This window comes from Vigna unguiculata, chromosome 3 (assembly GCF_004118075.2).
Source record: "Vigna unguiculata cultivar IT97K-499-35 chromosome 3, ASM411807v1, whole genome shotgun sequence".
NCBI lineage: Eukaryota > Viridiplantae > Streptophyta > Magnoliopsida > Fabales > Fabaceae > Vigna > Vigna unguiculata.
Window position 1 is genome coordinate 45,212,933 of NC_040281.1, and position 72,089 is coordinate 45,285,021.

Genomic DNA, 72,089 nt, shown 5'->3' on the forward strand with positions numbered 1-72,089 from the left:
AACAAGTGTTAATGGCACAATCTTTATTATATTTTTTTAGTAATTGTCTTACAATTAATTAAAGTTATTAAATAATGGATCATGTGTTAAAAATGTTTAAAATTCGAATGAAGCCAAAAAAGGAAGAGCATAAATTAAAATGGAAGTGGGAGAGTCATATACACCCATAATGTTGGCTCCAGGGACTGGGGAACAACCCCCACTTTTATGGCCACTAACAAACTATAACTTAATTATTCATAAATAAACTAAGAATAAATCCTTTGTTCTTTGTTCTGTATGTAATGATTAAAATAAAAATTATAAATAACTACACAGATACATTTATTAATTTTACATTAACATTTTAAAATTTTTATTAAAACCCATTTATAATTAAAAAAATTAAGAAAAAGATAAATAATCAGCATACTATAACAAATATTTATATACTGCACTTTTAATACAATAAAAAATAATAATTTTAATATAACAATTTTGATTATGTTAATTCTATTTAAATTCTCTTAACGATTTATAAAGTAAAAAACATAAATGGTAGAAAAACTTTTTTCAAGAATTAAATTAATTTTCTTTTTAATGAACAAACATAGATGATAACTATTAAAGCTAAAGTATATAATTAATTATCTTAAGTATTAGTTGAGTTGAAATAAAATTAAGATAATTGAAATTTTTATACTAAAACTATAACTTGTTTTACTATATTAAAAATATATTCAGGGACATAATTTTTAAAAAGACCTTCCACTTGCATTCAATCTTGTAATTTGTTTAAAGGGAAGAGATTAACTTTTAATTTGATAAATGAGAAGAAAAGTGCATCAGAGTAGTTGGTCTGTGATGTGATAGCTAGTGGCTAGGTCGCATTGCTTTACTGCACAAACCATGTTTTATTAATTTAATTAACTGCTTTATTCACAAATGAGAAGTACATAAATAATTCGTTTTCAGGTCATTAAACTTTATTTTTAATAGGTACAATTATTCGTATAGTACCTAGTTTGAGATTAGTATGTCAAATAGGTACTCAATTTTAAAAAAAAAAAAGTCAATTACATTCCAATTTTTAAAAAAGTGCTTCAATTAGGTCCCTTTCAAACAGAGTTGACTAACGTCGTTAGTCAACGTGTCACGTGTCAGTCTGTGGTCCTTTTGATTTTTCTTTTTTTAAATTTTAATTTTTTTTTAAATTTATTTTTTATTTTTTTAATTTTTTAGAAAAAATAAAATAAAATGCCACGTGTCAAGTCCTTGTGTGTGACACGTGGCATTGTCAGTGTCACATGGCATTGTAATGCCACGTGTCAGTATCATTATCAGATGTCATTGTCTTGTTTCAATTTAGTACCTACTTATGTGTATCTGATTCAATTTTGACCTAATATTTTTTAATGATTAAAATCCATTTTTTATAAAATTAAAAGTAATTAAGCATAAAAGTTTTACAAAAATTAAGTATTTGATATTTATATTAAAATTTAGTGATAAAAGTCATTTTATTAAGTCATTTTTAATAAAAAACAATTAGTATAACATTCATACCAATATAATTTTTTGTTTAAAATTAGTAAGAGACAGTATTGTTCTATTTTGAAAAAAAAAATTAACAAAACATGAGTACTTAATAAAAAAGTAATTAATAAAGTAATATGTTAAAAAAAGTCATTTTTAATAATAAAAAATATTAGTATAACATTTATACAAATAATAAATTTGATCTGAAATTGAGAGAAACAATACAAATATTAGTACTTAATTTTGTAAAAGTATTTATACTTAATTATTTTTAATCTTATAAAAAATGGATTACAAAAATATTTTAATTATTAAAAAAAATTGGGACAAAATTGAATCAGATACACATACTTAGATACTAAATTGAAACAAAAAGATATATATGGGGACTAAATCGAAATCAACAAACATCTGATAGTGACACTGACATGTAGCATTGCAATGCTACGTGACACTGATAATGCCACGTGTCACACACAGGAACTTGACACGTGACATTTTTTTTTTAAATTAAGAATTTTAAAAAAATCAAAAAACCACAAACTGACATGTGACACGTTGACTAACGGTATTAGTCAATTCCGTTTGAAAGGAACCTAATTGAAACACTTTTTCAAAAGTTGGGATATAATTGACATTTTTTTTAAACCGGGTACCTATTTGACACACTAACCCCAATCTGGATACTATAGAAATAATTATATCATTTTAATAATAGTGTAATGTGACTTATTTATAACCTAACCCTTGTTGGTGTGGTTGGTAATAAGAGAAATGAAAGAGGGATATTGATGTACCTTATTGCAAGGAGATGAATCTAGAACATCTATGAATGAACTTGTTGCATTTTTATGAGCGAAGACGTTGAGGAGATTGCATTAATAATTTATAAGCATTTCAAATAAAAAAACTTCGTTATATCACTTTTAACTATAAAATTTTAAAATGTCAGACTTTTATTTTTACCTAGACTAATCTTAAAAATCTTTTTCTTTTAAGTATCAGTTTTTATATATTGATACTTTCCAGCTATTGACATTTTCACTCAGAAAATGTTGGACGATCTTTCGCTCAGAAATTTCAACAAAAGTGAATATAAAATGAAGAGAAAAAACTATCAAAAACTGAGCGAAAGTCTAGACTGAGTCTTCTTTCTAGAATACATATACTCAACATGCCATTTAGAAATATAGACACTTTGATCTTTTATTTTAGAAATTTCACAGTGATAAGTCCTATTGATATAAAAAGTATTATTTATTACTACAGTAATTGAATTTCATATTATTTGAAAACAAATTCACCTTTTTTATTGTATAAGTTCATAAGAAAGATTTCATAATTATTGATATAAACGAGAAAAATCAATTAAAAAGAAGATTAAGTCAATAAACATATCATTTCATTCTAGCAAGGTTGAGCTAACTAAGCACAATGAAAAATGATTTTTTGACTACTAAATTTTAACTATTTTCTCTTACAACATGATATGACATCTTTTAAATGATTTTAAAATATTGAGAATAAAAAGATAAAAAAATGGAAAACCATTTAAAAAATGTCACCTAAAGTTATAAAAGAAAGTTATCAAAAATTTAGTAATCAAAATATCATTGTCCTAGAGCGTAGTCATGTTATTAAAAAAGAAACAATAAAATGTTTTAAACAATAAGAAAATAAAGTTGTTCGAATCAATCTATTTATTAAATTATAGATATCAAAAACACTGAAAAAAGTTTAGAGGTATAATTTTAATGAGAGACAGTTTGATAACAACGAAAAGTCGTTAAATCTATTTCTGTTGTTAGACATATGATATCTATTACATATTAAGAAAAGAAGATACCACCGAAATTACTACAATACCCATTTTCTTTTATTGACACGTGTCATAGAAATTAGTTTTTTCGTCATTTTAAAACTCTGGTACAAAAGGACTCGGGTTCAAATCCTACAAAAGTCAATTTGTTTTTATTTTTTTATTTATTTTTTATTTCAACTATAATATTAATTATAAATAATATTATTATTTGTATTATTTATATAAGTATTAGTATTTCTAATTATTAATAATATATTATAATAATATTATTTATAGTGATAGTAGTAAAATTATAACAAATATTAATATTATATGCTACTATTATATATTCTTACTATTAGTATTATTAACATTATTAGTAGTAAAGTTATTATTCTTATTTGTAATATATAATATTATTATTATATATTTTTGTTAGTAATTACATCTCAATTCATGATAAATTATTTTTTTGTCTTAAACTTTAAAAAAATGTATATTGATAAATATATGATTAGTTTAAAATTTTACTCCAATATTTCATTGTTGATGTTCATACCCATTCAAATTTGAAGGATCTGTCGATCATTACTGAATTATGTCAATCTTTGACAAAAATAAACAAATTAAAGACATTTTACTTGATTAATTGTCTGATTTATTTTATTTAACTGTTAATATTTCATTTTCTAGAACGAAGATTATCAAAACAAAAATCGGAATAAGATGAAAGATGAATTTCTTGAATACAATATGGTTATTTACATTCAAAAAGGAATAACCGGAGATTTTTATTCCGAATAAATTATTGATGAGTTCAAAGTTTTTTACTATATAATTTCAACTATAATATTAATTATAAATATATTATTATTTATATTATTTTTATAAGTATTAATATTTCTAATTATTAATAATATATTATTTATAGTGATAGTAGTAAAATTATAACAAATATTAGTATTATAATAATAATAATAATAGTTATTATTATTATATGTTACTATTATATATTATTACTATTAGTATTATTAACATTATTAGTAGTAAAATTATTACTCTTATTTGTAATATATAATATTATTACTATTATATATTTTTGTTAGTAATTACATCTCAATTTTTATTAGATTATGATAAATTATTTTTTTGTCTTAAACTTAAAAAAAAGGTATATTGATAAATATATGATTAGTTTAAAATTTCACTCCAATATTTCATTGTTGATATTCATACCCATTCAAATTTGAAGGATTTGTCGACCATTATTGAATTATGTCAATCTTTGACAAAAACAAACAAATTAAAGATATTTTACTTGATTGATTGTCTAATTCATTTTATTTAACTCTTAATGTTTCATTTTCTACAACGAAGATTATCAAAATAAAATTTGGAGTAAGATGAAAGATGAATTTATTGAACGCAATATGATTACTTACATTCAAAAAGGAATAACTGAAGATTTTTATTCCGAATAAATTATTGATGAGTCCAAAATCTTTTACTGTATGATTTCAACTATAATATTAATTATAAATAATATTATTATTTTTATTATTTTTATAAGTATTAGTATTTCTAATTATTAATAATATATTATTATAAATATTATTTATAGTGATAGTAGTAAAATTATAACAAATATTAGTATTATTATAATAATAATAATAATAATAATAATAATTGTTGTTATTATTATTATTATATGTTACTATTATATATTATTACTATTAGTATTATTAACATTATTAGTAGTAAAGTTATTACTCTTATTTGTAATATATAATATTATTACTATTATATATTTTTGTTAGTAATTACATCTCAATTTTTATTAGTTATGATAAATTATTTTTTTGTCTTAAACTTAAAAAAAAATAGGTATATTGATAAATATATGATTAGTTTAAAATTTCACTCCAATATTTCATTGTTGATGTTCATACTCATTCAAATTTGAAGGATTTGTCGACCATTATTGAATTATGTCAATCTTTGACAAAAAACAAACAAATTAAAGATATTTTACTTAGATTGATTTTCTAATTCATTTTATTTAACTCTTAATGTTTCATTTTTTACAACGAAAATTATCAAAACAAAATTTGGAATAAGATGAAAGATGAATTTCTTGAATGCAATATGATTATTTACATTCAAAAAGAAATAACTGGAGATTTTTATTCCGAATAAATTATTGATGAGTTCAAAATTTTTTACTATAAATTATTTTGGCTTCTCCAAAATTAATTGTCAAGATCTGTCACATGTTATTACTATCAACTATAATTAATAATCATTATTACTATCAACTATAAATATTATTATCATTATTATTAATTATAATTATTTCTATTATTATACTAGTAATATTATTATATTACTATTATTATTATTAAGAATTATAATTATTATAATAGTTATTATTTTTATTATTATTGTTTTTATTATTATTGTTAGATACACATTTTTAGGGATGTCAATAGGGCGGGTAGGGTACGGGTAGTAGTTCCCCCATACTCTACCTGGTGGATAAATATTTGTCCTGTATCCGTACCCATATTCGTCGGGTACCCATATATTGTTTCATATCCGCAAGTATCCACAGTTACCCGCAGATATTGACAAAATTATTTAAGAAACAAATATTTAATCATAAATTCAAATAAAATAAAATAAAATACATCATTGTCATAAATTTTAAATAAAGTTCAAATAAACTCAAGTTCATACAAGTCCAAATAATTATAAAAATAAATATAAAATGACGTTCAACACAATGAAAATTCTTTAATTAGTGTTTTGATCAATAAACTCACTTTTTCCGATTGATTCCTGAAAAATAAACAAAATAAACAAATAATAAAACTCAACTGCCACGTGTTAAGTATTCTTATTTTGATTCCATCATTTGACAACAAACATACCATAAACATCACTATTTATATAGGGTTTGATGTATATGCCCAATTTCAGAGAAAGGAAAGAGAATAATGTCAAGGGGTGTACCTAAAAGAAGACAATGTACCAATACTTGAAGTTGGAAGAATGAAGACAGAAGAGAAGACAAGATGTGCAACTTAGAAAAAATTAGGTCAAAATGTTTTTTACTAATATATATATATATATATATATATATATATATATATGGGTATTTTTATGAATTAAAGTTTAACGGGTATGGGTATTCACGGGTACGGATACTATTTTACCCGTACCCGCCCTGTTAACATGCGAGTATACAAAATATTCGTACCCGTGGGTATCCATTTTTAATATCCGTTTCCTACCGTTGCGGATACCTGCGGGTACATATGTTTTTTGACATCCCTACACATTTTACTTTTAGTTACTATGTAGAAACCATGTTTCAATTACTTATCATTTTTATTTGTTTTGTTGTTCATTTATCTTTCCATTTGAACAATTATTTCAATTTAAAAAAATGGTTACTAAAATTAGTAAAATAATAAAACTGAAAAATAATTTTTTTATTATAAATAATTATTTAAATTTAAAATATAATAATTAAGAGGATAAAATTGATAAAATAAAAAGGACACCAAAGATGTTTATCTCTTTATATATGTAGTTGTATTAATATTAATAATATTATTATTATTAGTAGTAGTATTAATATTTTTTTATCACTACGCGATATTATTATTATAGTGGTATTATTATTATTATTTTTATTATAGTTAAACACATATTTTACTTTTATTTACTACGAGATCATATTACAATAACTTGCTCTTTGTATTTGTTTTGTTATTCATTTTATCTCTATGTCTTGGTATTTTTTGAATTGTAAAAAAATAGTTACTAAAATTAGTAGAATAATAAAACTGACAAATAATTTTTTATTATGAATAATTATTTAAATTTAATAAATAATAATTAAGAGGATAAAAATGTAAAAACAAAAAAAGGACATAAAAATGTGTATCTCTTTACATATTTAGTTAGTGTATTATTATTATTACTATTATTATTATTATTATTATTATTATTATTATTATCACTACGGGATATTATTATAATGGTATTATTATTATTATTATTATCACTACATATTATTATTATTATTATAGTTAGACACACATCTTAATTTTATTTATTACAGATCATATCTCAATTAGTTGTCATTCTTAATTGTTTGGTTGCTCTTGTATATATCTTTATATGTAATTATAGATTATTAGTATATCAACATTAGCCTTGGTATTTGCATTGACATTAATATTTATAGCATAAACATTATTATTATTATTATCATTTGTTTGTTATTATTAGTATCATTATTACTTTTATTATTAATATTATTACTATTTATATTGATGTTATTAGTATAAGTGTTTTTTTTAATTATAAAAAATGTTATTATACTAAATACTTCTGCTAAATAGATTTTTAATCTTTTAAAATTTTTAAAATTTATAATTTATATTGATATTATTATTATTTTAATGGTTAAATAAATATAATAACAATTATATTATTATTCTAAACGTATTTGAAATAAATAAAAAAATGTGCATACACGAGTCATATACTATTATAATTATTTTGTAAAATCAATTAACTACACCATATTGTGATATTAATTTTATTTATTATATTTAAAACTGAATTTACAAATTCATTTCATTGATAATAATATTTACAACAATATAACCTAATTTTCATGATATTTATTATTTTATTTTTATATTATTGTTATTATTATCAATTATAACTCTAATTATAGTTATTATTATTATTATCAGCTCTAATTATAATAATAATTTATTATTATTATTATTAACTATAATTATTATGATTAGTATTACTATCAACTATAAGTATTATTATTATTATTATTAACTACAATTATATTTAAATATACATGATATTATAGTAAGTGATGATAATGTAATATTATTAAGTTATAATATATAAAATAAAATTATATTTATTAAAAAATGAAGTGAAATATATAAGAAAATATGAGAGAATAACTGTTGTAAAAGTAACTGTCAATTTTCAAAAAATTTATAAATAATTATATTTTAAAGGGTAAAATTGGTATTTGAAATGTTGACACAAAAGAGAAAATCCTCTTTATATATTGTTATAATTATTATTATTATTACTATTATTATAACTATAACTATAATTATTATAATAATAATAATTATTATTATTATTATTATTGCTTTTATTATTATGTTTACATACACATTTTACTTTTACTTACTATCTATGAATCATCTTTTAGTTACTTGACCTTTTTATTTGTTTTGTTGTTTATTTATTTATCTCTTTATATATGTAGTTGTATTATATTTTTTTTATCATTACGCGATATTATTTTAGTGTTATTATCATTATCTATTATTATTATTGTTACTATTATTATTATTCTTATTATTATAGTTAAATACACATTTTATATTTATTTACTACGGGATCATATCTCAATTACTTGCATATTTTATTTGTTTTGTTGTTCATTTTATTTTTATATTTGTGTAATTATTTGAATTATAAAAATAGTTACTAAAATTATTAAAATGATAAAATAGACAAATAATTTTTATTGTGAATAACCATTTTAATTTAAAAAATAATAATTAAGAGGATAAAATTATATAAACAAAAGAGGACACAACAAATATATATATATATATATATATATATATATATATATATATGTATATATATATCTTTATATATGTAGTTATTGTATTATTATTATTTTTATCACTACGAGATATTATTATAATGGTATTATTATTATTATTATTATTATTATTATTATTATTACTATTATTATTATTATTATTATTACTATTATTATTATTATTATTATTATTATAGTTAGACACACATCTTAACTTAATTTACTATGGGATCGTATTTCAATTGCTTGTCATTTTTATTTGTTTTGTTATTAATGTATATCTTTATATATAATTATAAATTATTATAGTTGACATTAGCCTTAGTGTTAGCATTAATATTAATATTAATATTAATATTTATAACATAAATATTATTATTATTATTATTGATATTATTATTATTATTATTACTATTCATAATGGTGTTATTATTATAAGTGTGTTTTTTTTAATTATAGAAAATGTTGTTATACTAAATACTTTTGTTAAATAGAGTTCTAATCTTTTAAATTTTCATAATTTATAATTTAGATTAATATTATTATTAGTATTTTTAATGGTTAAATAAATACAATAGCAATTATATTATTATTCTAAAAAATTTATAAATAAAAAAAAAGTAAAAAATGTCCACTCAATTAATTATATTATATTGCAATATCAATTCTATTTATTATATTTAAAATTGAAATTATTATTGCATCACTTAAATTTACTATTTCATTACTTGAATAACAACATTTACAATAATATAACTTAATTTTTATAATATTTTATTACATAATACTTTTATTATTTTATTATTTAATATATAAATAAAATAAATATATGTCCTGTGCGTACCCACGGATCAGTATACTAGTTTGAAGAAAAATATTATACTAAAATATTTGGGCCCAAAAAGTGCTATCAGTTGCAGGTTGTAATACATAATGTTTGGGAGGTAGTTTCTTCCTGCACCTCAACAAGTTTCTTTTCACATTCCTATATGAAAATTTTTCATTTTGTTCTTTCTCAGTTATATAATCAGAAAATAATTTTTTAACTTTAGTGCAATATGAAAATCAAGAATATCTTTAACTTTCGAACCATTAAAAAGTAATTTTTTATTTTCGAATTACAAATCTGAAAATCACATTTTGTTTTTAGATTGTGCAATCCCAAAAAGAACAAAATGGAAAGTTTTTATATGAGGATGTTGGGGGAAACTTATGGAAATTCAAAAGAAACTGCGTATCTGGGAATGGTAATTACGAATTGCTATTGACACCTCCATTTTGTTGTCGAAGATTCTTTATTTACATTTTCTTTTTGTTATATATATGGGTGGTAAAGTTAGACTCTTATAAGTATGAATGTTAAAACGGCCTGATCTGTTAAGAAAAGGGTTGATCGAGTTGGAATTTTCAACTCGTCAATCTGTTTTGGTTTGATTCGTCTAATTTGTCAAATTAGTGACTCAAAAACAAGTTAGTCCGTCCTAGTCAGTTAGTCTTTTTTTTTTCTCTTTTTATGTTTAAAAATTCAAAATAATGAAAAAATAATAATTTTTCATATTATATAAACAAATTTATATATATAAACAAAAATTTAAAAAAAAAGAAGTTAAAAAAGATAAGTTACAATGTCTAATCCATTTTTTAGTGATGGATCAGTCCGGATCGGTCATTTTTTACGGATCAAAAGTAGAAAGGATCAAAACAAACTTGGCCGACATATTTTGCACCCCTACTATAGGGCAATCAATTCACTAAAATTTGGAGGGTTGGGTTAAAATTTTTGAACTACAAGTTGTTAAATTGACATGTCTGCAGGGGCGGAAAGGATGGATACTGACCCATTTTTTAAAATTAAAAATTAAATTAAAAAATAATTTTAAATTCTTATATTATATTTTAAAATTTTTCTATATAAATGATATTGTAATTTAAATTATTAATTTTTAAAAATTGAATTTCAATTATTAATTACCAGTGTAAACACAGACGCTATTGTGTGTACGTATTTTTAAATATGAATGATATTATATTAGTAGATGATAATAGTATAATGTTATTAAGTTAATATATAAAATAAATGTATATTTATTAAAAATAAAATGAAATAAATAGAGAGAATAATTGTTGATGAATAAAAAAAAAGATAAACAGTTTTATAAAAAATAGATAAAAATAATTATTAATTTTAAAAAATAAATAAATAATAATATTGTAAAGGGTATATTTGGTATTATGAAATGTGGACACAAAAGAGGGAATCCTTTTTATATATTGTTATAGATGATAGAGTAATAATAATTATTTTCATTTAAACACTAATTAATCAATTACAAATTTATAATATATATATATATATATATATATATATATATATATATATATATATATAATTAAATATATTTTTAATATGCTCCTGTATAAACAAATTTAAAAAATGAAAATTTAAAAATAAAATAATAAAAAAATTGACGGTTTAGCTCGTTGATCTGTCTATTGACATGGATATATTAGAAGTCTCATATCGATTACAAATAAAGACAATTTATAGCATAAGTGGATGCAAACCTCGTCTTACAAGCAGTGACACAGATCTTCAACCAATATGTTGGAGAGTACCAATATGTTGGAGTGTCAAAATGTTGGTTGAATTTCTCTTTTAGTCCATCTTTTTGTTCAAAAATGTCAAGTTGGTCTTCTAGTTTTTTTTCGTCTCAATTTGGTTTCGATTTTTTATAAATTCATGTAATTTGGTTCTTTTGTTAAATTTCTTAAAGCGGAACAAAGATTTTTCATCAACATTAATATTAGGATTATGTCAATTCCACTAACAAAGCAAACCATCTTTAATTTTGATGAAAATTTTTTGATTTGATTCAAAAAATTTAACAAAAAAGAACTAAATTGAATTATTTTTTCAAAATTCGTAACCAAATTGAGATTAAAAAAGGCAGAAGGACCAACTTGATATTTTTGAACGAAAATATGAATCAAAAGAGTAATCCCAACGTTTTTATATAAACTAGTAAAAACATTGTATTTACTATTTTTTATGATAATAAAAAATAATAAGATTATAATTATTGTTATTGTTATAATTATAAAATTAAATATAAATATTTTTTATAATTTTACTATAATTAATTTTCATTTATAATGATTAAGTTTAAAAAAACCGTAAAATCCAAAAAATGGTTAAATTAAACAAATGATCATTTAAAAGATAATATGAATAAAATAATTATTTCTACTTTAAAAAATATTTAAAAGGTAAAATTGAAAAGTAAACATGTTCAAAAAAAAGAGTTCTCTTTATATATAAATATAAATGTATTAAAAAATTAAAATATCAAATTACATAAAATATATTAAAAATATTAAATATTTAAATAGTATATTTAAAATTACATATTAAATTATATTGATATAAAAAAATTTGAGAGGCCCTCCTTAGTCATATGAAAGGTCTGTCACCAATGTTGTTTACAAACCGCTATTTGTGGGGTTAATTTAGTTTGAAGTTTACTCCATACCAAATCCTTAATTAAGTTATAAACTACCGTAACGAAATTGATTCTTTACTGAGTTTAGTGTTTCATCCTTCATTGAACCAAACATTCATATCCGGATGTCTAATCCTAATTATCTATGAGTCGAGCCAAAATGGACGAGACTCCATCGTTTTACCCCTCTAAATGTATATTGAGATTTTATTTTATGCACTATGAAAATAAAGTGTAATAATTTTGTTGCATCCTTTTGTGTGGAGTATCCTCATGGACGATAACTTATTTTATAAATTATATCAATAAAACTCTCAACTTAGTATATGTTATTTTATTGGTATTATATACCCTTATCCTCAGTTATTATTCTTTTAATTAAACAAAAAGTATTATTTCATATTTTAATTGCAAGCGTAATAAATAAAAATTAAATTATTTATTTGTGTTTCTACTTTTAGAATTTATTCAATTTAATCTTAAAAGTTTTAATTAATTTTGTTAATTTATAAATTAACATTAATTTGGACTTTTTCATCAATCGACACAAACACCTTAATTCATCAAGTAGTTTAACATAAACAACCAGATTAATACTAATCGAAAAAGTTAAAGACTTTTAATATAGTGATACATAATATATATATATATATATATATATATATATATATATATATATATATATATTTAAAAATATATATTTTAACCTTAAAAGTATTTTATAAATGTATTAAGAATAATTATTTCGTCATTTTTAATTTAGACAACAATTTAAAAGTGTTGTTTAAAGTGAAAAGTGGTGATCTTAAGTTTAAATAACAATTTGGCCACAAATTTTCAACTGTGGACAATGTAGGTCATTTCACAAAGTCAATAGTTTTTTTTTTTTCAAAAGTCACGAATATTTTGAAAATGGTTGTCTTAGATAAAAATATTAGATCACACTGTTTTTAGGTAGTAATCTATTTCTACTTAAAGACATAGTAGTTCAAGCTTCATGATTTGATTATGACTTGATTTACTAAATCTTTATTACGGAATAATTGATGCACCTACATCAATTAAATTATTATTGGATCATATGATGAATATTTAATGTTAAATTATCCACAATTTTATATTTGTGGCCTAAACTACCCACACTTTAAAATATAAGTCTAAATTAAACACAAGTTAAAAAATATGATATAAACTATCTATTTTATAATAATTGTTGTCCGAACTTTTTATATATTCTAACGTGTTGCTTAAAAAAAAAGACAATATTTTTGCTATACACTTTGGGATTAAAGACAAATAAAACTCTATAACTAAAAGTAAAAAAAATTGTGACTTATTTCTATTTTAGGTAATGAGTTTTAAATTATTACTATGTAAACGTTACCTAATTTATAAAATTGTGTAGTTTTAATCTTAAAAATATATACCAAAGAATAAATATTTGAGAGCTCATGTAAGAAAATAAAGAGGAGTGAGAAAAATAGTTTGCATAAGAAAATATTTATATAATTAAATATATAAATGATTTGAGACCAATTTTATTGAAAAGTAGACTTAAAAATTCTTCAGTAGCGTCTACTTAAAATAAACGAGTTATTATGTTTAATGTCTTTAAATAATTGCAAAAATGGTACGTGTAACATATTTATATCTTAAAGTAAGACAAATAAAAAGTAAATTTTGAAAATGAAAGAAAACTCACATTTTTATGATGAATTTTAAGGAAAGCAACAAAATAAAAGTGTTTTAGGTGTAAGATATTTTTATTAATCGAAATTTGAAACTTCTTTGTAAATGTTGTACTACTTGTTGACATTCAAACCCAATAAACACTACAAGAAAATCATTGATCAGAAACTAATTTTAGAAACTAAAATTAGTTAGTCATTATAGTGACCAATTTAGATACCAATTTAAAAAATTAAAAATTATTTATTACTACAATAATCATTATTATAAATAAAAAATTATGATTGGTCCCTAACTTGATCACTACTTGATTAGAGATCGATTTAAAAACTAAGTCATTGGTGGTCAAAACTTAGATAGCTAATCTTTAGTGACCAATTTCTTTTCAGTAGCCAAAAACATGATAGTTAATTTTAAAAATCAATTATAATTTTGTATTGATAATAGTAACAATTTTAATAACCAATATTTTTTAGTTTTGTTAATTAGTATCTAAATTGGTAACTATAGTTACTAATCATTATTGGTGACTAAAATTTGTCACTATTTAGAAGTTTTCTTGTGAAAATATTATCTTCATCACATATGAAAATACTACAAACATTTTAACAAACAATTAATTATATAATTTATATGGTTTTTGGTCTTATATTTATATAATTTTTTCAAGTTGATCTATATTTAGATAATTTATTTAATGTGGTTTCTATTTTATTATTAAAATTTTGAATTAAGTTCCTCAATTTTTAAATTAACATCAATATAATTCTTTCTATCGTTATCTTGTCAATTGACAAAAGAAATGGAATTCATAATAATTATAAAATTGAGATACTTGACAAGAATTTTTAATAATACAAGTACCATAGTTAATAAATTATATAAATGTAGAACCAAAAAAATAATTTAGTCCACCTAAAAAAATCACCGAGTTAAAATTCATACGTTCACAAAACCAATGAAATTTCACATACGAAAAAAGATTATCAGGGTTTCTTATAAATACTTGATATGATAAATATTCGTAGAAAAAAGAATATCAGTTTCTCCTGTTTTGATATTCAACAATTTCTCCTTTTTACGAGAACAGAAAATCACGTGACCACAGCGATTGTTGGTGTGGAAGAAGTGATTGTTATGAGCATGGCGCTGATTAGGGCATGCAGGAAAAAATGTAATTTAAGCGACATAACATGGAGAGTGTAGGTAACGGTGTCAGCTTTAACGATTTTTTTCTGTAATAAAAGACCAAGTTGGAATGAATAATGAAAAGGGGATTTAAGGGAGACAACTTGGTTATGCTCATTACCTGTTACTTTAACTATAATAGACTACGACTAAATATACGTTGAACATCACCTCTATATTCAAATCAAGTTACCTTTTTCTTGTTCTAGGGCACTTTTTACTTTTACATAAACTACTAGGGTTATTTATTTCTTATAAAATATTCAACTTTTTTTTTCTACTAAACTTAAAAGGTATTAGAATATAAAATGGAGGTAGTATTTAGTAACAAGGTAATTGTTTTATATCAGCGATTATTTATTTATTATCTAAAACGGAGGTGGATAAACCAGAGAAAAAAAGAAAGAGGCAAGTGTTGTTGTGGGCTTTATATCGGTCACTTGGTCCTTTCTTTTGGGCCGATTATTTGGGGCTGCTTTTTCCCGCATCTCCGTTTTTTCTTCTTACACCTTTATGGGCATTTCTTTCTCCACCCCTTTTTTCTTCCTACACCTCACTAAATTTTAAAATCCCACTTTAACCCTCATTTTTTACCTTCATGCATTAAAAACCCTACTTTTGTTTTCTCTCCCATCTTCCCCTTTCTCATCTTTGCCTTCACAGCACCGTCATCTTCCAATCACTCTCCTTCCGAAGTTGATATGGACATACCAGATTGATTAATTCAGAATTTTTACCTTTTAATTACTAATAATCAGATCTCTCGATAAATAAAAATGAACAACTTAACAGATTAAAAGAAACTTTTCAAATATTAAAATATTATTTAATAAACGAAAATGAGATAATTTATAAATCTGATCTATCTAATAACTTCCTTTTAAATCCATTCTATTTGAATTGACTTTTTTTCATTACTGAAAAAAAAAACGTTTCCCATTATAGAGTTGTATTTAATTTGTCAATGTGAATCCGGTACTGTACATGCCTTGTGATGCATACAAACCCTTACACTCCCACCTTTTGTCACACACATATTCATCTTCTTCACTATCTTCATCAATGACTTTTAACCATCAACATAGTTGCAACACTCCGCACAAAAACCATGTTGGCCTCACCATCAGGACACCTTCAACCACGTCTGCAACTAACATTGACAAAAGTGTTTGCAGTTTCTTAATATCAACGACAAACACATTACATATAAGGTAAATCCCACTTTCCTGTAGCATTCTCAGGAGTTGGAAATTCAAACGTTTCTTCATAGCATAAATCTATGAAACAACGATTAATTGTAAATAACCTGAGACTGAAAAATTTAGATGTAACAGTAAACAGCTGTTAGAAGACGGGTTGAAATGCATGTTTAAGGAAACAAAAATATCCCAAATATCCCTACCGATATAGATAGAGAATAGCAGCGGATATCTTCAGTCTCCTGGCAACTGGTATATTCATCATATCCTCTGGCTAAATAACATATGAAAGGTATTCGTAAATTCAAAAATACATTTTGCAATCATCTCAAAATATTCATTTCAAAACATCTTCTGGAAATATCTTACACAATCCAAAATTCATTTAAAAATACAAAGCAAGGGTGAAGGATAAGTTTGAGCTTTTTATTATAACTTTAATGAGAGCTAAAAGGAATGTGCAGGAAAAAACAACGGGGGCCATGTATTTTTTTGAAAGCAAACTCAATCATTGAAATTCTAGGTTATTTCTTCCAGCACCTTAATTTATTCTTGCACCCCATAAAATCCATATGTACCAAATTATCTCTCACCAAAATAATAATTAAAAGCTAAAAGTTACTCATAATATGCAAAAAACATAATATGTTTTTGCCTATATTTTTGGAAACTCTCTCTTTTTGTGTAATTGTTTCCATGATATGCAAAAACATATTTCACATTCTGTCTAATCAGAGAACTTGCTCTAATTTATAGCCTTTCCTTTTATATTCTTAATTGACATGTGCTAACGAAACATAGAAAATATGATTTAAAAAAATATTAACTAATTCTAGACATATTGCTGGTGAGATGGAGCAAATTTTGCATGGGAAAGCTGAGAAATATTGGACAAAGTCAAATTGATATGATGCTTAAGCAGATGCATTAAAGTAAATAAGTTGCATGATTGAAAACGATACCTTTATTCATGAGGCAACGGTCCGATTCTAAAAAGATACTTACACTTTGGGCTATTAAAATTGTCACAGATATTACAAATTCTGTATAAAATTTCACACACACAAAAAAAGAAAAAAACAATGGACCAAGATCATAAGCTGAAATGATGGGTGAAAACATCTTTTATGTTAAGCAAATGGTTAGTTTTGAACATAGTTGACTTGTTAAAAAGTTGTTTCAAAAAGGCAAATTATAAAATATCTATTCTTTTACAGGGTGCCTAGAAACAGGAAGCAGTTGCCGTTGATGGAGGTAATCTGTGGAATCTTATCACCATATGTCTCTTATTATTACAGGTTGTTGTAAGGTTGATGGTGTTGTGTGGGGCCATTGATCAGTGAAAGTTGTAATTTAATTTCCTATTCATTAATAAGCTGTAATTTATGGTGTCCCTGCCAACACACATTTCTAATTTTTCATCCATCTGTTATGAAGACCATAATCATGATTTTTAAGAGTAACCACTTCTTAACTGCAACGAATACAAGACCACAAAATTTAATGCCCTAATGTGTTTTCAAGGGTTTGTTTTCTTCAGTAGTCGACTCAAAGGTTTATGTGACATTGCATTTCTAGTTTTACAATTAGTGAAAACTTACAATGGTGGTTACTTACTACAGGTCTGGAAATAACGAAAAAATAAACATAAACTTTGAAGACATTTATGTCTCCCAAATCGATTATCTCAAACTTGGAAGTGTAGCTCACATGTTGAATAAAACTAAAGCTCATATTTGCTCATAATTTAGCTGGGCGTGTACAAAGTAATTAAAAAAAAAATGCTCAAAATTAAGATTACAAAAAGGAACGTACGGGAGTGAAAAAATCAGAACGTGGAGACAGTTTTAAGTTTTGTCACTGCAACGAACCAGCAACAAAACTTTAAACTGTTTCCTGAGAAAAAATCAGTGTTGATATTTACACTTAGAGGAGGTTAAGATGAATAATCAGTTTGGAGGAAACACTCATAAGCAGTTCCGTGTAGTGTCTTGTTCACGTCATCCCAATTTTTAATGTGATCTGACAATGATCCTCTGTGTATCTTAATCTGACGGCTTGTTAATTCCCTCGGTGGCAATCCTAAAAAATCTTGTACGTCTTTCAGCTTCTGAATAAATGTGAAACATATATAAATTGTTAACTTCAAATGTATATATAAATTCATTTTCAAGAAACAAAAGTTTGCCATATCATCCATGTTGCAGTTAGGATTAGTGAAAATGATTCTTCATTATTTCACAGACACCACTAAGTGCGTGCAGGAAAATGACTTGAGGGAGAGAAGGAAGAAACTTTGGTAAAATTTGTGTGATAAAATTGACTTCCTAGATTATCATATAACAGTTTTTGCTCATAAATGGTGCTCGAATAACGCATCCAAAAAGGTAATTGTCGAAACTTTTAGTACAAAATGAAGGAGTTTGTATTGAGGCACTTACAGTACGATTTGTAATTAAATCTTCATAGTACAGGATCATATGCCTATTGATGCTGAAGTATTCTAAAGCCTTTGCAGTTCTCATCTCCATATCCTTCAAATCAGCCAGTAATGATGTAGAATTAATGATAGGCTTGTACTTTGAAAGAGTTTCCGCCTAAAAGAAGAACAAATGAGTTTCGTTTTTTGTTAAAGATATCAAGGGAAAGAGAGAGAGAGAGAGAGAGAAAGAGACCTCTTGTGTGGAATGTACATGAGATTTATGAGCTCCATTCAAAAGTTTAGCATATCGGTCATAGGAGTTGGCAAGCATTGATACCATTCTGCGTAATAAGTTTCTTCGAAAAAGAAATATGACAGAAACACCTCTACGGTTGAAATAATCTGCTACTTCCTTCGGGTGCTCCATTAATCCCTGCACAAAATCACAACTCTTGATGCTATTACTAAACACAAATCTATAGAAAACAAATGCAAAGCCTGAGCCACAAAGGCATTCATAATGTTAATCCAGTGGTTTCCAAAGCAACACAATTTAGCCTCCTATCTGCTTCATGTTCTCATTTAATGATACAATCAATAACCTTTTTTGGACATTGCACCGACCGATCTCAATTCATATAAGAAATCACAGGTGATCTGTTCAAACACGAGGGTACCACTACACTACATTACACAGTATTATGTTATTACAGAGGATTAAAAAATGACAAGGACCTCAGGTGTAATTTCACTAAAACCTCCGGGGGTATAAGCATAATTTTCCCAATATTTAATTGTATTAACATTCACCGAAGTGGCCCTACTCTGTTCAATGATCATAACTGGTAGACAGAAATTGATAACAATGTTCCAGAGTCTCAGAAAAAGTACTTGTCCTCAAAGTCAAGCACATGGGTCAAGTTTCACTCAGATCCTTCACATCCAATGCATGATGCGGTGGGGGGCATTAAAATTACATTGAAACCTAAGCCATTAATACCAGGGTATTTATGCCTACAAAACAAATAACCTTTCCTCTTTCTTGAAACACTTATAAACCAGATCACCACACTCTGGAACAAGACTCAAAAGTGAGCACTTTTACCTGATTAAGCATCCACTTCAATCCAATTGCAGCTGAGCACTCATTCTTGGAAGCACTACTGAACCAATCCAGGTTGTAAACTTTATCCAAAGTCTGCACAATGGTAGAAACATTTACTCTTCTCTCTCTAACAGAAAAAATCTCCCCATTGGAGCTCACATTAATATGGCTATTCAAAAGGGTCTCAAACCACCCACTGCCTGATCTCTGATTTGACAAAATAGCAAAGAACCGCACAGGATTCCCAGCACACTCACTCCTACCAAAGCCAAAAGTCAATTAACAAGACCCCAACCAATCCAAAAATTACCATAAAACACAGAAACTTCTTCACATTACCTGTTGAAAGACACGGGATTGGGGTAATGCAACAAAGGAACATCTGTTAGGCCCAATCTATTCCGCAAAGGCTTCTCACTTTGCAACTCCATAAGCATAGTCCTAGCATGAGTGCTTATCTGCTTCAGACACACGGAACAGATAAAGACACCGCACACCATTGAAAAGATCAACACCGACATCCTTAACAGCAAAGGCGATTTCTTCGGAGGCTTTATAACCAGAATGTCCTACAACCGAAGTAAGAGAAAAACATTGCAACCATATCAGAGGAAAGAAAAAGGATACAGGTGAAAATAAAAATCGGTGCTTCAAAGGATGAAAAGACAGTAATTTTAGAAGTAGTTGTTCCAGTCACACAAGTCCATCAAAAGAAAGTTACATTTAAGACTAATGAGTCAGATCGAGACATGCAGAGGGAGCTCAAAGCATTCATTTTTTTCCTTTCCCGGTTTGATCAGAGTGAAAGCAATAAATTTGAAACAAAAGTGTGAGGAGGGACAGATAAGGTAAGAGGCAGTTCCAGCGTGTTTGAAAAGTTTTGAAAATGGAAACAAATCAAAAACAGAGGCATGATGGTAACTTGGAAGGGTTGCTAAAAAAAGTAACACATTGTTGCTCACAGCAGAAAGGACAAATGATTTTATTAAGTGAGGACCGCGAAGTAGCACCTTGTTGAAGAAACACATGTCTTTTAGTACCATTGCTGTTCCGGAAGAAACAAGAGAGAGAGAGAACAATAACTGGAGTTGAAGGTTTGAAATAGCAGAGGAAAAGTGGAGTTGAGTTGAGGAACCAGAAAACCTATACACGTCAGCTCCAACAAAAATATTTATACAAGAGTATCTTAATTGTACGACCGGGGTGAGATTGAGGTAATTATCATTTTTAATCAATTTTTGTTAATGATAAATAATATGTTCTAAGAAATCCATTATATTATTTGGAGGGGTTTTTTAGAAAATATTTAGTGTTATGTCATGAGAAATTTCAAAATAATGATTTTTTTTTTTTTGAAAATTTAAAATACGTTATAATGAAAAGTATTGTGTGTAGTGAATTTTTTAAGAAAATTTGAAAAGTCAGAGTATTTGAATTTATAAAGTTCCAATTTTACCAAAAAATTAAAAAATAAATAAAATATTTCAAAATTATTCGTGATTATTTTTTCTTTCTTTCTTTTTATCTCCATCTCTTTTTATTTTTACCATTTTCTCGTCTTTTTTTCTTCCTCTCGATCAACATTGACGTAAATTATGCCAGTTTTTATATCTTTGTAACTAAATATTAAAATTAATTTTGAATGGCTAAATGTTCCAAAATAAATTGATGATGGTTTTCAATAATATGCAATATTTAAATTTAAAAATTTTAAATGTATATTTAAAGAAGTTACTTAAAAAATTAAATTATCTCGTCAGAAGTAAGAATTTAACATTGAGAAGTGATTTAAATTTCATACTTTCTGAAATTTTAATATTATTTATCAAAATACGAATTAACCAAAATTTTAGTTCTTTTAGCAAGTGCCTTAAACAATATGTGGGGTATTTCTAATTATGACATTATACCAAACGTAATTTTTGTTTTAATATGTTTTTCTATATTTAAAACAAACCCCGTTATTTCTTAAAAATATATATTGGTCTTTTGTAATTTTAAATAATTCAGATTTTGAGAATAAGTTGAATTGTTAATTCAGTTCAAAGGTGTTACTTAAAAAAAAAAACAGTTCAAAGATTGAATTATTATTGTAAATTTGTAATTATTAAGGGCATGTTTATAGTTCAAACTTCTATTAAACTCAATTTATTAATTCACAAATTTTGAGCTCGATTGGCAAATAGGTTGTTTCACTGAAAAAATAAACATGTCAAGAAGATTAATTCTTTGGATCACAAAACTTATTAAAGTGGATTTTCCTTTATTTTTCAAGAAAAAAATAGCTATCTACAAAATTAAAAAAAGTATCATCAATGCTTTCAAAAGATGAACACAGTTATATCTTCTCATTGTGTATGATAATGACATTGATGATCCAATTTATGTGTTTATATATGTGACAAGACAAACAACTAAATTTGTGTTAAGTGGTGCAACAATAACAATGATAATAATCTATATTATGGGATAGTTTGTTGTATTGCTTTTTTTCATTTTAGTGCGACATTAAAATTGTTTCATTGCCGATATTTTTATCACACGTGTTATATTATATATCATAAATGCTTTATTTTCGTGCGAAGCAAATACTCAAATGTCAATAAATCTCGAAGGTTGTCATATTCAAAATGACTTGGTCTGCAGTTTGATTTCAATGGCACTGGATAAAGTAAAGTCGCATTCTCTCTTTCAAAGCATCACCTTAAATCAATAAAATAATTTGAAAATTCTAATAAAAAATGAGGCAAGTGGCTGAATACCAAAGTATGTGAAATAAGCAGACATGACTCATTGGGGTTAATTTTGTTTAAGTTTTCAATTAAAAAACATGTGTGGTAAGAGATGATTTTATGATTTAAACATGTAACTGAAGTTTTATCTTGTTCTATGGAAATCATATTTCTAAATATGACTTAAGTTTTAATTTTAGGATACTTACGGATTAAACCACACTTTTACTTTTATTTATAAAAACAGAATTTCTGTTTTTTAAATTTTAACACAAAAGTTGTGCTTATAGACGTGTTTGCAGCTTATTCATTTTCGTATTTTTTTTAAAAAGGAACTCAATGATGCAAAGCGACTTTTATTTAGTTAGGAATATTATTGATAACTTGACCTTGACCTAAATTTTTAAAAGATTGGGTACTTCAAAACGATGTTTCCATTTTTGGCCTTTAATTTTTTCTCTAGTAATATCTTTTACAAGTGTCTCTTTGTCTTTTAGTTTCTGAATCATCATTAGTATTAGAACTACTGGTATAATTACTTGTCATTGAAATGCTACCTAATTACTTCCGTAGTTATGGAAATAAACATAATTTTGAGTAGTTTAAGTATCTTATTTGATAATTTTTTTAACTAGTTACAATTACTTTTTTGTACTTTTTTTATAAACATGTTTTTAAGGGTAAATACATATTTTTTTATTGAAAAATAAATAAATAAATCAGTCGGTGGTAGACCTTTGTCGCAAATTCATTGAATTGAATTGGTTGGAAACATGGTGACGGAGTCCAGGTAAGCACAATATGGGAGATATAAAGATGAAACATGGATGAATTCAAACTTTCGACTCTATAAATTTGTACAGCTTTTACCAATCAATGGCTTGTACCAAATCCACTAATGATACTTTAATATATATAAATCAAGATGTTTGATCAAATTAAAAGTTTCATAATTATGTTTTATTTAAATTTTTGCAAGTTATGCCCTTTGTAACTAGTGATGAGGTGTATGAAACATACTTAAATGTTTATAATTCTTTATATTTTATATAAACCATTGAATTTATAAGAACATAATTGTAGTTTGTTGGTCATTTTTAAGTATCTGATTAAATTTTAAAAAAATATTGATAATTTATCATAAAGTTTAATTAAATTTTAAATAATCATCAAAGATGATACGAAACTTCCTACCATTTCAGTATTAGAATGATTGTAGTTTAACTTTATATTTACCACTCAAATACATAATATTTACAAAATAGAAAATTATTTATCTTTCCTATTATTCTATATAACCATTGTTTGGACAATACATTCAAATAGTTAAATGCATATGTGCAGAGTAACCGACTAAGTTTTACACGATTAGGATGAAAATGGGACTCGACAAGATAAAAATTAACTATTCCATATCTATTTTATAGAAATAATTCATCATCATTCTCATACTCATATTCAACGGATATTAAACTTTTGTATCATCTCTATTCCCATCGAATAATGGTTATATATTCATATCCGTAACTATTTTCTTACTATTTTAATATTAATTAATTATTTTTTATAAAATAATAAAAAATTACGGTAAAGAAAATATAATATTATCAAATATTCAATATTAAATGCATAATTGTTTCATCGATATCAAATATTTATAAAAAAATTATAATTATATACATTTCAAATTAGAATACCAAATAAATTGTACGAGAAGCAAAACATTCATTAAATTTTCAAATATTAATTAAATTTTCAAATATTAATGAAACCTAGTTAATAAAATTTAAAAGTATTTTTAAGAAATATAAAAGAAAAACAAATACTCAAATTAAAATATTTTTTAAATGTTTGTTTATTTCAATTTTTTTAAGTCTAATGAATCTCTTTTTTATACACCAATAAAAGTTATAATACATCACTTGATCAAAATCACGTAAAGAATAAAGATTACATTAAAAATAATAGAAGTTTAACATAGATCTTGTATCTTTTGAACTTCAATATATGTTGAATGGTGATAAAAAAAATTCATGACAATTACATTAAATTTTTATATTATAGTAAATAAAATTTATTTATACAATTATAGTGACAAAATTATAGTATGATGATGAGTTAGAAAATAAAATATAATTATATAAAGTATATCAAAATAGTATTCTACATGATAAAAATAAATAACAAATAAAAATATTAAAATATTATTAAATGTGTGTCTTAGGAACAATTTGAGAGAGTATTGAATGAAATCGCACAAAGTAAAACAAATATATAAATTAAAAGTATGATAAGATGAAAAATACCTTAAAGATCTAAGAACATTTTCCAAATATTAACATAGTCAATGGTTAAGAAATAATGAAAATTGTTTTAGCAAAACAAAAAAGTTCTTTGAATGGAATAAAAATTAATAATAATAGAATAAAGAAGATAAATTTGTTATATTAACTAGCAAATGAAAGGTTTATGGTATTAAACACTTAAATTGAGAGTGTTAAATATTCTAATGTGAAAGAAAAATATACAATAAAAAAATATTAAAAAAGAATAAAAATATTTAATTGACATAGATCAATTGAACATAATTTTGCATAAAGATGATGATAAGATGAAAAATATATTGAAAATATAAATGAATTTCATAAAAAATCAAATAATTAGAAAAATGAAAAAATAAAAAGTGTGTAGTAATATATATATATATATATATATATATATATATATATATATATATATAAATTTAAACGGGGATGAGAATATGGCGGGGACAAGTATTATGGTGGGTATGAACACAAGGACGAGACAAATATGTACATCCTCATACTCAATTGAAAAAGTCGAAGATTCTACATATCCATGCTCAATCAATGTAGAGATTCCCGTCATGGGTTTAGACAATACCCATAAAAACATATTTATTTGTCATCTCTAAATACACAACAACCATAATATAATTGTACTACTAACTATATATTACCTCCTCATCCAACATTCGATGACGATGGAAGTAAATTTCTTAAAAGATTTAACCATGTATTTCTTTTTTATTTATGACCAATTTTTGATTCTCTTTTCAGACATGTCATAGAGTCTCATCATCCGTAACCTCGATGTTAACATGTTGGCTCTTCTTCCTATAATCAACAATTTCATATATACACAATTTGTCAATCTAGTCTACAATAATCTCCCATGTCCATACACATGGATCATCATCAACGTATGTCCTTTCAATCACGGTACCAAAACATTTCATACTTGTAATGATTTTCCTTCTCAACCAAATCTTCTTTCTAGTGCATCAAATATATTCAAAACTTTTGCATTTACCTTCGATTTACATACAAATCTCACATCATCCATGTCATCTTAAAAATAAATTAAAGAAATAACATTCAAAAATTATGTCACCGTGCCACCATAGCACGATTTTAGTAAAATATATAAATCACTAGAATCATGTGAAGAATCCACGATACAAAATAAAAAAGAACCAAAATCATCTCATCCATAAATGATGCCAAATTAAAAGTTTAATAAAGTTATCAATAACCCACATCATGGTAGTTGAATCATGAATCATATTGTATATCAAAGAGCTTAAATTTCGAATCGTGAATCGTACGATTCATAAACATTTTAAAACATTATAAAAATGGAACATATACTTAAATATATAAATATATAAATATGTAAAAAAACAATTAACAACAAAAAACCTCATAGTGAAATAGAGTGATTATATACATATGTATATATTAGTTCAAAATTTCAACAAAATAAGACTAAACCAATGTGGTTGTTGCATAATATTCTTTAATTATGGTTATATGTTTCTAAAAAATTCTACATCATAACCATCCAAAAATTAAATTATAGCTGTTGCTATTTGCATACATACATACATATATATATATATATATATATATATATATATATATATATATATTATATAATCATGTAAAATATTTACGATTGTTACTTGTAAACAATCACAAAAAAGGTTCTATTCTAATCATTCACATTTCATCCTCATCATCTCCAAGATCTACATCACTTAAGTCATCTTCATTTCTATTGAAAGTTCTTCCCCTTCATTATCTCTAAGATCTACATTCATTGTGCCAACACCGAGATCATTACGTGAAAACTCTAGAAGTGCAACACATTGACAACCACTGTGTGAACACCACCAAAACATTGTGCAACCACCGCACTCCTAATGTGCGACTACCTGCGAACACCACTAGAACACTGTGCAACCACCGCACTACTATTGTGCGACCACCGCGCTACTACGGTGCGACCACCACACCACCACGACCATGCAACCATTGTTGCTCGTGTCTTGTTCAAACGCGTCTCACCCAAATGTAGATAAAAACAAAAGAAGGAATGAAAAAAGGGAGAAAAGGAGACAAGGGAAGCTGGCAACATGAGAAGGAGATTAGAAGAAGAGAATGATACTAATTAGCACACAAAAATACAAAAGAGAACAAAAATTAACATTTCAAATGACTGGATCAACCCAACCCAATTCAAAAATCATTTTTAACCCATATCGCATTTCGAATCACAATTTGTACAATTTAAACTTGTATTGTATCATATCAAACATGATTCATGAAAAAAAATAATAGAACATACAATTCATATCGCCAAACACTTATCTTATATCGTACAATTAATATCATAAATCGTACGATACTTATTACAATAACCCGACCCATATTACTTTAATATTCAATCTACAACGACCCAACCCACACTACTTCAATATTCAATGTTCAACTTTTAAAGGAGTAGTCTCATATTCCACAACTTTAGGTGAAACAAATATGTATTGAATTTATGTATGTCTTTCAATTGATCTAACAACATTAATTGTCATTTGTTATCGATTTTGTTAACGATTTCTTCACACTAAAATTGTACCATGACACAAATTGACTATGTTCGTAATTTTTTTCAAAAAGTGCTCCATATCCATAATTTACAAAAGTAATTGCCCCATAACTTAAAAAAAATAAACCCATACTCACTTGTTCTCATTTTATTAACACGGTAGATCCATTTATAACTTCTAATCACCTTTTATGTCAAACATTAAAATAATAAGTAAATTGTTCTAATTGTCACCCCCTTGATAAAATTAAGAGTTTTTAACCTACATTTTAAAATTTAATATAAACAACTACTAACTTCTATGAATATAATTTAATATATACTAAAATGTCTCTTCGAGTTTATTCATCTCTTACTTACATCCTATGTTAATTATCTATCACTAGTTTCTTTAAAATTTTAGGACAATTGCTATACTATAAATTCAGTCTAGCCAAAATTCAGGCCCCAACAGATATAGACTCCCAGAATTGGGGTGAACCACTAAAAAAGAGACAATTAAGGATGCATTTACTTTTAATTTTCAGAAATTGTTTTAATAGAAACAAATAAAATAAAAACACTCCTGAAAATGCATCACTCACCTATATCATTTAAAATTTTTAAAATACTAACTTAAAATGATTTTGAAAACTTCATGCATTCCACACATAAGGATTTTATCGTTGAAATAACTTAAACTAGGCTAAAGAAGTTTTTAAAACAACAAAATCAGAAATCAAACATGCCCTAAATTGCAGCCATGTATGAACCGTGCAAACAAAAGCACGAAACAATCAGCTTCACGAATGGTTTTTATCCGTGAATAGCGCCGCTCGTGTAAAATGTATATGCAAGTATCATTATCTTCTTGTGAATCCCCTTGAGTCACGCCAATAAATTTTTTATTAATTACAACTTTCTCATTAAAACTGAGAGGTAATAATCAAGATATTCTGTACAGACGAGAGTAGTTTCCATCAATTCAGATTTCAAACATTACAGTGACTTCTCCTTTGCATCTATATGTACAAGGGTATAAAAAAATCACAAATTTGAATAAAATAATATTTAAAAAAATAATTTTACCTAGGCAAATATCTGCTGAATGACTGTCTCGGCATTTCCGTTGTATTGTGCAAGCAGATGTATGGCATCAGCCCTAGGCAAAGCTAAAAACTCCTGCACTCACCAAAAATTCAAGCATTAGAACAGCCCCTGTATGTTAAATAAGTTGTATGGAAAATTATCTTCAAAGCTAAAACACTCCAACACTAAAAATCATGATGACTAGAAAAATAAAACAACAATTTTGACATGCTATTATTTAGTAGCCATAAGAGAAAGAGAAATTATCATAGAATTGACGTAGAACTACCAACCAAGGAGAAAAACCTTAAGATACCGTCGCAAAATAGACACTCAAGTTCACAACTGCAAGTTCAAAATCGTAAAATGTATACTTATGCATTTTATTTAATCTACCCTGTAAAAGAATAAATAATATTTGATAACACAGCAATGAGAATGGGGTCTCAAAACAAACTAAAATAAAACGGGAATGGGACAGGGTAACAGGAAAACGGAAGAAAAAAAATAATCCGTGTCACTACATTTTTATTGTTTTAAAAAAATACAAATTTACATTACAGTGAAACTAAACTTTTCCAATATATTTATTGAAAAATCAAAACCCATCATGGAAAGCTTCATAGGTCAGAGTCATGTCACAGTCCTTAAGATATTAATTTTTATTATAGAAAAAAAAAATTAACGGCAAGAACCCATGACTTACCATTACTTTAAGTATTGCTCCTTCGTCACAGATGACATCCCTTGAAGATACTTGAGTTGGACTGCTACCATCTTCTGACGTCCTGGTCCCTGAAGATACTGTAGCCTGAGAAGATCCATTTGTGCAGCTATCAGCATAGGACTTGGACATAGATACTGGTGCAAGGAAGGGAGTGTTGGCTTCCTTCAAGGAATCAATCCTCAAAAGACCTTCAAAACGATCTTTGCACATTTGAAGTTTAAACCACTCGTTATGAGTATAAAGAGTGGCCCGCATTATTTTCATAAGTTGAGGTTCTTCAACACCAAGCCTTCGACCAACTGCAACCTATTTAGTATAAAACAGCGTTCATGATATTACAGAAATCAGAAATAATAGAACAAACCCTACACAATAGATACTGATGTGAAACATGAAACCAAATAAGCAAAGGAAATATCTTACTATAAAGAATTCGTATGATAATAAGCCCCTGCACCTAGTAATTGTAAATCTTCGGAAGTAGATATTATTTAGCATGCTAAGCTATCAATACTAAGTAGGTGGCCTTTCTTGCACAAATGGGTGAGTATTGTGAAAAAATTACACGACTGGGTAACTTTAAATTTATTATGAAGAATGGAAAGTCATGTTTTAAAAAAGTTGTGTTTTAAAACATACATCATTTTATTAAATAAAGTTGTTTAAAAATTACACGACTGGGTAACTTTAAATTTATTATGAAGAATGGAAAGTCATGTTTTAAAAAAGTTGTGTTTTAAAACATACATCATTTTATTAAATAAAGTTGTTTTTAATAATCTAACTAATAATTTTTAATATTTTTAGACAAAAAATGTCTAGTAAGTTGTCTAGTTACACAACTTTTGAAAAATTAAAAAATATTACAAAATATCTTTTATCTTAACATTCTGCGTATATTCTTTGAGTTATCTTTTATTACTGAACTTTTTTCATCATCCCATTTTTTCCACGTGCATTTCGGCCCATACAGCAATTACGTTCCCATCACTTCGTAATGTAATAGCTTCACTACTACCAAAACTGTCAAAATTCGCTGGATCCCACATTTTTCAAGATAAAAGTTGTCAATTCTGCATTCATATCTCGCCATTTGTCATTCCTTGCTAGCGGAGCGGCCGACCCCAAAAGTGGGATGGGGGAAGACATATTTTATAATATATATAATAATTAAAAAGTAAAAATATAAGCTGAAAATCTGAAAAGAAAACTCAAATTTCACACAGTAATATCATTAACAGTAAAAACTCATAGTACTTGAACAAATCCTGATACATGTAAATAAAAACTTATACAAGTCATAGTCGAATACTGAATAAAAAACCAGAGACCAAAATCATAAATAAATATAGACTGATAGAAGTCAGGGTACCACTGAACAAAAAGACCAGAACCAAAATCATAAGTAAATAAAAGCAGTGGTCTTGGAAAACCAGAAACAAAAATCGCAAGTAAAAAGGAGAGGAAACGAAAAGAAAAAGAAAATAAACGAAGAGATTAACAAAAAAGAAAAACCTCACATAAACTGGGAAAAGTTGGGTTGCCGGAGGGAGGTAGTCGCCAGAAAAGAGGCTGACTGTGAGCAGGAGAGAGAAAACATGTTCAAGATCGAACACTCGGAGATGAAGAAGACATATGTTCGTTCAGTGTTCATGGAATATAGCCTGCTCGTTTAATTTCTTTTTCTTCCCTAATAAAAATGGGAACTTTAATCCCTTTTTGATGTCTTGATCCGTTTTAGTTCACTGGGTAAAGTTGTTTTTTGATGTTCAAGTATGATGCATATCTAGGGGGCGATTTGATGCACACTAAGAATGTTCGGTAGGTCTGCATTTTCCATTTACTCGAGTTTTTCTAGGGAATATTAATATATGTTTATTTTCACAAGTTTCGTGGGATTCATCTAAAAGTATTAAAAAAATTTGCAGAAGTCATGCTTGCTTCCTATAACATTTTCATTACTTCTTTAATTAAAAAAAGGTGAAGTAGTTGAATTGTGTTTTAAAACACAACCTATTCATTCTCCCTGATAAAATTTAAAATTAACCCATTCATATAATTTTTTAACAAAATTAACCCTTGAGTAAGAAAGCCCCGAGTTGGTTTGTGTTCTAGCAAAAAGTATCGATAAACTTTAAGCTAAAAGCACTCGAATTGTGTTACCTCCCAACTCATGATGTAGGGATCTATTTATAGACTCAGAAACGGTCTATTCCTACTCTCTCTAAGGGATAGTGAGCCTTGTGTGCACAGTGCATGCATGCATGGCTCTTGGCCCTCAAGTTACTTTGTGGGGAAGGGGATCACCCCACTAAAATAGGTGTGTTTCAGGACTAGTTAATTTATGCATCCAAGAATATCAAACCCACATAGAGGAATTTACTTGAGACTTGGCTAGTTGAGTCATATTTCAACCCGACTCCCCAATTAGTGCATTGTGTAATATCTGAGTTTTATAGAGACCTAATGGTACCTAGTTGCTCAGTCATCAATCCAGGATGTAGGCCAGGTGGACCAAATCATAATTGAATCATAGGATTTGGACTATTGCGCTCTTAAGTAGGAAGAGTTAAACTCTAACTATTAGCTATAGCTTTTAACCTAGTGGTATGCGCTCAATGCAGAAAGAGTTAAACTCTAACTATTAGCTATAGCTTTTAGCCTAGTTGTATGCGCTCAATCCAGCAAATGGTATCAAACTTAAATGGTATCAGACTTAAGATCACAAGTTCAATTTCCAATGAGACATTGTCTAAGGGAATTGTTGTGGGTTCCGCAATTATCCCATGACGTAGCCAGGTGAGCTGACAATCCAAGAGTTTGATTCTTAGTAGTATCACCTATAGCTTTTGGCATAATGATAGCACTTGATCCAACATACCTAACCCTAGTCCTAAGCATAGGCCATCAACCATGACAACACAACGCTCACTTCTTAATTCACCTATGCAACTCCTTCCCCTCTTTTGTTTGTAATCCTACTCCTATATCTTAGAATAAAGAGTCATACTTACCAACGATTTTATCACAACAATTCTAGACAAACACCATGATGAATAAAATCCTACTATCAACAGATTTCAAAAAAAGAAGTATAGCAATGGAAAAAATAAATCATATATTAGAGTAGCAAAAATGCACAACACCTGGAGAGAAGCAGCTAGAGCATGTAAGGGTAATGCATTTCCAAGAGCATCTTCATTTGGCCGTAGTAAAGCCAAAAGAGTTTCTTTCAACGGCTTTAATAAAGCAGGATCACTAGAAGCTAAAGGACCCAAATGGGTGCAAGCAACCTTTAACGCAGCATTATAATCACCAGAGCTGACCAACTTGAGGAATTCAACCTATAGCCAGGAATCCTAGTTAAAAGATAGCATTCACAACACAACCACACATCCTATAACATTCTCTGGGATTCTCTTGTACATTTAATAAAGAAACAGAAATTAAGAAATAGAAGCCAATTACCTGCTTGAGTTGGAAGAGCAAAACAGAATTCTGGGCAAAGAAATTGGGATCAATAGCATTAACCTCCTGGACTGCTTCAGCAGCCATTCCTCTGCTAGCTAATTCCTTCATTCCCAACAGAATCTCGTATCTATCTTCCACATTACTAACATCATGTACAGAAAGCTTATCAGAGCCCTGCAAAACAAAATTCTGTCAGTAATTCTCTCCTAGTTAGACTACCATCAAAATTATCTCACATATACCTGTTTCTCCTTTGATATAGTTGAGACAACAGTACTTATGCTATGCTCTTGTTTGCTGTGCTCTTCCAAAGAAGCATTGGGCATGTAACTATTGTCATCATATCGCCCTCTCCAGCGCTTGCGCTTGCTCCTTTCCCCGTTTCCAGGCAACCTGCTTCGCTGCAAAGCAGCTGCATCTTCATGCTGCTGTGAACCACTGGTGCTACAGTCTTCATGGATGCTTGTGAGTTCTGAAGCATATCGTACCTCAAAATCAACTTGTCTCATGCTTGTCACATCAGCATTATTTTCAGGGGAACCATCCATCTGAGCATTGGTAACAGAAGTTTCACCATCAGAATGCTTGCTGGCATTACAATCAATCTCGAGAGAACAATCCCTTGATGAGCAATACCCAGGGTCTTGTTGGTTGAATTTCACGGGTTCTGAAATAGGTTGTTGCTTCCCAGAAGCTAAGTTCATAAATTCAAAGGAAAAATATCAAACTTATATAACATACATTGTAACTTAAAATGGGACTTTGATATTGCGCAACACGCTTTGCTAGATTACAAAAGCATAGATAAAATAACCAACTTCAAATTTAAACTGAATTTTTCATGATACTAGAAATCCTATAAAAACTAATGTTACGAGAAAATGCCATTAAAAATAAACTAACAGGAGCAAGTAGCATAAATGTTCTTGACACTTATCATACACAGAAAAAGCTAGGATTCAACAGAGGAGATGCTTTACCAGAGTCAACAATGCCTCTGTAAACACAATACTCTCTAACAAGCTGATCAAGAAGTGGAACATCCAACCTCATCCGACATAATTCATTCTGCAACAAAAAGTACACAATAATAAAGCAATAAAGGCAAGATTGGGGAAAAGAATACATATATCAGCCATGCAGCCATAAGTTAGTGTTGAAAGAGGTTGAAATCATTTGTCATATTTTTACATTAACCAAAAACTGATTTTCTTTTTTACTCCTTTTATATTCAAATTCCCATAGCAACTAGGGTGATGAGATCGTTCCTTATTGGTGTGGAAGTGGAAAGAAAAAAGAAATATTTTTACTTGGATTCAGTTAATATGTGAAAGAAAAGAAGAGCTTTTTAAATTAAATTTTTCACAATCAATGTGATATTAAGCAAACAGTGATCTTTTTTGAGAAATAGTGATTAACCTGAAGAGAAGACGATTCAACATAGAATTTAAAGATGATGAACTAAAAATTTATTTTAAATTTTATTTTTCATTAAAAGAATTTGAGATTTTAAATTGTCTATTTTATGAAAAGAAAAGAAAAAGATAATATCACTAACCAAATCATATTTTTAAAAAATCAGTTTTAAAGTAATGTAGATGTAACAGGAAATTCATGGCTAAAATTTAAATTGAAGCAAAAGCAGATGAATCAGTAGGATTATACGCAACCTGAAATGCCAGGAACAGATCACCCTTACTGAATCTCAAGCTATCAATTGCCCCTTGTCTGGTAAGCTCTACAGCGTGTGCAAGAGCCTGTATGTCAACCTGGATTCCAAAGTAAAACATATAGCTTAAGCTGAAAAGTGGAGCATGTAGGAATAAGATGTACAAATACAATAAAAAATTGTGGCCACAAGTGTTCATTAATACAAACGTGCAAAGACAGATTAATCAATTTGTCGTCACAGAATGATAACATTCACCATTAATATACAGATGACTTTTAATAAGCATGAAAAATAGTACAGAAGGAATCATAGCAGAGGATTAAGACGCATTAGAGCATGTCTGAAAGGTGTGCAATCAGGATCAGTATTTTGTCGGTTCACATTGCAATGCAACAACCAGCTTATGTCGCAAGCAGAAATGTTGATTGAGTGCAACGTTCAATAATGGAAATCAAACAAGGAGCCAAGAGAGAATGGGGCAAGAAAAAACTGAGGAGATTCAGAGCTCAACATTTCCTCTGTAAACCCATACACTGGTGCTCATGTGCAACTGATAACGCATCATGATAATTTGAGTGATAATATACATCATACATACCATTTTCCTTCATTAATGTGATCCAGTTTCTAACAATTTACGGAAGGAATTTCAGAATTATCAACATAGATATCTCACCTCATCAAATGGTGGAACTTCGTATAAAATGTCTTGTGGTGTTGCAGGAGGGTCCCGCTCTTCAAGGAGCAATCTTTCAGTCAGATCAGAGATGGGTGATGTAATACCTTGACGTAAACAATATACCCTGTGTATGCTGTAAAAAGACAGGAAATACAAAAGAAAAATAAAATGAAAAATTTAGCAAAAGAATCCCAAAAAATTGCATAATCCATGGCGATTAAAACATCACAGTTTGACCAATTACTGCAAATTGAATGAGAAAAGGCTGATAGATAACCTTATTAAATATCTCAAAGCCATTGAAAAAATTGGGTCATAAGCATTTAAATGAGCCCTTAACATAGAGGACATATATCCGGCTAAGTCAATCCTCCTCCGTTCTGACCACTGCATAAAATAAGCAAGCATGATCATGAGCTTAACAAATCCACTATTCACACAAAGTATATAACATCAAACAAAAATCTCACAAACAGATTTCAAAAGTAAAAAGGGATCAATACAATTTCCATTACTATTATTATCAAATGAATTGCAAATTTCAACAAGTCTATCTAAATAAACATTCAAAATGAAAAACTGACAGGAAATAGCATGTTCTGTCTTCTATAATATTTTTCTCACAAAAAGAAATAAGTTTTTGAAAGAGCATGGACATATCCTCAGAAAACAGTTGGCAAGATGTCTCACTCACCTATAATGGTGACCCAAAAATAAAATAAAAACCAATGTCTCTCCTTTCTACCATTGACATTAAGCTAAGCACAAAACATACATAACCACAAAAGTCAGACATCTACTATATCACAAAGGATACAGATCATAAAATTACTAAATGATTGTTTTCTAAGTGATCAGAAGATTTTAATACAGTATATTTACAGATTATTAACATGCTTTCATGTTTATATATTATATATTAGAAAAGTGAATGATTTAGCCCAGGCATGACACTTATATTACCAGCCTACGGTCCATGTGCTATCACTACCAATTGAACGTCACACGATAGTACAAGAAGTTTTCCATAGAAAACCATTCCGTTTCAAATATTTTTTTATTTGCAAAAGCAGCAGCAACAGATGCCTACCCAGGCCACCATGTCCAGGGCGGAGCACACCATTATTTCAATAGGACAGGTTTTAAAAAATACAAAGGTTGGCATCTCCCAACTCAAATTTAAATTCCTATTCCATATAACACCCTTATTTGTGGAAGATACCCTTATTTAATTTTTTAACAAAGGAGGGTGTTGAATAAGGGTGTAGAACAAGTTGAATTGAATCAAGTTTTCATTAAAGCTAAAGCTTGGCTTGTGAAAACAGACCATGCTACTTAAGCTTGCAAAATTAATAGAGTCAAATTAAAGCTTGATATGATTATTCAAATATATGAAGCTTGTTTTCAACTTGTTTAGTGTATATATATACATATATATATAGCTTGATTATTTTCTTCCTTCTTAAAGAGTTAGTATTTTTTAAGCATACAATTTGATATTTATTAAATAGACATCTTCACACTAGAAATGAAGCAAAGATAGACATACAATTTAAAAGTGTTAGATATCTTATCTTTTATCTTCTGTTTTTCTGTTATTATCTTTGCCTATCATTATTTGTATCGTGGGCTTAGCCCATATTTTCTTATGCAGTACCATATGTGTATTTTTTACACATGGGAGATTAATCCTATACCTAGTTTTTCATTATATTCAATATGGTATCTAGAACTATGGTTTCTTGATAAACCCATATACAATCATGTCGAAGAGGATGACCATCCTGCTTTTAGTATGAATGCTTTCCTTTAGTTTGATTGGGTTAAACATTTATGAATTTATTAGTTGTTTTATTTACTAATAATTTTATGAATTGTGAACCTATTTTTAGTTGTGTTATGTATTGGATCGTATACTTTAGACTTATGTGAGTTATTTGTATCATCTATATTATTTTTAATGCATGCACAAGTCTATGAATATAATTTGTCATAATCTTAACTCTTACAAGTTACGGTTTTTTATTCCCCTTTCCTATCCTCTTACCATCCTCCAGTTCGACAACATTGGTTGAGTTGTGTATAGAGTTTAGTTAATGACTTTCTTAGTTTATGAACTATAACTACGATTATAAATTTAAGCTTAATTAAGTATTTGGTAGGATATATGTGTTTTTTTTTCCTTTCATTGGTTTATAATATGTTATATCATTCAACAATTTATTATATATAAAGAAGGGTCGGTCTGCATACAGTCATTCTCTCACAGCCTCTTCAGTTGCATTGCACTAATGGGTCACAAAAGAGTTATGTAGCTTTGAAATTACTACATGGAAAACTAAGAAGCGGGCCCACCCCTTTCTATAAGGTATTCCGTTTCCCCTTTATGACCAAATTCAAGGGCTTGGAGTGTACGGATGACAAGCAAATAACGTTTTTCCGTTTATTGTTTTTTAAATAGTTGTGCTTTTTAATATAGCATATGCCTAAAAATATGAGAAAAAACAAATCCGTAATAAAGACGCTCCAGGTTAGTATGACTGTGTAATTAAACTTAGGAAGATGCTAACTAATGCTCTAAGGAAACTGGCTAAAGAATTAAAAGGAAAAAGGTTTTATTGAAAATCATACGGAAGTGCATTAAAATCAGAGGAAAATATTTTCATGCGTTTTGTAATGCACTACCATATTATTTGAAAAACAAAATATGCCATTAATTCCTTAACTAGTGACTTGGTGAACTAGTTAGCAAGACCCTTTAACTTAACACACAGTTGCTGAGTTATATGGAGGATTTGTTTGCCAAACTAATTGTGTTTAACTGAACTTCTATAAGTAGAGTCAACACACTTTAAGAGTATCACAACTACACCCATCATGTGTGCAAGAACACTACAACACGAAGTGCTTAGCAAACATCAATGCATATCCCATTCAATTGCCATCTTCTCAGTATAAGTAGACTGGAGACCTATACCTCATTTGCCACGGGAGAAGTGTTATCATCCTTGTCATATATAAACGCGAGCAGAACGTGCTTAAATTCCTCATATGCTTCCTTAAATACAAAAGCCAACCGTCAAACCCAAACAAAAGAAAAAGACCATAAATAGCGAATTCAAAGGAACGGTTCAGATACCGGATAAGCATCGAGCGCGCAAGGAGCGAGAGACGTCCTCAGACACTGGATAGCAGACTCTCGATCCTCCGCAGTCCCCTTCCGAAGAAGTTCAATAAATTTCTACACAACAATTGTAAGAAAAAAAAAATGAGAACAATAGGTTGGACGCGTAGTTAGAAAATGAGGGGAGAAAGGGAGGGACCTGTTTGTGGAGGCGGAAGAGAATCTTGTGGTCGGTGAGGATGGAAGGGGCGTGGAGGCGGAGGAGATGGACGGCGGCGTCAATGGCGCCGGTGTGGAGGGAACGTCGGATGTGGCGGATGAGGAGGCGGGAGTGGTAGGAGGAGGAGGAGGGGGAAGGGGCGGAGGAGTCTTCTTCGATTAGGTTTTCCGATTTAGCGAAATCGATGAGGAGAGCGTCAAGGGCTTCCCAATTAACCGGTGTAGATTCCATTGAGGAGAGAATCTAAAATCTGAGTGTGTTGTGGTGCTGTGAAATTGGAAGAATGGAGATTGATTTGATTTTGGGTTCTTTCTGGGCAAGAAAGGCGGCGATGTGAGGTAAATAAGGATTGCGCTTCTCGTCTTTATAGCTGCCCGCCACCTGTCTCCTCTCTCTTCCTTTCTATCTCTTTCTTGCCATCCTTCACCGTTTCTCTTTTCATTATTTACAGTCCAGTTTCGTCGTGCAAACGACTTCGTTTCATTGTGAATTCACCCTCGTTCCGATTGGAAAATCATTAATTGGGATTTATGTTGACTACAAGTTGTTTCAGTCATTTATTAGTATTCTTATTTTTTTTACATTTTAAATTTTCGTTTTAAGTTTTAAATAATTTTTTTAATCCACACAACTCAAATCAAACTAATTCAATTAATATGGTGGTTCGATTTAAAATCAATGAAATGTCTTCGTGTGACAAATGTGTAAAAATAAAGCAAATACACGTGATTTTGTTGTTGTCACGTCTCATTTGCAACAATTAAATAATAAAAAATATAAAAAATAAATATATTAACATCAAATTTTAAATATTATAGTTAACGAAAAAAAAGTTATATTACTAATTTTTGCTCGACTTTATCTAACTTGAGTTCTAATACCTAAAGCTAGAATATTTTTTTTATTTGATTTAGGTAAGATTTTATTAGTCTAAGACACTATGCCAATTTAATTCATTCAGCTTAGATTATAATTTAAATAGATTATTAATTATTAATTATTAATTATTGATTATTGATTATTGATTATTAATTATTAAAACCCCTAAAGAAAAATCATGCAATGGCAAAAGTAATGTGTTATATCTATAAAGTTAAAAGAAATCAAGTTTGATGATTAGTCAAATTTCACGATTAATGGAATAGTTTATTGTATAGCAATTAACGAGTATATTCCTTCCTTAATTATTGTGAATATTCTACATAAAATGGTTGAACCATGTGCACCCCACAAAACCAAAAACACACCGCACGAAAATTTTAGAAGAAAAAAATAATAAAATCAATCATTTAAAGTTGGTAGTAAATCCTGGTCACAAAAATCACAAAATTGCGTTTTTCTTTCGGTTTTTAACACAAATAAACATCTACCTCATTTTTTTTTCATGACATTATGGTGTTAAATTTCCATAAAAAATATATTTTTTCCTCTTTTCACCACATATTTAGATTGGATAAAAAATATGTTATTTTTTCTTTCAATTTTTTTTAAATAATTGAATAAATAGAAATATTTATTTATGTTTGGTAAAGAAAATTGGAAAGATTAAAACTATCTTGGTCAATATTACATCACTACAATAATTTTCATAATTATAAATGGACTTTTAACTATCAAAATAATTTTTTTCACACAATAATGGTGGCACAACAACAACTCATCAACAATGTTGACCTAAGTTGAAGGAGAAGGAATAACATGAGGAATAAGAAGAGTGAAAGAAGAGGAGGAGGAGGTGGCAGGACGGGATAGAAGGGGAGGAAGAAGTGTTGGAGTTTTAAAAGAAATAAAGGATTAAATTATGTAGGAAGTTAAACAATAAAGAAATTATTGTATGAAGTCTCACTTTTATTGGATGGTGAAGACTTTAAAAATAGTCTAAGCATAAACTAAAAACAAGAAATTAGAAACTAGAATGGTACGTGATCCCATGTTTAAGAACTTCCTAAAAATCTAGAACTATTGCTAAATTTTTTTGAAACAATTAAATAAACGCGTAAAGAAATTCTTTTCTCCAGTCTTCATCTCGTATCTCCATATCGTGACCTGTCATGGGAGACTGGAAAAACAACCTTGGCTAGGAAAGTTGTCATACCCTTAGTCAGAAGAGTTGTCGTTATTGCCGAAGTCTGCTACCACACACGAACACAGTACTAAATCTTTGCTTGGCAATTCTTCCTTGCAGCAACGCTACAGTCGCAATGGTGGCCAAAGGCATCAAGGAAGAAATGATTTGAGAGATAAGACGATTCAATTTAGCAAAGATGAGTCTCTCAATGTCGAGGGATCTCCTATAGATGTCATAAATGACTTAATTATCCAATAGGTCAACCATGTCAGTGTGCTTCAGGAGAAAGTGTGTGGAGAGGAAATTGTAGTAAGGTTTAATAACAACAATTAAAGCATGAGGGGAAGGGTAAATGGTGAACCTTTGGCTAGGAAATGAAAACCTAATTTTGACAAAATGTGTTAGGTAAATCATAAATCATAATTTTTATTTTTACCAAGTAATAAATAATTGTGGGTATGGGCAATATGATGCCCAACCCCACATCATTAGTATGCGGGTACTACTTCATTCATTATGCATTACCCGCATGTACTAATTTAAGATATCCATTAACTATTAGTTGTTGGTTTTCTCCAAAAATATCCGCCAATATTAGTCTTTTTATCACCCCTACTCATAAGCCTTATATATTCTTGTGCCTATAACACATTCATCAATCATGTCAAGCTAATATTTGACAAATTTATGGAGTTTTCCAAGGAAGCAATTAGGGGTGGGCATGGATTGGATTTTTAATGATCCAATCCACATCTATTTTAGATCCAAATAATTGGATTAGATTTTCGACCCAAATCCATTTTTTTAGCAAAAGTAGTTTGGATTTTTTCAAAATCCACATCCAAATATTTGGATCAAGATTTAAATCCAATCCAAATATTTGGATCAAGTTCAAAATCCATAATCCATTTTTTATAAAAGAAATTTAAATTGAATCTTTTAAAACTTGTGTCATTAAGACCAACATGATTCAGTTCGTACAGGTCGTCAGGCACGACCCGTCTCAGTCCAGATCTTCGGGCCCATCCGGGTCGTTAGGCCCGTCGAGCCCGTTCAAGTCATCAGGCTCGTCGGGCCTGTTCGGGTCATCGGACCCGCCTAGCCTGTTCGGTTCTTCGGGCCCGTCTGGCCCGTTCGGGTCATCGAGCACGTTTGGCCAGTTTGGGTCTTTGGGCCTGCCTGACCCGTTCAGGTCTTTGGGCCTACCTGACCCGTTCGAGTCTTTGGGCCTGCCTGACCTATTTTGGTCGTTGGGCCTACCTAGCCCGTTCGGGTCTTTGGGTCTGCCTGCCCCGTTCGGGTCTTCAGGTCCGCTTGATCCGTTCGAGTCTTCGGGTCCGCCTGACCCGTTCGGGTCTTCGGGCCCGCCTGACCCGTTCGGGTCTTCGGGCCCGCCTTACCCATTCGATTCTTCGAGCCCGCCTTACTTGTTCGGGTCATCGGGCCCGCCTGACTCGTTCGGGTCTTCGGGCCCACCTGACCCGTTCGGGTCTTCGAGCCCGCTTGACCCATTCCGGTCATCAGGTCCGCTTGGCCCATTCGGGTCTTCAAGCCCGCTTGGCCCGTTCAGATTTTCAAACCTGCCTTGCCCGTTCGGGTCTTCGGGCCCACTTGGCCTATTCAGGTCTTCAGGCCCGTTTGGCTCGTTCGGGTCTTCGGGCCCACCTGGCTTTAGAGATGGCAAATAAACTCGTCCCCGTGGGTATTGCCCGAACCCGTCCCCGTTTTGATGGGGAATCCCCGCATTGACTGGGTATGGGTATGGGTATGGAGAATCCCCGACTTTTTCAGTTGGGTATGGGGATGGGTATGGGGATGTACATATACCCGCCATAATACCCGTCCCCGCCATATCTCCATTCTCGTTTAAAATATATATATATATATATATATATATATTTTTTTTTTTCTATTTTTTTTTCTTTTAATTATTTCATTTGTCATGAAACTCATTCTCATCTCCAATATATTTTTTATCTTATCATAACCTTTATGTAATTATGTTAAAATGATGTATGTTAATTAAAAAAAAATTATGCCTCACATTTGAATATTTATATTATTTTTTAATATTTTTATTTATTATAAATTTTCCTTTCACATGAGAATGTTTATACTCTCAATTTAAGATAATATAAAAAAATTCTTTACTTATTATTATTATTATTAATTTTTGTTTAATTTGAAGAACTCTTTTGTTTCATTAAAATAATTTTCGTTATTTTTCAACCATTAAGTATATATGTTGATATTTGAAAAGTTTTCTTAATTCTCTAAGATATTTTTTGTCTTATCATACCTTAGTTATACATTTGATTTCCTTTGTGTGATTTTTTTATAGTCTCTCAAATTATTTCTAAAACACACATTTGTTAGTTTTTTAATATTTTTATTTATAGTTTTTATTTTCATCATTTAGAATAATATTTCGATATATTCTATCTAATTATTTTTTATTTTATAACTCATTATTAATCATAATGTAATTTTTTCACTTTAAATTCTGTTTGAAGTGGTTAAAATTTTATATATATATATATATATATATATATATATATATAATGATATTTAGGAATAGTATATGATAATTCACTACAAGAAAAACATGAAATGGTGACTGATTTAGTCAGTAACCCATATCAGTCACTATTTTTCGTCATTGGTGGTAGTAGTTGATTTATTGTCTGAATCAATGACTAAATTAGTGACCGATTCAATGATCGAATCGGAACTTGATTTAGTGACCAATTTAATTACTAATTTATTTGTAATTTAATGACAAATTTTTTTGTCACTAATGATATTTCTATTTAATTTTAACCACTTCAAACATAATTTAATAATTAGTTCTCTAAGGTATTTTTCATTTTATCATACCTTAATTATACATTTGATTTCCTTTATGCAATTTCTTTCGATAGTCTTTCAAATTATTTCTAAAACACACATTTGTTAGTTTTTTAATATTTTTATTTATTGTTTATTTTCATCATGTAGAATAATATTTCGATATATTCTATCTAATTATTTGTTATTTTATAACTCACTATTAATCATACTGTAATTTTTTTCACTTTAATTGTATAAATAACTTTTATTTACTACAATATAAAAATTTAATGTAATTGCTATGAATATTTTTTTGTCACTATCCAACATATATTGAAGTTCAAAAGATACAAAATCTATGTCAAAATTTTATTATTATGTTTATTATTTGTTCTTTGTGTCATTTTGATCAAGTGATGTATTATAACTTTTATTAGTGTATAAAAAAGAGATTCATTATAATTTAAAAAATTGAAGTAAACAAACATTTAAAATATATTTTAATTTGAATATTTGTTTTCCTTTTATTATTATGTTTATTATTTGTTCTTTGTGTCATTTTGATCAAGTGATATATTATAACTTTTATTAGTGTATAAAAAAGAGATTCATTAGAATTTAAAAAATTGAAGTAAACAAACATTTAAAATATATTTTAATTTGAATATTTGTTTTCCTTTTATATTTTTTTGAAATATTTTTTAATTTTATCAACTAAGTTCATCAATGTTGTAGTTTGCAAATTTAATAAATGTTTTGGTTCACATGAAATTTTATTTGGTATTCTAATATAAAATGTAAACAATTATAATTTATTTTAAGGTATTTGACATTGAAGAAAATCCTCCTAATATTGAATATTTCATAATATTATGTTTTCTTTACCGTAATTTTTTTTCATTTATAAAAATTAATATTGAAGTAGTTAGAACACGGGTACGGGTATGGGTACGAGATTATACCCGTTACCCGGTGGGGATGGGGATGGGAAAAAAGTTTGATACCCGTTGGGTTTGGGTATGGGGATGGGGATGAATTTTTTATGCAGGGATGGGTATGGGATAGCGAAACCCGTCCCCGCCCCGCCCCGTTGCCATCCCTACCTGGCTTATCGGGTCATTAGGCTCGCTTGGCCCGTTCGGGTCATCGGGCTCACTTGAATTTTCTGGACCGTTGGGCCCGATCGACTCGTTTGGTTTGTCGGGCCGTATAGGTCGTCGAGCAAGGCCCGTCCGAGTCTGAATTTAGCCTAGTCCATCTCAACCTTTAGTCTAACCCAACTAAAAATTTAAATTGAAAGTTTGGATTAGATTTTTTGGATTATCCATATTTAAAAATCTTGATTTATAAAATGGATATCCAATCCATAAAATATATAAAATATAGATTAGATTGAAATCCAGATCCATTAAATGGATTTTAAATGATTGGATTTTTAATAAAATAGATTATAAATGGATTGGATTGAAGCAAAAGTGGATTGGATCAAGAAAAATTAGATTTTTTGCCCACTCCTATAAGCAATGGTGGCTTCAAACCTTTCATGAATAGTTATAATATTTTTTTCGACTAATCTAGAATTAGGAAATTCAGAACCAAGTAACCTTACTTTGTTTGCAATTTTGAGCAGTTTGTCAAATTACTATTTCACTATCTCGGATTCACTCATCCATTAAAACTCCCTAATTAGGTTTAGAATTTTCACTCCTTTAATCCTTTCATCTCCTTCATACTCCTTTTTCAAGAAATTCCATTCTTCAAAAGTTATTTTTTTCGTCATGATTCTGAGAAAGATTTCAATAGAGGCAATAACAAATTCTTGTGCCTTTGATTTTCATGATAATTTCTCCTTATTGATCTTCATCTGCACAATTGTCGGGTTTGTAGGTAATGAAAGAACTTTATAGTCCTCCTCCACTGCTTCCCATAAATCATTTATCTCAAGATGGGCCTCCATTCTTGTTGTCTAGAGACATGATAACCTTCATTATCAAAAACTAGTGGTGCCAGTGCGGTGAATGGCATTTATGAGTTCATATGAACAAAAAATTCATATAAAGTATTTCTCAATCAGATGTCTCTTATGAAGAGAGCTTGTATACCAAACGTTGGAGTTTTATAATGAAGGAATAAATTACGTAGGAAGTAAACAAGAAAGAAATTGTTATATGAAGTCTGTCTTTTATTGGACTGGCGAAGACTTTAAATACAACTGAAACTCAAACTGAAAACAAGAAAATAGGAACCACTACAAGAAAATTTTATTTTTGCTAGAGAAATTAGCGAAGGAAAACATTTGTAGCTAATCTCTAGCTAATTTGCGAGGGAATAGAGAAGGAATAAAATTGTAGCTGGTTCGTAGCAAAATAGCTACAAATTCACCATAACATATATTTGTAACTAATCCCTCACTAATTTGCTAGGAAATAGTGAATGAATAAATTTGTAGTTGGTTCGTAGCAAAATAGCTACAAATTTACCAGAAAATGTATTTGTAGCTAATCTCTCACTAATTTGCGAGTAAATAGTGAAGAAATAAAATTGTAACTTATTCATAGCAAAATAGCTACAAATTTACTATAACATGTATTTGTAGCTATTTCTTCTCAATTAAAATTATACTAAATTAAAAATTAAAATAATTTTTAATTGAAATATCTATTTTTTAAAATTTAAATATTTTAAAATTATATTTAATTTATATATTCTAAATTAATTTTAATTTAAATATATAAAATTGTTATTTTAAAACATAATTGTATATATTGAAATATAGAATATAAACATAAACATAAATATAAATATCAATAAATAGATTAGAATATATTTATCTCACAAAAATATAAAAGAATTCATAACAATCGAGTTATAATAAATATTTAGTAATATAACAAATCTTAATAATATAAACCTTAATCATTAACTAAAACTAAACAATAAAATATCACAAAAAAATTAGATATATAAACTTTAATTGTAGTAAAAGAATTATAAATTTAAGAAAATATAAACTAAAACAAGAAAAAATATACTTGATACTTTAACTAAAAAATTATCATATTTATAGTTTACAAAATTTTTAAAAATTTTCAATGTTTTATTTAAATTTGGTTATTTAGGAAAAATAGTTTTTATTTGTTTAATAAAAAAAATTATTTTTATTATCGGTTGATTTGGAAGGGTTATATGAAAGCGTTAGAAAGAGAGATTGTGTTAGGATTTTTTAACAGCTAACCACATTTATATTATTTTAATATTTTTAATCTTTTATACTTCTTTCTTCGTGGTTATTTTTTTCATAGATATGTTTCAGTGACCTTTCAAAGGATGAAAGAGAAACGCATTCGAGTGTGCGTGAAGATTAAACCATGGACGACGAACTGCTCGAGTTGTAGCGACAAATCGAGTATACACAGCAAGCCAAGTCGATCATTCGATTATCAGAGCGAAATGTCGTCGAATTGGTCCAAAAAATACTACAACTATTTCGAACTTCTTCACACCGTCTCCGGCAAAGAGTACATCATCCTCATACGCTCTATCTACTTCTTCTGTCGAATAGGTTTCATCGCTCGCAATTTTCGTTTTCGATGGATTTAGTCACCGATAATTGATTATATTCCCTCGCTTCATTCACTGAGTTGCGATAATGCTTAATCTTAATCAAATGTTTATTAAATCACTTGCGCATGTTGTTAGGATCAACTGAGGAATGAGATGGTGGCTGAGGTGAAGAGATTAGGGCGCGTTTCTTTGATTGATCTCACTTACTCTACTGGAGTTGACTTGTACTACATGAAGAAGCAGGCGCAGGAAAATATGTAATGCTTTTCATGTTTCTTTTCCTTTCTCTGTTTCATTATTGCCTTGGTAATGTCCGTTTGTGATCTGATTTATTTTCTTGTACTTATGCTTCAATCAGTACATCCCCTTCTGGTCAAACTCAGGCCAAGAAATCAATACATCAAGTAGTTACATTTGCTATTGCTGCCTTATGAAGGGAACCTGAAGAATGAACCACTGAATAAGATCCTTTATTGTGTTTTGTTTTGTTCCTGTCACAATGAGTACTAGAGTCTTTTCCAGTAAAAGTTTATTGAAATAAAGGTTTCTTATTTACCATATCGAGCAGGGTATATTTTCAAGTATGGATTACGACTCTTGCTTTTGTCACCATTGAATTGATAATTCTAACATAACTATCATCATCGCCTTTTGAACATAACTAGTTGGGGAAATTCAACTAGTTTTGGTGATGTTCTGTTTCAGTATTTGATGGTATAGGAAGTTTATTGAGTAGTTTCAGTAGCACAGTTTTCCTTTTCACCTTAGTCCTGTTTTTACTAACCTGACTTTGACTAACCTGACTAACCAGATTCCCTTTTGCTGACCAGTTTACACTAACAATTTGTTAAATAGTTCTAGCTTTTCATTTTGATTTTTAGTTCTGACTTAGTCTTGAATTTCTATTTTGCAGCTACCTATTAGAATTACATAGAGCCACGCTAGTTCTATATTATTTAGTTGGCTAGTTTTAATTTTCAGCTTTACTAGTGTTCAGTTTAGCTTGATAATCATAGGTAGTATTATAGTACTTTTTAATTCTAGTAATTAGTTTGTTATTGTTACTTTTAACATGTAAGAATAGTTAAATAGAATTTTAATTCACTGTTTTCAGTTTCAGCTTTAAATTTGTTTTGTTATATTAAGTTGTCCTAAGTAGTTGAAAATTGTTAGATGTTTAATGGAAATCCTACCCACACTCTAATAGAGAGGTAAATTTGAGATTGGTGAAGAGATGACCAAGTTGTGTCCAATACGGTACTAACTATTTGATTGACTAAGATATGAGTAGAAAACTTTACGTAAACAAAGAGATAGACTCAAATTAAATCTAAACCTCAATTTATCAAGAAATATAGTTAAATTATAATATATATATATATATATATATATATATATATATATATATATATATATATATATATATATATATATATATATAACTCATTTCATCATGTCAGTTTTATAAATTATTTATAGTTTTTTTAATGTTGGCATTTGGGAATTAAAGTTTTTTTAATGAAAAATTAGGATTAGTTAACTTATTTAAGGAATCTTAAAATTATTTTATATTTTCATAAATTGTTTAACTAATTTGTTAGTAATATATTTAACATATAAAATACTTGATTCTATTTGTTTATTTTAAGAACTAATTTTCATAATTTATTTCTTTAAGTATTACTATTAGTAAAATTAATAAATTATTTACAAATTGTTTTGTAATTTAAAAATAATGTAAAACAAAATTATATTAAAATTTTATTATAAATTTTATTTGTGATATTTCTTGTTATTGTAATTAACAAAATAATATTCGTGAGGGATTAGTTATAGATTAGCGATACCATAATTGTGATAAATTAGCTACAAATTAGCGATAACAAAATTGCGACAAATTAACTACGGATTAGCGATAAAAATTGCGAGAAATTAGTTACGGATTAGCGACAAAAAAATTACAATAATTAGCTACAAATTTATAAGAGCAAAGTTGCGAGAAAATAGCTACGGATTAGTGAGACCAAAGTAGCTACAAATTAGCTACGGATTTGTGAGAACAAAGTTGCGACAAATTTGCTACGAATTAGTGAGAGAAAATTTACGACAAATTAGCTACGAATTAGTGAGAGAAAAATTGTGACAAATTAGCTAAGGATTAGTGAGAGAAACATTGTGACAAATTAGCGAGAGAAAAGTTGCGACAAATTAGCTACGGATTAGTGAGAGAAAAGTTGCGACAAATTAGCTACGGATTAGCGAGAGAAAAGTTGCGACTAATTAGCTACAAATTAGCTAGAAATTCTAAAACTTTATCATTTAATTTTAGTGAGGGATTAGCTAGGGATTAGAGACAAATTAGCTACGGAATAGCGAGGGATTATATCCCTCTCTAATTAGCTACCTAGATTTAGCTACATAACATTTCCTAGCAATTTCATAGTTAATCTGTAGCAAAAGTTGTTAGCGAGTGATTAGCTACGGATTAGCTAAGAAATTTTTTGTAGCTAATATGCAATTTTTTTGTAGTGAACTACACATGGGTCATGATCCCATGTTTTAGAACTTCCTAAAAACCTAGCACTATGGCTAAATTTATTTGAAACAATTAAATAAAACAGTTAAATATTTCAGAATGAAAAAAAAAAACGTAGCAACTAAAGTGAAACTTCAATGTGAAAAGAAATGAAGAAAAAGAGAAAGGGAAGGAAGGAAAAGAATAATCAATCATAACATTTATCAATAAATTTTATCGATGATTATAATATATCAATAATTGCTAACGAATTTTAGAGGTAATTTTGAAGTTACTGATAATTACTAACTTGTGCTTTGTCGGTCAAATTTAATGATAATCATTTTATCGACATATTTTTTTCTATTACCGATAAATTATGTTGTGCAATTTTCTTGTAATACATATATCACACACAAAATCTCAAAATATACCTATGTGATTTATTTACAAAATTAACAATAAAAGAAAATAAAATTTGCGTCTTCAGTCCTACCAATCTATCTTAATATAGTTAAGCAATACATTTTCAATTCAGTGACAATTCTTTTGATCATGTTACAAACACTGTCAATATTCCTCCAAGGTGCTTATGGAGGATAAATTTATTTACGCAAAAATGTGTTCCAGCTCTGCCACGATTATTGTTTGAGCATTTTGGCATTCTACGGTACAAGAGATGAGTCTCAACCTTAACCATGTATTTTGCCACCAAGTAAGAATAGTCTATTAGACCAAAGTATAGTTTCTTCTTCCATTGAACTTCTAAAACAAGTTTGTGCATAACAAATGACATGTGTATCTTTTACAAACAATGGAAAGTTCATTACTTACTATTTACAAAAGAAATAAATGTATTTCTTTAAAACTGTTTTACAAATGCAGATAGAATTGTTATTAAATTGTAGTACCCATATAAGTCCGCTACACAATAAATTTTATTTGTGTTACCTAACCAGCCACATATGGAGATGCTAAGGATGTTTAATTCCAAAATAACATTAATTATCACATTTGGCAGTGATGTACAGATATATTTCAACTTTAAGGTTTAATTAATTTTAAGTTTTTTTATTCTCAATTTAATTTTTATTAAAAAATTATTTTTTTATATTTGTTAATTAAGTATTTATTGTTTAAAATTTTCATCATCTTTGTTATATTGTTCTGTCCCTTTATTTAATTATGTTAAGAGATATGTGATTTTGATATGACAAAAATAATAATCAACAATTAATAAAAAATAAAACAAGAAAATTCAATTACAAATATAAACATTTTTAAAATTAAATAGACAAAATAAATTTAATCAGTATTTCATTAAAAATATTTAAATTTATAAAAAATTTAAAATTTAATTAAGTTTAATGTTAATAAGTCATGTCTTTAATTAAATATATTTTTTATAAATAAGCATAAGTTGTATGGTAATTGCGAGATAAAGAAAAGTTGATTCGGTAGTAGAAGTAGGAGAAAGGAAGGATTGGTCATAAGTTTGAATCTCTCATTAGAAAAATTATTATATTTGTAAATAAAAAAGGTTTTCTAATAATTTTAGAAACGGTTTTATAGAACTGTAAATAAAATCCGAATTTAGGTTGTATTAGGTGTGTTTTCAAAATCCATTCTAAATCAATAAGAAAAATTCAATTACGATTTCTTTACTTTTAATGAATTTTAAATATTTTAATTGAATTGTGAATTGTTGGGAGTTTCACATCTAGAGATAAGGTCAATTTATCATATAAAAGTAGATGCAAATATTTTCTTCTAAGTGAGTTTTGTTGGATTGAATGGAGCTTAAAATTGACTTCTTAACATGCTATCAGAGTCATGAGTTAGAGTCTATTCTAGCGAAAGTTTTTATTTGTTGGGTCTACTGTTTCATCCGCTATCGTACCACTCATTAATATCTAGACTCATACTATACTCAAGATTTATATATCTCGACATAAGAAAATGTGTTGAAAATCCTACATCAACTAGAGATAAAAGTGATTGCAAATCTCAATTTACAAACACGATTTATAGAATTAAGTTAAATTTAAAATTCACATTTCTGTCTTATGATTGACATATAAGTAGTTTCATAGATACTTATTAAATCTCTAATTTAGGTTGTGAAAATTTCTCATATTAATGGTAATCACGGTATAATGAGCTAGTGATATAAAACATGTGTTACCGAACTAGAGGAGTCATAGAAATAAAAACAAAAGTACATTGAATTTTGAGACATGTATTTTGAACTTTTAAGTACGAGGACTTACATAGTTAAACTTCTATTAGGTGAAGAAAAAGATAGATAACAACATAAAAGGAAGATAACAAAAATTAAATGATTTGACAAAAAAAATAATAGAAAAAGCGTGATTACAAATATTTGCTAAGATTTCACATGGCCGTGTTACTAAAGTTTATGCATGTGTTATGTTTATAAACGTACACACTTTTTGGTAAATAAAGATAAAAAAAAAATTGTTAGATTATTATTTAAAATTTGTTGGGAAAACCTCCGATAATTACTTTATTAATGAGAAAAGTCAACAAATTCAAGCTTGAATTGTTTTTGATTTGATGGACTATCATGGACTTAGAGCCTATTATATAGTCACTAACACTCACTTTCTAGGTTGTCATAGGCGATGTGAGATTTTTCAAGACATGTTATTTTTATCCTCCCAACATTCTCCACCTGATCAAAATAAACACATATTCATTGTCTATACCAGCAATCATATTCCACTATAATAGAGTTGTCTATGTATTTCCTTGTGTTTATTTTATTTTTCTATTAATAAAGTGATTCTCGGAGGTTTTTTCCAACATTGGTATCAAAGTCAAGGTCACGAGTTCGATTCCTGATAGACAATTGTTAAGGGGGAGATTGTTGCGGGGGTTTTTCCCAATATTGGTACCAGAGCCCAAGTCATGAGTTTGATTTGATGGATAATTGTTAAGGGAGAGATGGTTGAGGGTTGCACAATTGTCCCGTGACGAAGGCCAGGTGAGCCAAGTAACAATCCAAGTGGGATGGATTCCTGGTAGGATAATTATTGAGAGAGAGATTGTTGCAAGTGACATCAATTGTCTCGTGGCAGAGGCCAAGTGGACCGGGTCACAATCGAATCATGACACTTGTGCTTGTGTTACACTCTTACACTCTTAGGTAAAAAAGAGTTATATCCTAACAAATGACTATAATTTTTGACCTAGTGATGTTCGATCCTAACAAATTTTAATATGAAGGGATCTAGTTTTTTTTTTTTTTTTTTGTTTATTTTGATACGTGGTTTATAAACATAAAAATTATGTTATTGCTAATGTATGAGAGCAAGGCTAATAGAATTATTAAAAAACGTGGGAAAATATGTAAAAACGCACCATACATAACTTCTAAACAATCTAAATAGTTATATGCTTTAACTAGAATAAAAAGATATTTATAGAATTTGGAGGGACATTAAACACGTTTTTTTGGAGGGATGAATTTAGACATACTAAGCATTAAGTGGAATAAAAAAAATCTATATAGAAACAGTTTAGCTAATTCTTTCACACTTATAACAAACAAAATATGGCCCCACAAATATCATACAGCTGAAATGGAACCATTCGTTATCTATGTAATTATATCATTGATATAAACACATTTTATGCAATAAATAGCACTTGCTGTTTTTTTTGAAAGATAGTTAAATCCAATCCACGAGAACTATGAACACTTCATGATCTTATCAATAATCTTCCTTTCCAAAACCAAGTGAGCAAGTAATTAATGAAACTACCTCTGTGTCTTCTTCAGGACACATTGTTCAAATAATTAAGAGTAAACGGTATTTTGACTTTCTAAATGTTCAAATAATTAAGAGTAAACGGTAAAACAAATTTGAACATTTTTTTTACTAAAAGGACTTTCTAATTTATTTCTAACTGTATCTTTCATAGCTATCATGGTCAAGCTTGATAGAATAGAATTATTATTATTAGTAGCTCCTTAATAAAATTATTATTTTACAAGTAATCTTTTATTTTATTTTTTCTCCTAAGTAGTAATATCACATGAACTTAGTCATTAAATATATAATAGATATTGATAACAATTATAAGGACCTAGAAAATAATTTAGAGTAGAAGAATTTTTTATAAGAGATACTCATATTTTATTATTAAAAAGCTTAAGTTATAAAAAAGTTAAATTAACCCGGATATACTTTTATAAAAGTTACTGTCTCTCTTGAAAGTAAACATTCTTTTTTCCTTTGCACTCTATATAAGGTTTTAACTTATCTATCTACTTGTTTGAAGAAGAGTACCTCATAGGATTACTACACTCTTGTTTGAAAAAAATCTCAAACAAAGTAAATTCATATTTTATTCTCTTTATAGTCCTTTTAGTAGATACATTTCATCATGTGGGACAATTTTGTTTTGCATGTGTCCTCTAAGGACTCAAGATGATTTCCTTTCAGGTAGGATCGTTAGTATGTGATCAGATTTGATATGAGTTTCCTGTATATAATGACCAGCAAAAGAACGAGTTTTTTTCTTTTTCTTTTCATCTTATATTCTTATCATTGAGGAATACAATGTCTTTCTTGCGAGGTTATCATATGAAAATTATAAGATGTCCATGTTGAACTTAGACCTTCATAAATAAGCACATTGTCTGGATTCATAAGAGCTGTAAAATTATCTTTCACCTGTTCATTTCAGTATTTCTTTAGACTATACTTTTTTAAACCGAGGGGGAATAACTTGAACACTTTCTAGTTCACCTTGATAACTTTCGTTGTATCATTGAATAGTATATTAAGTATAAACAATAACATGAATGATCCCAGACAAAAATCTGTACATGTGTAAAATCAAGTTTAAGACCTTATAAAACTTAAAGAAACCTAACCTAACAGTAGAAGTGTTCATAAACTAGTTTAGTTAAACATTAACTGCAAAGTACTCAAGGTTATACAGGTTTCATCAGATAGGTTCAATAGCCAATTTAAGCCAGATTTGGTTACCTTCTAATTGACTCAACCCTTTTCAGCCTTCGTAAGTTTTAATAGCTTCCACGATGTTCTGGAACCTGCATTTGTCTAAGTATCAGTCTTTTGGAAGTTCTACAGTTTGTTTTCATTATCTTGAAGGCTAAATCTGTTAAAACTGAACACTGCCCCGTCTCATCTCAAGGCAACTCAATGCATAGTCACACACCTCTAACTCTTGGTGCCAATTTGACAAAGCATATTGATTTGATCAAGTTGTGTTCTCCTCTAGGCTAACTTCCAATACCAACCAAACTATGTCCTGACGGCTTTGGCAATGCATGGCCTTGCATCCTCCTCCTTACTATTGCAGCATCATCCCATCTTCCAGCTCTTGAGTATATATTTGACAGCGTCACATAATGACCAGCTTCTTGAGGTTCTAAACTGATCAATTTTTCTGCGGCTACTTTTCCAACGCTAACATTTTGGTGTTCTTGGCAGGCAGCAAGTAAAGCTCCCCAAACATGCTTATCTGGTTCCTGGGGCATTTGGTTTATGAAATCAAAAGCCTCTTCAAGCCTACCAGCACGGGCAAGCATGTCAACGACACAAGAAAAGTGTTCCCTCACTGGTGTCAAACCCAAGTCTTTTGTCATTCTGTAGAAAAGTTTGATCCCCTCATCCACAAGTCCTGAATGACTACAAGCCGAAAGTACACACGAAAAAGTCACCAAATCAGGTCTAACACCTGAATCACTCATCTCCTGCAAAAGCTTCAGAGCAGTTTGGCCAAGCCCGTGTGTGCCAAACCCTCCAATAATCGTGTTCCATGAAACCAAGTCCTTGGCCACCATGGTGGAAAACACAGCAAATGCATATGCAATGCATCCACGGACCGAGTACATATGAACAAGGGCATTATTAACCAGAATCACAGAACTGAGACAGCATTTCCGAACATAAGCATGCATCTCTTTTCCACATCTCAAATCACAAACAGGCAATATAGTAGACACAGTTGTGCCATCAATCCTCACCCCCCTTTCCTGCATTTTTCTGAAACATTCAAGTGCCAGATCTCCCAATCCCACATCAATCAAACTCAAAATCATCGCATTCCATGTAACAGCATCACTCTTATCCATCCTCCGAAACACAATATCAGCACGATCAAGTCTACCGCAGCCGGCATACAATGTCACCAATGCAGCACCAGCAGACCTATAAAACACATCCCCACACATGATTTTAAGGCCATAGCCATGAACCTCCATCCCACTAGCCAAAGCCCCCAAAGACCTGCACGACACAAGCACCCCAGAAAGAGCATCCACATCAGGTGAAACCATGCCTACATTCATCATCTTCCTAAAAATCCCCAAAGAAACATCATGCCTCCCAACACTAGCATAACCCGATATCAAAATCGTCCACGAAATCACATTAGGAACCTCAATCTCCCCAAAAGCCCTCCACGCCTCGCAGCACATTCCCATCCTACAATAAGCATCCATCAGCGTGTTCCACGTGACAACATCCAGTGCACACTCACACCCATCCCGTTTCATAACCCGGAACACCTCCACAGCTCTCTGAGGAAGCCCATTACACACGTAAGCCGACATCATGGAATTCCACGAAAAAACATCTCTTTCAGGCATTTCATCGAAAACTTGCTTTGCACTCCAAACATCACCACATTTGGAGTACATATCTAACACGGAGTTGCGAACTTGCAAGTTGGACTCCGCCCCAAGCACAATGACATCTTTGTACACAACAGTGCCGGTTCCCAAGCACGATAACTGGGCACACGCTTTCAACACCTTGGGGAAGACGTAGCCATCGGGTACGACACCGTTTTGCCTCAGTTTGGCGTAGGTTTGGATGCACTGGTGTGGATACCCGTGCTTGGAATAGAAGGAGAGGATGGAAGTGAAGGCGAAGACGTTGGGGTGGGAGAGTTGTTGGAGAAGAGCGAGCGCGGAGCGAAGGTCATTGAAATCGGCGTAGATTTGGATTAACTTGGTTACGAAGAAAGGGTTGCGGTGTGAAGTGGTTTGGAGAATGTAGGTGTGAAGTTGCTTTGCTTGGTTCAGAGTTTTGCAGGCTCTGAGCAGAGAGTTGAAAGAGTGTGTGTGGTTCTGCATAAATGAATGAACAATGAATCATTGAATGGGTTCTTTTCTCCTCATTTAAACAGTTTTTATTTTTTTTCTTACATTAGTATTTTGCCAAGAGTTTCTGTTAACTTCACATTTTTTCCCGCACAAAAAGATTCTTATGATCGTAGAACCTTAGTTATTCTCATGGCGTCTATGTTGAGATAACACCTACCTCCATTGTCATGGTTGTTACAAAATAGATAAGAAAAGGGGTCATTTTGAAAAAAATAGAAAGAACAGGAAGAAATCACGGGTCCAGGAAGCAAAAGCCCACAACCTACCAACAAGTTGTCCACCGGGCTTGAGACAAAATGAGGCCCAGACCAGAAAAAAGTGAAGGGGATTTTATTATTCAACCCAGTTTTTATTTACACCAACTTGTTTTCCTTTTTACAAAATATAAAGTATGTTTTTGTTGTGGGTTCTTTTATAAAAATGGGTGACTTTGACCATTTATTGTAAAAATGAGTATGTTTACTGATTAATTATACGGTAGGATTAGTTTACTAATAACTTAACTATTTTTTAAAAAAGTTAGGTCTTTTTGATTCATTTATTAAAAGACGGGTTTAAAAGACAGTTTACTAATTAATTGTATCGTTGATTTGACTAATCATTTGATTTTTCTATATATTTTTTTAACTTTTATAATAATTTTAAAGTTTTACATATTTTTCTTAAAATAAATTTTAAATAATTTGATTAAAATTATTTAAAATAAAATTTATTATTGTAAATTTTATAATAAAATGAAACAATAAAATTTAAAATATAAATTTTAAAATATCAAAATTTTTATATATTTTATTTAAAATATTTTTAATCAAATTTTATTATTGTAAATTTTATAATAAAATGTAATAATAAAATCTAAAATATTAAGTTTTAAAATATCAAAATTTTAACATTTTTTTAAATATTTTTAATCAAATTTTATTATAAAATTTAATAATAAAATTTAAAATATTTTTTAAAATATCCAAATTTTAATAAAATTTTATTTAAAATGTTTTTAATCAAATTATTAAAGATTTATTTTTAAAAAAATATATAAAACTTTAAAAATTATATAAAAATTAAAAATAAATAAAGAGAAATTAAATCATTAATAAATTGATCATATTATGTCATTAATTAATTAATTAGTAAATTGATTATTTTTATAATAAACGGGTCAAAATGACTTATTTTTGTATAAAAAAACCGTTTGTTGTAGTTTGAAAAGGTTTGTGTTGATACTGAAAAGCCCAAGAGAAACAAACGATGATAAGCCCATAGAAAACCATCATAATGTGATAGAAAAACGATCATGTGGGCCAGAAAACGAATATATATATATATATATATATATATATATATATATATATATATATATATATATATATATATAAATAATGGGGTAAATAAAAAATAGTAATTTTACTTCATCCAAAAATCCACCAAAGCATTTTTCGAAAAGAAAAACAATTTACTGAAGTTGAGAACTTTCAAACGCACGCAACATACTATGTTTTTCTTATAATAGAAATAGTTGTAAGATTCTATTTAATTCTCTCCGAGAATTAAATTACTTTCTCATAAGTTTATTAAAATGAGTCAATCCTACTCATATAAGTTGACTTACTGTATATTGAGTTAAAAAATGTCGGCTTAATCCGATTTACTTTTTAATGAGTTAAAATTTTGTAATCCAGTTAGACATACTATGAATTGGTAAGTTACTGAATTGATTTATTTATGAATATTTTTTTTAATTTATTTTACATATTTATTGGATTACAATGAAGGTGAATTGACTTAATTAATTTTTTAATTTTTTTAAAATAGTGGAATCAAAGTGTAAACCTAATTCTAGAAATATTATTATAAAGATAATAGTTAAAAATTAAAGTATCAACGTATATAACTTGACAAACAAATTAATTAAACATTCAAACTATTTAATTATTATTGAGCAATATTCTAACATTTTAAAATATGAAATTGTGAACCTATATAATTAAAATTAGTAAATAATTACAAAAAAATAATAATAATAAAAAAATATTGGTGGGTTAAGTGGGTCAATCCACCTTCAACCCGACTTGAACCCATTTAATCCGTGAGTTAAGTGAGTCGGATTTAGTTCAACTCATTTTTTTAAAAAATGGATTTTTCTCAACCCAACCCGGCTCGAACCCATTATGAGGTGAGTTGTGTTGACTCACGAGTTGGAACCTATTTTGACATCTATTCCCATTATAAAGTCAATGGTAGATTCATTTATCATTAAAGCAACCTACAAAATATTAATGTTGTGATTGTTTGGAGCTACAGAGATTTCACATGAGCACAAATTTGTAAAAGAAGATAAAAAATCAACAACACTATTCAACACGAAAACGATACAATTTTTTTAGAAAACTTTCTTCTCATCCATCTGAAGATACGCAAGAAGGACAGACACGTATAATGTACAATAAACATTCGATTAAGTCCACACTCATTTAAGTCTTTGTCCCACATAAATCCGCATTTAGAAAGGAAAAATTCTCTGATCAATAATTGTGACTTTATTTTTAGAAAAAAATAATGTATAATCGTGTGAAAAATTTTTTTTATTCGTTCACATGTGATTGTTGATTGACCATTTTGTAAAATGCAACGAAGGTATCACATGTGATTGTTGATTGACCATTTTGTAAAATGCAACGAAGGTGAAGAGAGAGAGATAGAGAGAGAGATCCATTTTATCTATTATATATCTCATAATTTTATAACTCGTACAAATTTTCAACACTCACAATAATTGTATGACTCAAAATATTTCATATTGTAATTATATGACTCTAAAAATTTCAAAAGTCCGCATCAAAGTAACTCTTGAGATCAAAATGAAGACTTTAGCAAATATATATATAATTTTATGAAAATAACATAATATAATAAAAGATAAAATGTAATAAAATATTTATTCTTTATCCTAGTATAATAAATACTTATAATATATTAATAAAAATTAATTTTAAGAATATATTTAATTAATTAATTTTATTAAAAAAACAATATTTATCAATCCATCGAATAATTTACAAACTTTAATAAAATTTCTCTTCATTTCTCATTATGTTTCTCTTAATCCAAACAACTTCATTTTTACCTCTTTTTCCCCCTCAAAAAATTCACTTATTTTTGCTCCCTTAAATCCATATTTCAATCCAAATATACGTGTTCTTTTGAAATTTCGACAGGCTTCAACCCCACAACTACATGTTTCGTCTCTACCTGGGTCGCTACAACCATTTACAGCGGGGTTCATCTTCCTCTTCGTTCTCAGCACCAATGCACAACCATTTTAAATACTAGTGAACTTCTTCCATCATCAACATCTATGGTTGGAGCTTTATGATGTCGCCTTCTTCGTTCGTTCCTCACCAATTTTTCGCGAAGCTGTTAGCTCGCAACCATTGCATGAACTTGCTGGAAGCTTGAAGCCCTAGTCACCTCCACCATAAGCTTAGCATTTGATTGCACTACACTAGCTAAGGGAGGTTGTTGCACACATCGGCTCGTACATATTCCTTTTTCTTCTTCTTTTTCTCAAGAAAATTTAAACACTTTGAAATACACATCATTTTTTTATATTTAGTTAAAGGTACCTTCAGGCGGACGTTGTAGGTGCTATTGTTCTCCCTACAACATAAAAGACTCTCATATTCAAAATCCAGATTTTATATACCATGCTTTATAATTATGGCTTTTTCATAATTTTCTATAATAAATTATGACTCAGAAAAAAAGTATTTTATTTTAAAATACTTTTATTTTTTTTCAAGTTAGTCTTCCAGTTGCGATTTAGGTTGCAACAAGTGAGTGTGGGTAGTTTTGATGAGCAAAACAGTTGGACTGATTGGGGTGCTTTTAGGAGTGGTGAGTGTGGTTTTTTTGTGAGATACCCTTGTGTTTTATCGTGGTTGTGGATGATTTTGGGTGTTTTTCGACTAAACATCAAAGGTGGAATCCCTAGGGTATGTGGTCTGGTGGTTAGACGGGTTGTATTTAGCAACTTTACGGGTGTAGTGTTGAATTTTTCAAAAATCGGGAAGTGGTTGGAGGGTGGAATGTTAACGAGTAACATGGGATTGACTGTGGCGAAGAGTCACCCAACTGAGAGGCATATGTGTGTGGTGCCAGACAAGAGGTCAAGATCAGAAAATGTAGAGTGAGATATAATTGGAGATCGTGGTAGGGGATGTAAAGGAGGTGGAGGGTTTGGTAGGCATAGAGTTTATGCAAGAGTGTTGAAGCTAGCTAAGTTGAGCAACAAAGGTCTGGTGCTGATATGCAAGAACATGTGCTACTCAACAAAATTTCTATTGTTTCTTTTGGTTTTCGATGGCAGAGTATAATGGAAGATAGGTTGCATTGTCGTGTTTGTTCCATGTTAGTTCCTGTTCGAAAGGGGATTGATATAGCACACATGTCCGTCATTAGAAGTTCCGTTGCTACAAAGAACTATTCAAATTAAACTGAATTATAATTTTGTGAGATTATGTATAAAAAAAACTAGATAAAATTATTTTTCTTATATGAATATCTTATTTTTATTTAAAATAAAAGTTGAAGGGTGAAAAATATTATGTCAACTAATTATTATTGGGCAATCCCACGCTCGTCGTTATCATTCCCCACTCTGACTATATATTCATGGTTAGTTGTGCTTTCCACACTCGATTCCTAAAACATTTGACATTGCACTTGTAAAGTGGCTCTATACATTCAGTCTGACCACTTGTCGCAACTGAAATTGCGACGGGATGTCGAAACAAAAATAAAATTATGAAAAAAGAACAACTTAGAGTCACTACCATTGTTTATTCTGAAAAACTGTGAAAAAACCACAAAAATAAAACAAGGTTTGCGAAAACCAGATTTTAGATCCGAGAGTTAGTTACGCGTACGAAAGTTGTTACAATCCCACAACATCCTTCCTAACCTTTAATTTAATATGCAAACTGATGTGATTTTTCTAAATGTTTATTTTCCCTATGAAATGAGAAGAAAATACAGTATGAAGGATATATATATATATATATATATATATATATATATATATATATATATATATATATATATATATATATATATATATATATATATATTCTTTTCTATTTTTGTGTCCGACAAAGATGTATCTCGTTCCTACGTATTTTCATTCATAATGAAAAATCAAAGATCACGTAGTTCTTAACGAAAACCTTTTGAGAAATTGTTGATTTGATTTTTTATAATTTTGGAAACTCTTTTATGTTTTTCTTTGTAATTTGAATTATTTGGAAATTAGTGTCACACGACGGGAACGACCGGAAAGATACAAAAAAGTAAACAAAGAAAATTATGGTTAACTCTTGTTTTAGGAATTCCAATTAAGGGGTGTTATACCTTTTCCTTGTTATTACTTGATTGTGTGTAGAGCAATGGTTGCAAATTGATATATGGGGTGATGAAGTGTGTTTCTACTATGTTAAGTTCAACGGCCTCGGTGAATGTTTTTCCTCAAATGAACTTATGTGCACGTTGGCGCTGAGCGCATAAAAAATTGTCATCGAACGCACTTCGTTGTAGATGAGAAAAAACAGTGTTGAGTGTTACTTTTTCAATGCTCCTTTATTTGCTACTTAAAATGATGCTAATAACATTTCCTTTATCTATGGGTTGATTTGAGATTTCATCAATTTTAGATATGTAGGGAAAATATTGATTTCATCTCCATATCAATGATGAAATTCTATGATGTTAATGCTTTCAAAAGTAAAATTCAATTCAAATATTAAACCAATCATTGCAAAGACATAAAAGATAGAAATGAAACTAGGTTCACAAACAAAGAAAATATAAGTTAGAAATAATAGAAAGAGTGATTGAAGCTAAAAATCAACTACTTTAATGCAATACTCAGAATATGTTGTATCTTCTTCCCACCACCTTCATCATCTCAGCATATCAATTCAATGAAAATGGGAATGGTGATGAGAGATAACGATCGTATGAAAGTAAGTGATAATAGATATTTTATTCTTTAATTTCCTTATAACTTTGTTTTGATTTTTGGTGGTGAATGTAAAGTTACCTTAAATTAAAATTTTGATATAATATTGACAAATCGTGATCTAATACTTCTCGAAAAAGATTGTAAAGGTTTGAAATAGTTTTGAGTTAAAATTTTATTTTGGTTTATGCTTTGACGAGTGACTCATTACCTGTTTATTCTCTCATGGATTTATTGTTTGTACATAAGTTTTTTGAGATGTATATGATGCTAGATAGTTGTTATATATAAAGATTAAATGTATATCAAAACTATTTTATTCCACCTATTAATTAATATACAAATATTAGTTATACTTTACTATTAAATTATTAAATAAGCATTTGTATAATTTATTTAAACTTTTGTTTAAAAATAAGATAAGTGTTGCATCTCAATGAAGCTTTACAAATTTTATATGTAATATTATATAATAGTTGTATTATCATAATTTTACATCATGTTTTAGGTAACATTTATGTAACTTTATGAGGAAACAATAACATAAGGTATTTGGTGATTAAATAATCTATGATTATATACATTTTAATTATTAATATTAGTGAAATATATATATTATATACGTATTCAATTTTTTATAAAAATAAAAAATAATAAAATTATAATTATAAAATTTAATATAGATAATTTTATAATTCAAGTGTAGATAACTTTTATTTATTTTTTAGATTATTTATTTAATAATAAAAAAAGTCAAATTAAAAAAAGGATTAAATTAAAAAAATCAATTTTAAAAATTGATAACTTGAAGGATAAAATTAATAAAAATTGTAAAAAAAAACTCTTATATATATATATATATATATATATATATATATATATATATATAGATAGATAGATAGATATAAATATTGAACTATGTAATATCATTTTTATGAATCAAATAGAATAACTGATTGAGATATGTATAAATTTATTTAAAGTATCTTTATATTCTGTTATAGTTTTATCAATTATTTACTTAAATTAATAAGTATATAATTATTATAAATTAAAAGATTTGATCAAGATATTATTTATTTATTTAAAGTATTAATTTCATACTTTATTTTTAAGCATTAATATTTATAAATGAAGTAAATAATTTATATATTATTTTTTTTGAATTTCAAAAATAATATGACAATAAAAATCATTCAGAACAAAAATTATTTAATTTTATAATTACTTTTTATAACAACTATTTTATAATTTATTAATATATTTTTTTCAATAGATCAAAATTATTTTTGTAACTTAACAAAACTCTTGATATAGTAAAAAAAAAAAGTAGACAAACTTGCGCATATTAAATATAATTTTACTAGTATACATTAAAAAAATATATAAAAAGAGTTTTGTTGACATTTTCTTTTTTCAAACAAAATTGCTGAAGAAGACTTATAAATGTAATTTCACAGAAAAGATTGGTTGGGTGATTTTTATAAGAAATTACTTGTAAATTTAAAATTCTTTAATTACATGTTTAAACTTGTTGTTCATCAAGTTAATATTTTAAGATTTTTTTTTGTTATATATATATTAGGAAAAATTTTCAAATTTTCTCACTCTAAAGTAAACTATATATGTCTAAAAAAGTTACCTACATATGTAGGATAAACTATAAGAAACTTATTTCTTGTCAATTTTATAAAAAAAAAATTATAAAAAGAATCCTAAAAAATAAATGTAGCATTTTAATAATAAGCATTAATATTATTGTTTCTCTCTTGTTTCTAGTCATAGATATACATCACTGAAATTCTGAGCATGATAGTGACTGTGTGGCATCATCAAAGTTACCAAAATTCTGTTAGTTAGAAAATAACATATGGTTTAAAATCTCTTTTAAAGTTCTACACACTGATATAGAAATTACTGACTGGATTTGTATTGATTCACTAACATATAAATATATGTGGTTACTCCAAACTAACAAAATTATTTAAAATACGTCTTAGAAATAATCTTCTTTAAAAGTTTTAAACTTTTTATTCTTAGATGTGCATAGTCTATCCAGTAATTTAATTTTGTAAATTTGAAAAGCTTGAACCTTAAAAGAACAAATTGCATGTATGGTAGTTTATCGAAGAAGTGAAAATGAAAAGTTGAAGCATTTTGAGTGGCGACAAAGTGCGGAATCCAATGCCACTATTGATGCTTTGAGGGAGGGCCCTTGCGCACTTCTTTTTCTTCGGCCATAACCCATTTCGTGGGATCCACAAACCGACCCTCAAGTTTTTTGACGCTGGCTCACTTCACTCTCCGCATTTTTCAATTTCCAATGATGTTGTAGTGTTTGCTTAGATGTCTGCAACAAAGAAGGTGTCATTTTCACCTCATCTTTTTCCTCTTCGGAGAAGGTCCACACCACGATTAGCCACTGACTCAGTGCCTACGGGTTACATCTGTTTTGACGGCGACACACCATCTGGAGCCACGTTACAATGTCTTTCAACACACCTCATCTCTCTCTTTCATCTACAAAAACACAACTAAAAACAAAAAGTTTTGGAACAACTAATAGAATAATACTATTGTATAGTTCTTAATGAAAATATATTAAGAAAATATGAAGTAACTTTTTATTGCCTAGTCTATTGGTCATATATAACAAATTAGACCACCTTATTATATAGGTTGGTAGTGTTGGATAAAACCTATGATCGGAATTAGCGGCTTCATGAGGATGTTATTGGGTTGCGTGTTGTCTTGGAACCTTCTTTCTGTTGGGTCAAGCTACCTAGCTTCCTTCGTTTGCAAGTCGCAAATGGCGTGACAAGCTTGGAATCGTGAACGAGAATGATAGTTTTTTGGCTCCGAGTGCCCCAACTATGACAAAAGTCCATGCACTTAATAATTATCTTCTGATCCCGAGCAAGTGAGAGAAAAGAAGAGAGATAGGTCAAGATTGTTACACTCAGAATTTGTAGGGCGAAGTAGTGGATAATTAGGAACAAAGTTGTGTTTTCTTATCATGTACACTTTTGTGGAATATAGAATGTGCATGTCTAATTGATTTCCAACATGTATTTTAGTGTGTTTGGACAAACTAACTAGAAAGACATGGGAATAGGTTTTGTGTTATTATTTTTTTTTAGAATTAAGACATTGACATAGGAATAAAATATGGTGCTCCCCACCACCAGTGTTTGTATTATGGTCCAAATAAAGGACGAAAATGGGAAGTGTAATTTTGATTTTAAGCCCGCTTGTTTGGGGACATGGGTGGTTCATGTATTGACATTTCGAAATGTTCTTTCCTTGTCCCCTACACTGCTTTGGCCTTTCCTCTTGGTCCTTTTCATTTTGGTTTGCAGAGTTTTTCTCTTAGATTTTGGACCACTCCAACAGAATGAAAGCCCGTCGTGGTTATGCCATCGCTGCAGCAGCACTTGTTGCAACTAACGTTGGAGAAGATGATGGAAAAGTTCGCGTAAGGATGATCATGATTATATTATAACATCGTTGGAGAAACCTCAGTGCAATGTCACTTCTTTCTCTTTACAAATGCAAATCCCTTGTACTTTACAAAAGCATATGACGCGGTTTAATTCTCTAAAGTCAGAACAATAGATATACAACAAAAGTTTATACTATAGAGGACTATATCATTCATCACTTTACCATGATGTTTATAACCAATTAAACTTGATTGAATATGAAATTTAAAAAATCTTCAATAAAAGTTGAAAGGTGTTTGACACAAATACCACAAGAAAATTTTCTTAAAAACAAAACTTCATATATTATATTTTCTAACCTGAAGAAAAACAATACATTAATTATTAGAAATAACATATGAACGCGTAAAAAATGCAGACATATTAAAATGAACTTATGAAATTACAAAATCCCCAACGAAATAAATACCAGATAACAAAATCACGTTTTGCCCATCTCCTCGTCAATAGATTCATTGTGGTTCTGACGCAGAGTTGTTCTAGTGTGGCGTGGCTCTTGTAGACTTCATTCTCGTCACTCTTGGGAGGTTTATGGGAAGGAAAAATGGAGACAGGAACACTTAGGTTCACAGAAGGGAGAGGAGATGGAAGACTAGGAAAAAAAGTGAAGTTGGGTTGCACGAGGAAGAAGGAAAAGAACACGATTTAGAAAGTTTCAGAATAGAAGTTGTGATTATTGGGAAGAAAAATTAATGTGTCTTAAATTAAAAATAAGAAAAGAAGAGATTAAAAAGAAAATTATTAAGTTCCGATTATAATGTGGGAATCTGATTTTGACCATTGAGAACAATTTTTTATTGTTTCCACAATATAAAGAGGGTGTACGTCGTAAAAGAATTTCAACATTCTTTCTATCTTCCAATGTTCTTTTAAAATTTTTTTATTTATTTATAGAATACCAATAATTTGTTTATTATTATTATAATAGTTTTTCATCTTTACGCATTTATTTAAATAAGTAATTGAAATTATTTTTAAATTAAAATACTATTATAGATTATCAATTATTGAAGTAATCATTTTTTAAAATTAATTAAATTTTAATTAGAAAGTATAATAAAATAATCAATTTTTTATTGATAACTATTATTTTATATCATAATAAAGTGTAAATATAAAATAATGTACTGTTTGAATATAATATAATATAATAGGACATTTTTCACATTTTTTAAGTGAAAAATAATTCATGTGAATTGTTTTTAATAGAGATATTATATCTATTAAAAAAATATGAATAATGAAAGGAGAAAAGATTGAGGTCCAAATTGGAAGGAGTAACTGTGTAGTAATTGGTTCTCCCACAAAAATATTTTTTTCATTCTTTTGCAAAAATCCATTGTTTGTGATGTTTATATCTCATAGACATTAGTAGTTCGGACGAGTTTTGTTTGTGGTGTTCATTTCTTGTATGGTGCATCAAAGCATGTTTGGAGACTACTTAACACCATTTAGGATATGTACGAGATTACTATGAGTTGCTTTGTGATCTTGTCCCATTTAGACACTATTGTAAACATTATGTGTGAGGGGTCATGGTTTTGAATACGAAAGATGTGTGTTATTTTGTTGCACAAAGTTAAATGACCTTTGTCCTCTCCAACATTGTTACTACGTACCATCTACAGTTTTCACATTCTCTCGTGACCACTAAGTTCATCCGTACAACTTAGGACTGTTTTACCATCAACACCAATGACTTAATCTGTTCACATAAAAGAAAGAAAAAAAATAATTAACTCTTCACGTAAAAGAAAGAAAAAAAACTAATCGGGGGTCGTCACCGATATTTACTTGAAAAACATCGAAAAGATCATTAGAAAAGATTGATATATGAGAAATTATATTTTTTAGCTCATGATTCTATTCGTACAGGGAATGTGTTACTGCATGACAATATCCATCATAAAGATAGTTACTTATAATTACTTAAGCATATTATTTATATTTCTTAAAATATTTTGTTCACAATAATAATTAAAACATTATTTTGAACAAAACAAAATCTATATTTTATTATTTTAAAAAATTAGGTATCATTATTATTGTTATTATTATGTAGAATTATATATATATATATATATATATATATATATATATATATATATATATATATATATATATATATATATATTGTCCTGGACCAGAGGAAGTCAGTTTAAGATAGAGAGGAGGAGGAGGAGATGTTGCCTCGGTATGGTGCCGAGAGTGGATATGGTATTAGGAGGAGTTGGAGTCAAACCGAGGGCATGAGAGGCTGGCATCTCGGTATTTCGTCTCGGTATGATGGCGAGGGGGGAGGCATCGATCAGTTTTATATTTAGTGATATCTTTTGTTAGTAGAGTGGTTATTATATTTTTTAGGTGTAGAAGATAGAAGATAATGCCGTTTCTGAAGAAAAGTGGTTATTTTTATGAAATATCTTAGAAGTAGATAAGTGGGGCTTTTTAGTTATTATTTGCTAAATCTTGGAGATCAATATTTTGTAACTGATTATAATATAAATAAGAGTATTACTCCCATGGTCAAGGGACAGAGTTTTTTTGGCCTAAGCAAGTCATAAAACTTTCTTTTTGTTTTGGTGAGGAATTATCCCGTATTTTTCTGAACCATACATTGGCGCCCACCGTGGGGTACGGTAAAACTCGATCCTTACCCCATCAAGATAAAAAACAGTAATAGAAAAAAGCGGGGGATACGAATCGGAAGATGAACAGAGGCAGAGGAGCACCCCGTGAAGGGCCTACCAGACAACAAATAATGCAAAGCATACTGGAGCTACAAAGGCAGAATGAGGAGATTAGGATGAAGGCGGAGACTGATCAGGCTCAGCTTGAAAAGGAGAGAGAGGAAACTCGCAAGAAAGCAGAAGAAGACTTACAGGTGTTAAGGGAAGAAGCTTTGGGAGAAAGAGAGAGATTGCGGAAAGATGCAGAGGAAACGCATCAGCGTTTGGAAGAAGCACTGCGACAGCAAGAACAGTTGCGGAAGGCAAACGAAGATATGCAAAGCAGATTGGAGTCTGCCAGGCCTGGTTTCCGTTATCCATCTCGGCTTAATTCCGACGTGAGCGATACCAATCCTTTGGTAGATGCGATCATGAGCGAGCCGATCCCACAGAATTTCGTAATTCCCAAAATCACGCCTTTCACAGGGAATTCCGATCCAGAATTGCATCTAAAAGCTTTCCAGGCTCGGATGATGATATCAGGTGGCAATGATGCCGTACGTTGCAAAATGTTTGTGGGCACACTGACAGAAATTGCCCTAAAGTGGTTTAACACTATACCTAATTCGTCCATCAGCTCCTTCCATGACTTCAAGCGTCTTTTCCTGGAGAGATTCTCAGCAAATAGAGCCAAACCAGTGGAGATGGCAGACATGTTCGATATAAGGCAAACCGCCGAAGAGACGTTAAAGCAATTTCTTAATCGATTCACCAATATCAGCATGAGGCTGATAGACCCTAACGAGGGTTTGCTGGTAAAAACCTTTATGAAAGGACTTCGAGCCAGCTCGTTCGGTGAGTCCCTGTACCGATATCCGCCGAAAAGCCTTACAGAGATAAGACAAAGGGCGGCTGTGGAGATAGAGACTGAGGAAGCCATGCGCCACAAAAAGTTAGGAGACAAAAAACCGGTGACTCATTCCAGGAGTGAAAGAGATATGAGACCTTATCGAAGAGAAAGGACGCCTCCCAAAATGAAAACAGATCGGCGTTTTGTCCCTTATGTGGCACAACGGAGGACCGATTGTCCGCAAGGGCAAAGAATACCGAATCTCAAGGTGCCGATGGCCCAAGTCTTGGAGGATGTGGAGGTAACTAGACATTTGCGCTATCCTGACGTCGCGGGGAGAACACTCGGTAATAGATTGGATGCTTGGTGTGAGTTTCACCAAACCAGAGGCCATGACACCAACTACTGTTATGGTTTACGTTATCAACTTTCTGTTTTGGCAAACCGGGGACTCCTGGCAAAATTCATGAAGTCGGGTGCTGATGAGAAATCACCTGAGATCCGCATGGCTCCCGATATACATGAGACACCCATTTTGGGGGATTTCAATACAATAGCAGGAGGTTTTGCGGGAGGAGGCTCGACCAGCTCGGCCAGGAAACGATATGTAAGGAGTGTCATAACCACAGCCACGATGGACAAGCCAAGGCAAGCTCCCGACATAACATTTTCAAATGATGATTTGAAAGGGGTAATCCCACATGAAGATGATCCCATAGTGGTCTCGGTGATTATGATGGGAAAGAATGTCCACAGGGTGCTGATTGATCAGGGGAGTTCTGCTGACGTGATGTTTTGGAGTACTTTCGTAGGCTTACAAATACCGATAGATCAATTGAAACCATTTGATGGAGTGCTTGTCGGTTTTTCTGGAGATCAAGTGGAGGTTAAAGGATATGTTGATCTCAGAACAACTTTCAAAGACAAGGAAGATGCAAAGACCGTATTTATACGCTACATAGTAGTTAATACCCCTTCATCATACAATTTGCTGTTGGGAAGGCCTTCTCTCAATAAGTTAAGGGCTGTGATATCAACAATACACTTAAAGATGAAATTTCCCTCGGAGGAGGGGAAAGTACTCACTTTAGCTGTAAACTAGGAGACCGCTCGTAAATGTTACGAGGACAGTCTGAGGTTAAGGAGAAAAGTAGCATACTCAGTGAGCACAGCTGGAGTAGTATTGGATCCTGAGTTAGATCCAAGATTGGTGCACTCTGAGAGAAGGCCTCAGCCTGTGGGAGAGGTGAAGGAGGTACTTATAGATGGGAAGAAGTTGAGAATTGGGGGTGATCTGAGTCAGGAGCAAGAACAACAGCTCATCCAAGTGCTGAAGAGGAATCTTTCTTCATTCGCTTGGAGTGTGACTGATATGTCGGGGATTGATCCCGACTTTCTATGCCACAAGCTTAATATTAACCCATTGGCTAAGCCTAAAGTTCAGAAGCGTAGGCGGTTGAGCGGAGACCGAGCTCAGGCAGCTACTGAGGAGATACATAAATTATTAGAAGCGGCTCATATCCGAGAGATACAATATCCGACCTGGTTAGCAAATGTAGTGATGGTGAAGAAGTCCAATGGGAGATGGAGGATGTGTGTGGATTTCACGGATTTGAACAATGCCTGCCCAAAGGATTCGTATCCTTTGCCTAATATAGATGCACTAGTTGATAGCGCATCGGGCTGTGCTTTGCTAAGTTTTTTAGATGCTTATTCGGGCTATAATCAAATCAAGATGCACTGGTCAGATGAAGATAAGACGGCGTTTATGGGAGGAACAACGAATTATTGTTATCGAGTAATGCCGTTTGGGTTAAAAAATGCGGGAGCTACTTATCAGAGACTGATGGATCGGATCTTAGCGCCTATGTTGGGAAGAAATGTTCATGCGTATGTGGACGACATGGTGGTCACCTCGGTGGAAGAGAGGAAGCATGAGGAGGATTTGGAGGAATTATTTGTTACTATTAGCAAGTACAGACTTAAGCTCAATCCCGAGAAGTGTGCTTTTGGGGTTAAAGCTGGAAAGTTTCTGGGTTTTCTACTCACCGAGAGGGGGATAGAAGCCAATCCTGATAAATGTGCAGCTATTATAAATATGAGGAGTCCTAGTAACGTAAAGGAGGTACAAAGGCTGACGGGGAGAATGGCGGCCTTGTCTCGTTTTCTTGCCAAAAGTGGGGATCGGGGTTTTCCTTACTTTCAATGTTTGAAGAAGA

The 72,089-nt window shown here is 29.3% G+C and overlaps 4 protein-coding genes across 6 annotated transcripts in view; 1 reads left to right on the top strand and 3 right to left on the bottom strand.

The window, feature by feature from the left end:
• Nucleotides 1–18,276: 18,276 nt before the first annotated feature.
• Nucleotides 18,277–21,220, bottom strand: LOC114177156. Of its 2 annotated transcripts, none has more exons than XM_028062412.1 (6): nt 21,101–21,220; nt 20,430–20,659; nt 20,091–20,349; nt 19,239–19,418; nt 19,005–19,160; nt 18,277–18,673 (listed from the first exon to the last, which is right to left on the bottom strand). In XM_028062412.1, the coding sequence occupies exons 1-6, from the start codon at nt 21,131–21,133 to the stop codon at nt 18,500–18,502; spliced, it is 1,032 nt and encodes a 343-aa protein (XP_027918213.1). In that variant the 5' UTR covers nt 21,134–21,220; the 3' UTR covers nt 18,277–18,499. The 2 variants fall into 2 exon arrangements, with proteins under 2 accessions (XP_027918213.1, XP_027918212.1); XM_028062411.1 differs by lacking the exon at nt 21,101–21,220 and adding an exon at nt 20,812–21,091.
• A 6,013-nt stretch (nt 21,221–27,233) lies between these two features.
• On the bottom strand, nt 27,234–39,103 carry LOC114177911. Of its 2 annotated transcripts, none has more exons than XM_028063510.1 (13): nt 38,671–39,103; nt 38,487–38,588; nt 38,325–38,405; nt 35,625–35,734; nt 35,345–35,480; nt 34,667–34,765; nt 33,977–34,064; nt 33,239–33,690; nt 32,994–33,170; nt 32,672–32,869; nt 29,505–29,831; nt 28,799–28,891; nt 27,234–27,252 (listed from the first exon to the last, which is right to left on the bottom strand). In XM_028063510.1, exons 1-12 carry the CDS (start codon nt 38,920–38,922, stop codon nt 28,799–28,801), a joined length of 2,115 nt encoding a protein of 704 aa, XP_027919311.1. In that variant the 5' UTR covers nt 38,923–39,103; the 3' UTR covers nt 27,234–27,252. The 2 variants fall into 2 exon arrangements, with proteins under 2 accessions (XP_027919311.1, XP_027919310.1); XM_028063509.1 differs by lacking the exon at nt 27,234–27,252 and adding an exon at nt 28,593–28,731.
• A 15,347-nt stretch (nt 39,104–54,450) lies between these two features.
• On the bottom strand, nt 54,451–56,992 carry LOC114176936 (pentatricopeptide repeat-containing protein At1g11290, chloroplastic-like). Its single transcript, XM_028062142.1, has 2 exons — nt 54,882–56,992; nt 54,451–54,753 (listed from the first exon to the last, which is right to left on the bottom strand). The coding sequence occupies exon 1, from the start codon at nt 56,803–56,805 to the stop codon at nt 54,946–54,948; it is 1,860 nt and encodes a 619-aa protein (XP_027917943.1). The 5' UTR covers nt 56,806–56,992; the 3' UTR covers nt 54,451–54,753; nt 54,882–54,945.
• A 12,069-nt stretch (nt 56,993–69,061) lies between these two features.
• Nucleotides 69,062–72,089, top strand: part of LOC114175482 — a 5,247-nt gene continuing 2,219 nt past the window's right edge. Inside the window, exons 1-2 of the mRNA XM_028060238.1 lie at nt 69,062–70,948; nt 70,997–72,089. The exon at nt 70,997–72,089 is cut by the window's right edge and continues 1,484 nt beyond it. Of these exons, the coding sequence (XP_027916039.1) occupies nt 69,062–70,948; nt 70,997–72,089 (2,980 nt within the window). The remainder of the gene's footprint in view (nt 70,949–70,996) is intronic.

Excerpts from the sequence above, each read along its gene's own strand:
- LOC114177911 (XM_028063510.1), bottom strand. The coding sequence starts at position 38,922 with ATGGAATCTACACCGGTTAATTGGGAAGCCCTTGACGCTCTCCTCATC. Across the intron at positions 34,766-35,344 it reads AAGTTCCACCATTTGATGAG|GTTGACATACAGGCTCTTGC; the intron begins GTGAGATATCTA and ends TTTGGAATCCAG. Across the intron at positions 28,892-29,504 it reads GAGCAATACTTAAAGTAATG|GAGTTTTTAGCTTTGCCTAG; the intron begins GTAAGTCATGGG and ends TGGTGAGTGCAG.
- LOC114176936 (XM_028062142.1), bottom strand. The coding sequence starts at position 56,805 with ATGCAGAACCACACACACTCTTTCAACTCTCTGCTCAGAGCCTGCAAA.
- LOC114177156 (XM_028062411.1), bottom strand. The coding sequence starts at position 20,865 with ATGAATGCTTTGAGCTCCCTCTGCATGTCTCGATCTGACTCATTAGTC. Across the intron at positions 19,161-19,238 it reads ATGTACATTCCACACAAGAG|GCGGAAACTCTTTCAAAGTA; the intron begins GTCTCTTTCTCT and ends TTCTTCTTTTAG. Across the intron at positions 18,674-19,004 it reads ATTTAATTACAAATCGTACT|AAGCTGAAAGACGTACAAGA; the intron begins GTAAGTGCCTCA and ends ACATTTATTCAG.